Raw genomic sequence first — 72,089 nt, forward strand, 5'->3', positions numbered from 1 at the left:
ACCCAAAATCACAGACTTGATAATAAACAGATCTGTCTCACGCAGAAAAGTCCATCAAAGGATAAATATGTCTCTCACAGATAAACCCTAGGTTTTGTTCCGTCTTAAGATATAAAATCAAGGTGAACAGGAACCAATCGACAATCCGGTCTTATATTACCGAAGAACAACCTAGATTAATCAATCACCTCTCTACAATCCTTCCTGACTAGACAAGCGGATTGTCGAGAAATCACAAACAGTGAGACGAAGATGTTTGTGACTTCTTTATCTTGCATATCGGAGAACTCTCACGATCTCCATCCAATCAATCGATTGTACTCGTACGATAGAAGATGCAAGATCAGATCACACAACTAAGATATAGTAGTATCGGTCTGGCTTCACAATCCCAATGAAGTCTTTAAGTCGTTAAACTAATTTTAGAGAAGAAAATCAAAGGTTAATGGAGATCGACTCTAGAGAGTGCACTAGTAGCACACAGACGTGTGGGTATTAGGTTTGCTCAATGCTAGATGTCTCCTTTATACAACCTTCAAATCAGGGTTTTTCCTTAGTTACAAAGCAATCCATATTCACCATTAGATGAAAACCTGATTTAGATTCAAGCTAATATATTTCTCAACCGTTAGACCGAAAACTTAGCTTGTCACACACACTTGGGTAAATATTTACTGGGTTCATGAAAACCATGCCCAAACGTGTACATTCATGTTGGTTCAACATAGTAACCCAAAAGGCCATCCATATGAGCATTTCATATTAACCTTGTTCTTCTTCACCATAACTAGTTCAATTGACTCAAATGAACTAGTTAAGGAGTTGTTGAATTGCTATGAGATCTTATGTAACTACACAAGACACAACTGAAACAAAGATGATGCGATTCGGTTGAATCGGCTCATGAACATTATAGCCACGGTTTGCATAAATCATTCTTTAGTAATTTAATGTTTCTTGTTCAGAGAACATCTTTAGATCATAACCTCTTAAGTTCACAAACAAGTTCGCGGACTTAAGTTAATCGGTTGAGTTTTCCAAACTCAGCAGAAATTCTCGGCAAGATAACTTCCGCCAGTTCGCGGACTTAGAACACAAACGAGTTTTGGAAATCCCAGCAGAAATTCTCGGTCCAGAACTTCCATCCGTTCGCGGACTGAGTCTGCGGACTGGGTTCGCGGACTTGGCAAGCCAATTCCACAATCCTCCCGATTTCTCTTGATCAACAAAGTTCGAAAACTTCGGTTCAAGGAATACATGGTTATGTAATCTAAACTCTCATTTCAATCATTGAGACATTCTCAGAAGACGCAATGTAGCCGTTATTCACAGACCGATTCACGTCAGACCAATTCTCAAAGTGATTGAAACTTTCATGACTTTCGTCACGAGGTGAAGATAAACTGGATCAAAACGAAACGCTTTACCAACACACGATTTCGAGATAAAAGATAAGCAATGAATGCTCAGCTCGAAATGTCAAGTGTGTATGATCTAGTCTATATAGTATACGCCTTTTATCTCATAAGAAGTAGGAGATAGAATAGATAGACTTTTGAGTGATAGATAAGTTCAACTCTCCACATACCTTTTTGTTGATGAAGTTCCACGGTTCCTTGTATAGATCTTCGTCGTTGTATGATGAATCTCCATGAAGTCCTTGAGATCAACTACACTTTTCCTAACCTAGTCCGAGACTTAGCTATGTAGGCTAGAAATCAAGACTCATAGTTTTGATCACTAACATTGATAAACATGCTTGAGATAGCAACGCATGCGAGGTTGACCGAGCTATGCTCTAACAATTGTGGCTACAACTAAATTCGAATGAAAGAAACCGATGCACCTAACTCTATAGGAAAAATCATCATTGACGACTAAAGATTAGAGTTGTAGTACCCCTACGACAACTCCATTTTATGCATTGTGGAAGGGGGTATTATAGAAAGTCCAAGATTTTCTACAATGTTTGACTAAGTGTTGTAAAGGGTGGTGTGATTCATTATTCGACAATATTTTTCCAAGGTTGTGAATATCTTTCAGAATTACTTTTAAAGCCTAACACGACTCTTATTTATATTGTAGAACTTGGTTTAACAACTTTTAATCTGTGTAGTAAAATTCTATAACACAACACTTGTAAGAGTGGTTGAAAAATCTCGCAAAACTCTTATTTATATTGTTATACTTTATTTCACAACCTTAGAGTGTAGTCATAATCTCTCACACAACATCCTTAAAAGTTGTAATATTTGAAGTAACAACTTATGTTGGCCTGCCACTCACATTGCCGAAAGTAATTCACATTAACCTTCCAGTGTAACACATCTACATTCATTTAAGTTAACCCGCCACTCCAATTGCATTACCTAGCTAACTTCAAATTACCTTGTATGAAAGTTTGTTGAGGAGCAAAAGAAAAAAGCATGATAGATTCTTTTAACAGAACTAAAAATATCATATAAATCATAAAATGCAGTTATTGGCCTCCCCTACAAATCTGGGAGTAGCATACACGTTCCAGTATGGTAGTCTGGATTACATTGTTAAATGGAAGTGATCCGCTTTTGCTGCACACTCTCTTATTGGAAACCCAAACGACGATTATGAGAAACATAGCGGTAGATGATACTGTAGAGGCACCGGCTTAGATGTGAAGTATCATAGTTCTCAATGAACTTCATATCAGTTAGCCTAGCTTTAGCACCTGGAAAACTATGGTACTCTTCAAGTACAGCAGGCAAACACCATTTCTCCATTTTCCTCAAACAGCCAATAACACATCCCGTCCTATATTGTTTTTCATGCAAAGGAAAATTTATTAGAAAATGAATACAGCTTAATCATTGAGAACTGAAAAGAAATTAATTTAATAAATACCTGTGGATGAACTCAAGGAGGTGCAATGGTCTTCAAGTTTACATACTGCAAAAGATCAAGAAGGAAGATCAGGATACATATCAAATTATCAGATAGTTTTCCATATACGTAGCAGGTGTACAAAAGTACGGTAAAGAAGAAAAAACAGATAATAAATCAAGTAATAGATGGAACTAATAAAACAGAAAACACTAAACGGACCTAATTCTCTACTCTTCAATGAGTCTTTTCCCTCGGATTCAGTTTACCCCTACACATCCCACAGTTTTCAACTGCTGAATATTGATGCCAGTTAATAGACAAAAATCATCAAGGAGGACATACCAATACAATTATAATTCTGATCTTTGTAGAACCTAGTCGAACCTCAGCTAGTAACTAATAAATCTAGAATCTGCCATTGGATTAGACTTTAAATCAATGACCCAGACAAAATAAACATAAACATCACTACAAAGAAGAAAAACTAGATATATGAATATAAGGAAAGAACAACAGACCTGAAGAGCGCGACAAACTTATGACAAGCATCTCCAGTCCAACTAGCAGCGTCGGGACCACAGCTAGCTGAAACTAAGTCTTTGAAAAAACGCCACAAACAAACCCATCTTGCCATGATCTGTACAAATAATATTTTCCAATTCCTGCAACCTATACCCATGCCAGAGCACTTAGCTTCTTATTTCAATTCAGAAACAAACCAGTTTCTTGTCCTTTCTCAACTGAGCCTGACCTAGCCTTTTGCATCCTCCACATTCATTTACCTAAGCGTACATTTCAGCTTCAATTTCAGCAGCTTAGGCCATTACATTCAGTGTCACCATTTAGCACTTCCATTTCCAGCTGTATCTCTAGCACCATGTACCATTCCCTGCATCTCAGCACCATTCTTCCATTTTACTGCACCACCACCTCAGACAACATCACTACCATCTGTAGATACCTTGCAACAACAGCAAACATCAGTTTGTAATCACCACAGTTGCCTTGTAATCAACTTTAACAGCTTCATTCTCTAAATCCCTGCATCTTGAACTCAAAATCGAGCAACTTAGCACAAGCCATTTGCGCACCAGCAACATAACCTGAACTACTGCAATGTCATATTATGCAGCTTCAAAACCACCTAGGCCATGGAAACAACTCACAGAGAACCACACAAACTACCTGCAACTTGGATTACATAGCACCTTCAGTTCAGCTGCAGCAACAACCATTTCCCTGCAATGGAATTCTTACAACTCAAACCCTCAATCCATTGCCTGGAGATTCCAATTACATCTTCTCTGCAAAACCATTTACAAACTGCATATTATAGCTCCTAACATTCATCTAATTCCTTCTCAAATTCATCCATACCCGAAATTGATTCATTCCCTTCTCTGCAGCACACACAACATCACCATCAACTAGGGGTGTAAATAATAGCCGAAAATACTCGGCATGCCTGTACTTGCCTGAGCCTTCCTTTACCCGAAGTATCCCAAAGCCTGTTATGGCCCGTCGCCTGACCTGGCCTGCATTAATCTATTGGGCGAGCTCGGGCTTTGCAATTAATTAAGATGCCCTGCCTGATACCTCGCCTGGTGCCTGGCCTGAAAGCCTTTTTTATGCCATCAATCATTTAGTATCCTCTTAAAAAGTCTTAAAAATAACATTTTATAATTGTCAATTATGTATCTAGAAAAATAAAATATATAGTTGTTTTTACTTATAATTAACCTTTTCAAAACATTAATGGAAATATATTTTCTTATTCAGATAGTTTATCGTACTCTAATTAATTATTTACTATAGGCTAAAATAAGAAATTTGTGATTGTAATTTAAATATAAAATAATACTATCACTTATGATATGCAATGTTAGAAATAAATTTAATACTATCCATTTGAAAATGTAAACTTTTTTAACAAAAAAATATATTCAAAATAGTGGCATGTCTGGCCCGATCTGGCATGCCCGTATAAAAAGAGGGATTTTGGAGGACTTTGGGCAGCAAACTATCTACTTTTACCCGGCCTCCCCGGCCTGATATATTTTACGGACTCACAAATATTAAGCCTGGCCTGCCCGGCGTGTCTTAGTTTTTGGGCCGGGCGGCCTGGCCTTCTCGAATTTACACCACTACCATCAACTCAAAACCATTGCAGCCACCACCTAAAACAACAACAACAACAAAAATGCAATTGCAGCTTATTGTATTCTTTCCTGGCTTCTCAAATATCATTCAGTCCATAACTCCCCATTAAACCGATACTGCAACACTGCCTTACATGCAACCTCCACTTTCTATGTAAACGAATCAATAGAAAATTCTCTATTGCTTGTTGATTTTTCTTGCATCCTGCATGAATAAATTCAAATTACGATAAATTAGATTCTCTAATTTAAAATCAACTAAAAAAAGAAGAACTCAAAAGAAAAAAAATATACTAAACATTAATGTATCGATTCATTTTGATCAAAATTAGGGCAAAGTACGAAAGAAAACGAATACATCTCAATGAACGAAAGGGAGTGTGAATTTACCTTGGGTTCGACTGAAAGATGACCGTAAAAATTACTGGTCCGTTTTTGTTTGTAAAATAAAAACCAAGTCGAAACTCGTCATTCACTAATTGATTATTTGTTCATTCCTCTTCTTGCTGCTCCTCGGACTGAAACTCGGCATCACCACTCTCATCTGAAACCCATGATAATCACCATGCCTCTGCTAAGCTCAATTTATTATCGAATTCAATAGAAAAACCTAAATCTGAACCAATTTATTCTCTTCTGTTCATCTCCAACAAATTTTTCAACAGATTCCAAAAATTGAAGCTCTCAACCTGCAAAAACACCTCCTACAGAACCTAAACCTTTAATTCCGATTTGATGTAGCATAACCTTCACCTGATTTGTAAGAGTCGAAGAAATTCTGATTTTTTAAACCCTAATTTTTCATCAATCTACTGAAACCGTTATTTCTTAATCTCCCCGTCTCTCTTTATGAATACTCAATAGAACTCTGCAGATCCATATGGAAGAAGTAAATATCAATAACATGCACTAGATCTGCAGAAGAAAAAAGAAGAGATGGAGAGTTGGAGGCGCAGGATGAGAAAAAATAAGAGAGAGGGAGAGGAAGGAAGAGAAAAAAATAGATAGGAATTAGAGTTCTGAGTGTTGAGGGTTTGGTGATGCAACCAAAAGAATGGATGGACCATGTTTCGTTTGATCCACTCATACGGATTAAGAAAAGATCTTGACGGGTGAGATTGTATTTGGGATGCTCGTACGGATTGAGAAACATATGTGTTCCTCTTTGTGCTAATACGAACTCATGTTTCGGTTTTATCATCAATCTTCGACACGAAAAAAATCCAAAAAAATAATAATAATAAATTTAGGACATTGTTATCGACATTCTGATATAAAAAAAATCCAAAAAATGTATAAGAATGAATAGGGAAATCCAAAGAAAAGGTATCATATCCCTGGTGATTTTCATATTTGCTTTTGCAGCACTTACGTTTTGGATCCTTGTCTTTATAAACTGCAATCTATGAGCATTTCTTACCTTTCAGTACTAGAAGGAAACTAGAAAGCTACTGTCGCGAGATTGATGGTTAGAATTTCTGAGACAGAGAGAGAATTTGATCTCGGAATGACAACATGGCGCACATTCTTGGAAGGGGAAATTGGGAATATGCTCCATTTAGTGCATTAGCTTTACTCCATTTACTCCTATTCACTTGTAATGACAAAAGTATAAGGAACAGCAATTGTTTTAACACAAGTGTCATTCTAACTAAATCCTTTTGCAGTCACTAAGGCGCTTTAATGACGCCCAACCCAGGAGATTACAAAGTTTTCTGGTGATTTAATTTTTACCAGCAGACACCAAAAACTGAAACTGACCTATGCTATACCAATGGTATTGTAACTGAATTATATAACAACATTCTTCACTTCAGTCTCGAAGGAATATGATCATAATTCGACCGACCAGAAATCTTCTTGTTCTTTTGAAAATGATAAAACTAGAAGGTATTTAACATTTTCAATTCATTACAAAAATGGGTGAAATTTTATAAACACGTAATGGCTGACCATGCTCTTGGCTTTTCCTGTAACATTACTAATCTAAGAAGCTAAAGAGCTCTTGGAACAGAATAGCTATTATAGATTTCACATGCAATATGAACGTGCAACTCCGAAAGCCGCTCTTGAAAATTATACTTTGCAGTGTAAAATCTAGTTGGTTTAACAAAACATACACTTTCATGGACTCTTAATCCTAAGTATCACATTAAAAAAGGCAAGTAAGAAGCCCAGCACCTGTTAAAAAAGTTAAGAATTTGAGACAAAAAAATCTTTACCCGAAAATAATTAAAACCCAGCTGATTACATCTAAAGAAAACAATATTCAATCCTAAACACCAATGAACACTGGCAGCTATATTTCTATCCTAAAGTTCAGGCATTGAGAAAGCTTGTGATTGGTTAGCTCTATATCAATCCAATTTTAGCATCATACGATCCAAAAGAAATTGCTGATTTTAGGAGTTGGGATGAAAAGAAATCAAACCTACCTAATTAGTATAAAATAAAAACTAAATTATAAATTAGCATCACAAATTCAGGATGAATAACACAAATCCAAGTTTAAGCCAATCAAACCAAATAAAACAACCCCAAACACTCGTTCTCATGCTTAAGAGAATGGAAATAACAGATTATAAAATAAATAATAACACAGTAGACTTCCTAAATTAAGCATTGACTAAATCCCCTAAACTAATACTACTATCAGTTTTCTAGAGGAGTCCAGCGGACCCTGCAACAACCAAAAGGACAATTGGAACTATAGAATTAGAACAACTAATACTAGTAGCACCACTCGAACCAGGTGTGTTGGCATTCCCTAAAGGAGATGCTTCCTCAACTGCCAAGACTTTGATTATCATCTTCTGTCCTCTTTCACAATGACCAGATACTCCACTGATGAAATAAAAGTAACCAGAGCGGTCGAGTTTGGATATGGTGTTCCCATTTTTATTAGATTAAAATGAATGTACAGAAAAGCTACAAGCTGTAGCAGTGACAGAGAACAAGAATATAATCAATGGAAAATTGTATCCCAATTAAGCACTGTATAAGAGAAATTGGAGTGAATTCTCTTCCCAGCAGCAGCTGCCCAAGAAAGAACTAAGACTTTTGCAATATCGCACAACTCTGTGTCTGTTTTGAATGCATAGTCGTCAACAAAAGTGCGACTATTTCTCTCATTCCAGAGAGTCCAAATGATGGCAGCAGGGATTAGGTTCCAAATATCTTTTCCTGCGTTACTGGAGATGTGATTGGTTGACCAAGAAACCGAAAGCGCATACATAGTTGCAGGAAAGACCCAGGACCAGTCTGTGTTCGGAGTTAGAGAAGTCCATACACAATGTGCGACTTTACAGTGCATAAAGATGTGATCTTGTGTCTCAGTACTATCACCACAAAGAATGCAAGAGTTATACACGTCCATACCTTTACGGTTCAACATATCTAGAGAGTTAAGTCTTCCATGAACTGCGCACCACATGATATGGTGTTGCCATTGTTCGAGAAAAATATGGGCTGAGTAGAGTTGCAAACTTTGTAGTCAGTATCACTAACTACCATTACTGAATCTTTCCCATACTTGAAACCTGATAGAATCAACAACAACAATATAAAAACTTATATCAATTACGAGAGACTTGTTTAAATGTTGTAGTAATATAGTTTGTATATATAGATTACTTACGGATCGAGTCGTCGATTTGGAACCTTTTTTTAGAAGCCCATTCGTTGTAAGTGTTACTAGCATTAGGTTGCGGAACAACCCATCCCTTACTATCACCAACATCATACTCTAAAGAATATACTACCACAGTGAAATATTGAAGAGAATAAAAAATGAAGAGCATACAGAAAAGTAGATTTGTCTTCATGATTGACATAGGAATAAGACTTTCAACTAGAGAGAATTGTATATTAAGAATGGGTTATGCGGAGGAAATTGTGATAAGAGGTATACATAGGTATATTTATAGGAATGGATTTGATGTTGGGGGGAGTGGGTAGTTTACATGAGTTGGTTTGAGAGATGTGGAGGTAGTAACTCTACAAAATTATTGTTATGGGTTTGACATATGACTTGGTTAGGCTTTGAATTTCCAATACACAACTTTTTCTACTCTTAACGGATGGGTAGTTAACAAGTCAAGGAATAGAGTTAGGCGATAAGAATAGGCAACTGCTTTGTTTTCTCTTTATGCAACAAGAAATTTATGGCCACTAACACAATAGATTAATTAGTTCATGTTGTACTGCTCATCTTTGTACCAAAATAAAAATAAAAATGTTGTACTGGTCTTTGCACAATTTGCTGTCCGCACTTCTTTGTATAAGAAATTTACCACTACCACAATAGTTCATGTTGTACTCGTTCTATTTGTTTGATGACTCCCTTTTCTCCCTTCCTTTGCAGACATTCTTCATGCTTTCTCCTACTTACCTAGGGATCTGAATTTCCTAGAGCATACTAGCAATATTGGTTGGAACTTGGAATGAGTAAGTGCATTATTATTCAGAAAAGAAAAAAGAACAATCTGGGCGGAATAGGGATTTCCTTCTTTACTTTCTGTGGCGATTTACATTAGTTCTCGTGTTCTTATATTTGCGTCCAGGTATCAAAGAGCTAGGCATCCAATGACCTGGCTATACCATTCAAAGAAGACTGATTTATTATGAGATTGGTGTCATTTACTTCTTTTAAATTTTTTTGTCCAGATTCCAGGATCGCTACTTACTTTTGCAGTTACAAAATTGCTCTCACATTATCACATATATAAACAAGTTCGAACTTTAGGAAAAGTGATTTTGCTTATGGGTATTGTATAGTCCCTGGGGTTTTCTTAATCTCATTCTTCGGATATGGTGCCAAATTGAACTATGAAAATCACATAAAGCTATGCATCAGGATTTAGCTTTTGGTTCTGGGTAATGAATAATCCCTGTTCAACCAGAAACTTTTGATTTCTGTATTCAACGTAAACCATTATATATTATTCCAATATCAAATACAGTTTCATCAAAACAACAACAATCTTGATTTGGTTGTGTTTCATATTCGAATAAAGATGTACGAAATAAAAAACCTTTTAAAAATTCTAAAAAACCCTAAATTTTAAACCCCCTCTTTCACAAAAAAAAAAAAAAAAAACCCTTCCAATTAGGGTTTTTAAAATGACGGAAGAAACAAGAAAAGAGAAAAGAGCTCGTCACCCATATCATGATATAATCTTGAGAGCAATTCCTTCTTAACTAATCTCCTATTGGCTTTTCATCATTGATTCTTCGGCGCTTAAACTCTGGAAACTTATCTGGACTGGTATCGGGAGATGGTGATGATGATGAAGATGATGCTGATGAATCTTCATCGTTCTCTGTTGGCAAATAAGGAGGAGGGGGAAGATTAGGAGGAAGGGGAAGATTTAGATCAACTACCAATCCAATTCGTCCTAAAGACGTAGGAAGGGGAAGATTTAGATCCACTAACGACGACGCTTTTTCCCTTCTCTCTGGATGCCGCCTCATGGGACCACCCAGTGCTTTCCCACTCGAGAACGTTTTTAATTCACAGAATCGTTCTTCAACATTTACATAAACTCTGGAAGAATTAGATTCACCAGCCAGTGACCTTGTTGGGGAACCTACATCCCCATTCCCTTTAGAAATTGGCAAACCTACTAAATCATCACCATCTGGTCTTGATGAATACGGTTCACCCGGACCGGGTGACCTTCTGGCGGAACCTACAACCCCATTCCCTTGAGAGATTGCGCTTACTTCATTTTGTAAATTTGTAGGTTCAGCAGTATCTTGAGCAGGAGATGATGGAGAAGAAAGAAGAGGATGCCTCTGATTATCATTATTTTCTCTCCCATGCATTTTAATTAAAGGGTGTTGAGAGCGAAAATCTGAATGATAAAATCACCTATTCATACAAACAAACCCAATATCAATGAATGATAAAATCTGATAGACCCTAAAAATAAATTCCTGCTTAACAAAACGAATATTGGTTCAAGAAGATGCATAAAATCAAATCAAGCAGGAATTTAAATGAAAAAATAATAATAAAAATATTGAAATCAAAAGATTTTACCTAATGAATGAGAGAGTAGTGAACGGAACAGTCCTTTAATTCTATGGCTTGGGAAATTCTAGGATGCATATGTGTTTAGAATCATAGATTTATATAAGTTTCTTTTCGTTAGGAAAATTTTTAAAAGCCATTTTTCCCTCCAATTTTCTTTAATAAATTTTGTAATCAAGTGAGATCTTATTATTTAATGCGCTTTAATGTATTCGTATTATTGAGGGTGAGCGATCTATAGGTTTTTGGGGTTTAATGGGTCATTAAATAGTAATTTTTATAATCTCTTATCATACTATTTTCAATAATACCTAATGTAGTCTCAATTTAATTAGTGATGATGATTAAATAAGCAAATTACTTCTAGTAAATAAATAAGACAAATCCAATAGTTAATTTCTTGAGAATCAAAATTTTTTCGTCTTTTCTTTTTATTTAGAAAATGAAAAAGGATGATTCTGATAAACTTTTTTTGAAAATTTAAAAGAAAAACTGATGAAACTAGTGTATAAAACCTTGTAATTAATGAACAATTAGATTTTTTTTTGATTCAGATCCGTTTGCAAGTTGCAACTAAAAAAAATCTGAGTTTCTTTTAATTTTACGGTTGGGACGAAAATCTTGTCCTCCCATCCATAATGAGCAATAACGGCCCAAAAAGATCTTTTCCAAGTCGTTAGAAGGATTTATGGTTGGACATTAACTCCTAGCCGAAATCAAGTCTTAGGGATGGGTGAAGATGGACTCCTAGCGAAATACTTATCTAGAGTAAATTTTTTTAAAAAAATGTTTAAAATATTTGCCGCTCGGTTCTAAGCACGAATGACTTGGTCGTCTTGGCTATAAAAATGACCAGTTCAGACCTATGGTATGAATAACGGAACATGACCAAACCATTATTAGCTTACTGCCCGTACCCTTGTATTTTACGAGCCGTAATAATTCTTCTAGGAACATTTACGATTTGGAAAAAAATAAATTCGGTTGGGATCTTATATGTTACAGATGGGTAGTCCGACCGTATAACGTGATTCGAGGAATTTGGTTTTCCTAGCGGTGTATGTGGTTAGTTTTTTTAATTTATTTCCCGTTATTCAACAAGTTTTTCACTTTTATTTATCAATTGATCAATGTTATGAATACATAATTATATTCAATAGTTAGAGTAATACCCCTAAATAATCGAGCTTGGTTGAAAATCTCAATAAACTCTCTCGTGATCCAATAGCAATTCTCATGCTCAAATTCTTCGCTACGAATAGCTCGGTAATAGGCAAAATCCAAGGCGGCCTAAAAAAACAAATCAAGAATAAGTCAGTATTTTATTCAAATACGTCTTGATCAAAAAACATTTGCACATACTCAATCTATTGAAAAAAGGAAATTTCAAGATTCATTGCCTTCAACCGTGTCATTTACACCCTAAAAAACTTCAATTTATAGATATAACTCCTTAAGTTTCTCCTTTATTTGGTTCGTTAATCTTCCATATTCATTACCATCTATGGCAACAAAGACCATAAATGTACGGTTCCATAGGGAATCATCATTTACGCCCACATCAATGCCTTAATATCCGTCATGCTTTCTCGCCGTGAGCGTTGCTCTTACGATTTCCATATCTTCTTAGGTTGTGTCCGGAGTAACCATGTTTGTTCCTTTTTTTGCAACAATTAGAGGTTGGAAGTTTGTGAGAGAGAGGGAGAGTGTTTATTGCACAAATTCTTGGTTGTAGAATTGTCATTATGATATGCAAATGGATGACCATCTTGAGATAAAACAACCCCAATTCCAATAATGAAAACATCACAATCAATCTCAAAAAATTTGTTAAAATCTGGCATTCTACTACATAATTTTTCTTTCAGAATGTTGAAACTTATTTTTACATCTTAAGTCCAAACAAATATTTTGTTGGAAAATGGGTACAAATAGAGGATGTAATAAACATAAACGAAATTGTTGTACTCCTGACTTTCAAGGCTCGAATAGATTTCTTTTCGACGATTATTTCTACCCTCCTAATATCAATTGGCGATTGCAACAGGTATGTGAAATAATGTCTTCAGGATACAATGAAAGCCCTACAACAAAGAAATTGGATTCAAGGTTTGCACCCCTTGACCCAACCTAGAACACACGAGATATGTTTCTGATGATGCTTTAGAAAGAGAGAAAACAAGTTGAATTGATTATCAAGAATGGGAGAACGTCTTCGCTACTTATAGTAATATTCATGCCTGTTGGTTATGTCGTTTCATCACCAACAGACGCTTCCAAAATCCATTAATGGTGACTTATGGGAAGAGACGAGTTTGTTCAAGTTTGAAAGGAAACTTCAGGTCGATCATCGTAAACTCTGCGTAGCGGCAAACAATATTGAAAATATCTAGCATTCTCCCCTTATTTTCAAAATTAAAAAAACACAAAAAACAAAGTAAAAACTTTTAAATCAGAGTGGCTGTATCACGCAAGTGACTTCCTACGTATCCGAGTGGGATCAAGCCAACGTAGTTCAATCTATACTGAGACTAAGCATCATCGTTGAAATCAACACATAAATGATAGGTATCTTTTGGATTTGAACCTTCACTTAGTGTAAGAAATTCAAAGCCTCATCGAGGTTCTATGGTGAAACTAGTCTTGAACCAAGTACCCCTTGTGATAAAAACAGAATCTCCACACATATTGATTTCATAAAATCATGTGTTATGTAGCTTACCGCGTTAATGGCCATGCGCTTATATTCTGGATTCATGAGTCTTCTTTAGAGAACGGTCTTATTCTCTTAGGAAAAGACCTGATTTCCATACTCATATAGGTAAGTCTCCAAGGTGTTTATGCGATACACCTGTAAGTAATTATAGACTTATTAAGGATTTATATCCATCCTGTTTTCTTGCATAAACCAGCACTAATTAGAAATGGGAAGTTTTATATTAGTGTTCCATAATCTCTATCCATAACTTGTTGGTACCACATTGAACCTTGTTTATCTTTTTCAAAACATAGGTTGGGTTTATGCTATGGGAGATCAACCTTCCTTCACAGATCTTAGTCCCATTTCTTTACATTTTATTGAAACCATTGAATTTGGTAGACTTTTCGTAAATGGGTCTTCCAAGTTTTTCTTTGATTCAATAAAGTTGACCGTAACTACTCCTCTCTTGAGTAGTTGCCTAACCATTTGATGTCTTAGACTTGAATGTCTAGACTTTCCATTATAAGTCTTATTAGAGACATTATAGATTGTAGCTTGATTATCACAATTAATCAAGATTCCTGGAGATGGCTTCTTCCAAAATGGAATATCCATAAGTAGATTTCTAAGCCATTCTTCCTCCTTACATGCATCAATTAAGTCTATCAATTCTGACAACATTGTTGAATCAGAAATACAGGTCTGCTTCTTGGAACTCGAAGACACAACAACACCCCTAATGTAAAAATCCGTCCAGACGTCGACTTGGACTTGGATTCTACATTGTTCCAGTTAGCATCGATGTACCCTTCCAATACAGCGGGATAGCCTTGGTAATGCAAACCAAAATCAATTGTTCCTTTCAAGTAAGCCATAACTCTTGAAACTTCCTTCCAGTGTTCAACTCCTAGATTACTTGAGAAACGACATAACACTCCCACGACTTGGGCTATGTCCGGTATTGTGCAATGCATAGCATACATAAGACTTCTAATAATACTCGAATATTCAAGTTGTGCATGAGTACGACCAGTTTCCTTTATTAACTTGATAGTACGGTCTAAAGGAGTAGGTGCTAGATTGTCATCAAAGTGACCATACTTCTTGAGAAATTTCTCGATATAGTGAAATTGGGTTAAGGCCAACTCATTCCCCTTTTTTAGGATCTTATTTCCCAAGATTACATCAGCCTCTCCTAAATCCTTCATATCAAAGTTATAACTAAGAAACTTCTTTGTTTCTTCCACAAAAGACAAGTCAGATCCAAAGATAAGCATATGATCAACATATAAGCAAATAATTACACATCCAGAACTATCATGCTTACTATAGATACATTTGTCAGCATCATTCACAACAAAACCAAATGACAAAGCTACTTTATCAAACTTCGCATGCCATTGCATGGGAGCCTGCTTCAAGCCATAAAAGATTTAACCAACTTGCAAATTTTCTTTTCTTGGCCTGGCAATATGAAACCTTCAGATTGTTCCGTATATATCTCTTCTTCTAAATCACCATTTAGAAAAGCATTTTTGACATCCATTTGATGAATAATTAACTTGTGAACAAAATCAAGTGATATTAAACAACGAATAAATGAGATGCGAGCAACAGGAGCATATGTATCAAAGTAATAAATTCCATGTTTTTTCTTATAACCCTTAGCAACTAATCTGGCTTTAAACTTATCAATGAAACCATCGACATTCATCTTTCTTTGAATATCCATTTACATCCAATGGGCTTTACGCCTGGAGGTAAATTGCAATATATCCAAGTACCGTTGGTCAACAATGAATTCTTTTCATCATTGATAGACTCTTTCCAGAAGTCAACATATCTGGAACTCATTGCCTCAGCATAAGCTTTAGGGTCATCATCAATATGCATAACATATTTAGTAACACTAACAATTTCATTCTTACTACCTTCTACAAGATATTGTACCCAATCTGGACCAAAGCTTGTCTCTTTTTTTCTCTCTTACTTCTTCTAGGTTCGATATCCTCTACAATTTCAGAAGTATCTTCTATGTTTCGAGTAGGAGAAGAATGTTCATCATTGTTATTAGTCTCTACAGATTCTAGACTAGGTAACAACGGGTTTTCCATGGGTTGTATTTGGAAACTATTCCTATTCAAGTTCTCAAAAAATTCCACATCTAAAGATTCTATAATCTCAATAGTGTCAAGTATTAAAAATCTGTAAGTAATACTGTTAAGTGAATAACCTACAAAAGCACATTTATACGCCCTATTTCCTAACTTGGGCCTTTTAGGATCAGGCTTCCTAACATATGCTAAACAACCCCAAACTTTAAGTCTTCTCAAATTAAGTTTCCTATTAAACCACAATTCATAAGGACAAACATCCTTCTTTTTCAAAGGAACTCTATTCAAAATATAACATGCAGATAACATTGCTTCACCCCACAAAGAATTTGGCAAATTAGAACTAATAAGCATATCATTAACCATCTCAACCAAAGTTCTATTTTTCCTTTCCGCAAGACCATTTTGTTGAGGTGTATAAGGTGCAGTAAATTGATGAATTAAACCATGCTCTTGAAAAGACAATTTAAATTCATTAGGAAAATACTCACCACCACGATCAAAACGTAAAATTTTACTTTTCTATCCTAATTGTCTCTACTTCTGCTTTGTATATTATAAACATATCAAAGACTTCATCCTTAGATTTCATCAAGTAAGTATAAGCATATCTAGTGCAATCATCAATAAAAGTAACATAACATTTGTTTCTATCGCGAGTCATATGATTTTTTAAATCACCAACATCACTATGTACTAATTCAAGCAAAGAAGAATTTCTAACTACAGACTTGAAGGAAATTCTATGTATTTTTGCTTGCTCATAGATTTCACACTTAGAGATATTATCAAAATTGCAATCAGAAATTAATCATAATTTTCTCATGTTTTTAAGGGAACCAGAATTCACATGTCCTAATCTACCATGTCATAAATCAACAGAGTCAACAATATAAGAAGAACCATTATTTATTAATTTAAGCTTAACCATACCATTACAAGCATATCCTTGTCCAACAAAGACACCATTTTTGGAAAATATAAACTTACTAGACTCATAGGTCGTCTTGAATATGGACTTCATAACAAGGTCGCCGGAAACAAGGTTTTTCACAACATCTGGTACATGTAAAACACTAGTAAGAGCAACAGTCTTTCCCGAAGTAAACGAAAGTTCCACGGTGCCCTTTCCGATTACTTTTCTTCGATAGTTGTTTGCAGAAGTAATTTCGTTTCCTTCGCCAGTTACCGGTTCATATGTCTTGTAAAGATGTCTATCTTTACAGATGTGGACAGTTGAACCACTTTCGTACCACCATCCACCCTCATTATTAGAAACGACATTGGCGGCTTGCACTACAATAGCAAGTTTGTCATCGACCATATTTGCTTCCTTTTTCCGTGTCTGTTGTTTCTTCTTGAGAAGACAGTCACGAACAAGATGGTCGGGTTTATCACAGAAGAAGCAAGGCCCCTTCTTCTTACTCTTCTTGTTGGGATGTTGCTTCTTAAACTGAGTATCATTATTAGGTTGCAAAGCATTTGGTGTCTTAGAAAAATATACACTATTAACCTTAGAATGATCCTCAGTTTGCTGACTATCTTTAATTTCTCGTTTACGAGAGTCCTCTTCTACGCTGCAAACCTTCTAAGTCATAGTCAGTCTCAGCATGCTTAAGTTTCTTATTATAACCATTCCAAGAAGGAGGAAGACGAGAAATAATGACTTCGACGATAAAGGCAGAAGTAAGTTTGATTCCAGCATCCTTAAGATGATTAATAATGAGTAAAAGTTCACTGACCTGGGCAATAATTGACTTACTGTCAACCATTTTAAAATCCATGAAGTTGCAAATCAGGAATTTCTTGTTGCTTGCTTCAGAAATCTTATATTTGTTGTCAAGTGTAGTCCATAATTCCTTTGCAGTCAAAATAATTCGATGGGCATTGTAAACACTGGTTCCCAGGGCATTCAAAAAATGACCACGGCACATAAAATCATCTTCCTAACGCTTCTTCCTTCTGGCCTTCAAATCATCAGTGTCTTTGTCTGATGGTGCAGGAATTACATCCAAACCGTCTTCAAGTATGTACCACAACTTGATGGTGATCAGGAAAAACTTCACAGTCTCTTGGCAACGAGTAAAATTATCACCATCAAAACGTTCCAATCGAGTTAGGGTTCGGTTTATCACTTGCAGGGATTGAGCAGTTACATTCGAATTTGAAGATTCACCCTCCATTGTCAGAAAATAATCGTCTAAAACTGTTGGAAAATGGGTTCAAATAGAGGATAAGATAATGGTCTAAAAGAAATCTATTCGAGCCTTGAAAGTCATGAGTACAACAATTTCTTTTGTGTTTATTTCATCCTCTATTTGAACCCATTTCCCAACATATTTTTCAATATTTCTCCCTTTAAAAACAAAAAACTAAGCTTTTTGGGACCACATACCGTAGTGTTAGTGTAAGATGAAAATAGTCGCCAAAAGAAAAATATTACTATACGGTTATAGAAATGTACTAACCAGCCGACCCTAAAAGTTTACAAAATTATATCCTTACCATTTATAATATGAAAACACGAACAATTCAACACAAACAAATCGAAGAGGACGGCACCGGTGATACATAGTTACATCTAAAGAAAACAATATTCAATCCAAAACACTAATGATGGATGCGCAGCTATATCCCTATCCTAGTTGTTCATTCTCATACAATCTAAAAGAACAATCTAAAAGTTCATGCATTCAGAAAGCTTGTGAGTGGTTATCTATTCAATTTTGGCATAATACAATCTCAAAGAAATTCATTTTTTTGGGGATAAACTATGATAAATCCATACTGTGAAGTCTTATTTTTATCTTCATTTTTTACATCTGCTGAAGTCCATTCTAAATGAGTTGAGATGAAAATAAATCAAACTTAATTAGTACAAGTCGAAATTAAATTATAAATCAGCATCACAAATTGAGGATGAAACACAAATCCAAGTTTAAGCCAATCAAACCAATATAATAATACTTAAAAATCATATTGATGTCTTCATCAAATAAAACAACCCCTAACATTCGTTCCCATGCTAAAGAGTACGATAGTTACAAATAATAAATAAAAATAAAAAAATAAAGAAGAACACAGTAGACTTCCTAAATTAAGCATTGACTAAAACCCGTAAACTAATACGAGTACTACTATTAATACTGTCTAGAGGAGTCCAGCGGACCCTGCAACAACCAAAAGGACCATTTGAACTATACAAGAACAACTAATACTGGCAGCACCACTCGAACCAGGTGTGTTTCCATCCCCTGAAGGCGCTTCCTCAATTGCCAAGACTTTGATGATCATCTTCTGTCCTCTTTCACAATGACCAGATACTCCACTGATGAAATAAAAGTAACCTGAGCGGTCGAGTTTGAATATGGTGTTGCCATTGTTGGAGAAAAACATGGGCTGAGTTGAGTTGCAAGCTTTGTAGTCAGTTTCACTCACTACCATTACTGAATCTTTCCCATACTTGAAACCTGATAAAATCAACAACAATAAAGAAAATTTATATCAAAAACATAACATTTTCATAAATGTTGCGCTACTAGTTTGTATATATATATAGATTACTTACGGATCGAGTCTTCGATTTGAAACCTTTTTTTAGAAGCCCATTCGTTGTAAATATTACTAGCATTAGATTGCGGAACAACCCATCCTTTAGTATCACCAACATCATACTCTAAAGAATGTACTACCAAAGTGAAGTACTGATGAAAACAGAAAATGAAGATGATACAGAAAATTAGACTTGTCTTCATGGTATAGGTTGACATAAGAATAAGACTTAATTTGGACTAGAGGAATTGTAAATTAAGAATGGGTTATGCAGAGGGAACTATGATAAGTTACATAAGAATATTTATAGGAATGGTTTTGATGAAGGGGGGAGTGGGTAGTTACATGAGTTGGTTTGAGAGATGTGGAGGTAATGGAGGGAGCTGTAATACTAGAGAGAGGGAAGTGGTGCGCAGGGAAGTAGTAACGGTACAATTATTGTTAATGGGTTTGACATACGACTTGCTCAGGTTAGGGATGGTCATGGGGCGGGTATTGCCAATCCCAGTCACTGCCGCGTTCGTAAAAAAAATACCCATACCTGTCCCGTTAGCTACATGAATTGGGGCGAGGGGGTACGAGGAATACCCGTTTGGGACGGGTTTTACATGAGTTACCCGTAACACGGAGTTAATACATAAATTTATTTATAATCAAAACTTAAATATGGAGCAAACAAAAATAATAACATAAGAATAATGCATTCCAAAATTTTAAATTCAGAAATTCATCTTAAGGTGAAAAAAATAATCTTTAAATGACTTTTTAGTTTTTCCACTTTGTCCTTTCGATACAAGAACGATCAAAGAATGTGTCCGATCACAACAAAGAAACGAAAGTGATGAATATACAAGAACGATCAATAATATAATAAATGTAAGAAAAACTCGACTAAGTGATAGAAGTATAAAATTCGATACAAATTCTCGTATAAAAGTCGAAATCCTTATATTACGGAAGTAATGGGGCGGGGACCTTGAATCTCATCCCCGCCCCATCCCGTAGCTTAGGTTTCAAGTATTACCCATACTCGACCCCATCCTCATTTATACGGGTAAAATCCTATCCAAACGGGACGGGTACCCACGAATATAAGTTTGGGTGGGGCAAATGACCATCCTAGCTCAGGTTTTGAAACTTCCAATACAAGATAAATTTGTTGGGCGATTAAGCAACTTTATGCACTCTTCACGGATGGTTAGTTATCAAGTAAAAGAAGAGAGTTCGGAGACTAGGACACATAAGCATACGCAACTGCTTTGTTTTCTCTTTATGCAACATAAAGTTTATGGCCACTACTACAATAGATTCGTTCATGTTCTACTCGTCTTTGCATAATTTGCTCTCAGTACTTTTTGTATAAGAAATTTACCACTACCACAATAGTTCATGTTTTACTCGTTTTATTTGTTTGATGACTCTCTTTCTCCTTTTCTTTGCAGACATTCTTCATGTTTTCTCATCCTTACCTAGGGATCTGAATTTCCTAGAGCATAGCAGGAATATTGGTTGGAAAGATTCAGTGTAGAAAAGAAAAAAGAACAATCTGTAAGGAATCGGCATAATTATATTGACCAAAGGTAATATGGCGCCAAAAGTAGTTCAAATAAATCGTTATACCAAGTTAACAAAATTAAGAACCATTATATATACTACCGTCCAAACATGAACATGGTTTTGGTTTGTTTGTCTTTAGATGGCACTCGTGGTTCATTAGCCTTTCAAGAGGCAGCTAGCAAGATGAGTTGACCGGACTCACGTACAAGCAAGTTCCCATTCATATGTTGGCTTTCCAACAACGAAACGAGGTCGGTAACAATACAGTAAATTCTCCTAACTTGCTAAGTTGACCGGTACATATTCATCGTGTCTCATTGACACCAACAGTAGTTGGTCATAGGCAACAGGCAGCAAAAACAAAAGTATGTCGGCAACAATGAACACCAACAGGCTGATTTCGCTGAAGCTATCAAGTTTTGCTTAAGCATGGCCACTCCATTCCGACCAGCCACTCCATTTCAACCTATTAACTCCCACTACCATCAAGCGACTGTCCGTACACAGTTCCTAGATATATCTCATCAATTAACTACTTTCAGTAATAGGCGTTGTGATGTGGAAGATCCTGATACTCGTTGGTTGAAGATAACCAGAACTATCATGTCCGCTTTCAAATTTTAGTAATGTGGGACCAACTTTCTATGATATCCAAAAATATGCATGTGTATTTGTCCCACATCGGCCGTTCCATAAACTGTAATAAGGTTTATATATATGCATGGAGCTGCCATCGTTGTACTTCCTCCTAGGGACGTCCGATAATAATTTTTATTAAACTAAATATAATATGATATATGATATAGCATAGTTTTACAGGTTGCCCCGTGACCCAGTTTTTTTTGTTTTAATTTTCTATTCTTTATTTTTTTTGAGAAGAATTTCTTTTTGAAAAAAAAAACATGTCATCCTTTTTGTTTTTTCTTTTTTCACTAAAATATTATTTTAATTTTTTATTTTTTTTTATAATTTTTCATATCATCCTTTTCTATTTCTTTTTTATTTTTTATTTTTTTTTATTTTTTGAAGGAAACAAATTTTTATTATATTAATCCTCATTCAAATAGAGGCGCTGCATAATACAACATGTGGTTCATCATGCATCCACCGTATGTTTACATTATTAGAGATTGCACTTTGAGCTAAATCGTGTGCAATATAATTTAGATCTCTAGGAACTGAAGTAAAATTGATTCCACTAAATTCCTTAATGTCATCACTGATAGGGAGAATTGTTGAACGGATATTTCATGGTATCTCATTAGTACTCCCTGTTACTGTTGAGATTATTAGTCTCACATTGTTTGGGCAATCTAAAATCCTGCGGTTTATAATCCTTAGGGCCTCTTCACTCGTTGCCAATTGGTTTTGAGTTGGATGCCCGTATTCTAACATGGTATCAGAGCAGGATCAGGCTATTTGCGATGAGTCATTGACTGCGCCTTTACTCAACATCACCCGATTTGATTGTCCACGTGTTAGACCCAACGAGGCTACACGTGAGGGGGCGTGTTGAGATTATTAGTCCGACATTGGTTGGGCACTCTAAGATCCCTGCGGTTTATAATTCTTAGGGCCTCTTCACTCATTGCCAATTGATTTTGAGTTGGATGCCCGTATTCTAACAGTCACATCCTAAGAAATGTCTGAAGCATCCCCTTCCACTATAATTCTAGTAAATTGCAGCCTCTTTGCCAATTGAATACCCAATCCATAAGCTTTTTCCCCGCAACAGTAGAAAATATGGTATTAAAACAAATAGAACCGCTTCCAAGATGGTTTCCAAAAGCATCCCTGGCCACAGCTGCTGCTGCATCACCATTGTTACATGCAGCATCTACATTAATTTTGATGACACAGTTCGGAGGAGATTCCCATGAAGCATATCATCCTTTCTTTTTTATAATTATTCTTGTCATCAGTCGGGCACCAACACCTTTCTGTATGACAATCCCTAATCTATGGGAAAAAAATTACATTTTTTTGCACTAACATTAAACCTAGACAAGTGATAGTGTGGCCTCTTCAAAAGATCCACAAAGAACTCGCCAAGTTCCCCAAATGTCCTGAAAGCTCAAGTACCAAAGCCAAAACCTTGAGCCCAACATTTATCAAAGTATTTTTTATGTTTTCACGAAAATACATTCGTAGTATCTTTTATTTTTATTTTTATTCTTTTTTTCGTTTAATTCTTTTTTTACACAACAAGAGTAATTACACGGAAATGGTTGGAAGTCGGGTAACAATTTGTGCCCAACACCTTTTTGGATAGCCGACCCTATCCCGCTGATCCAATCCTTTTCTTTAAAAAAAAATTTATTCTTTTTTGTTTTTTTCAGAGTGCAGGCCTGTTGACCCAATTTTTTTTTTGTAATTTTTGTAATCTTTTTTTTTTTTTATTTTCTATTCTTTTTTGTTTTTTTAAGAGTGCAGGCCTGTTGACCTAATCTTTTTTTTTTAGTTATTTTCTTTTCTTTTTTTTGAAAAAATAAAAAAACATATCATCCTTATTTATTAATTTAAAACATATAATCCTTTTGTTTTAAATAATTTCTATTATTTTTTTAAAGAGTAAGTACCTATCTTTTTCTTTTAGAGTAAGCATTCTTTTAATTTTCTATTCTTTTGAGAGTACCTACTCTTTTAATTTTCTATTCTTTTTTATATATTTTTTGTCACCAGCTCGGCACCAACACCTTTTTGTATGACAATTCCTAATATGTTAAAAAGTAAATTACAATTTTTTGCATTAACATTAAACCTAGACAAGTGATTGTGTATCCTCTTCAAAAGGTCCACAAATACATCGCCAAGTTCCCCAAATGTCGTGAAATCTCAAGTTATATTAAAACTAAAGAAACTAGAGCAACAAGATAATATTTTTCTAGTTCCAAGCTCCCTGCTTTCCATTTCTTCACCATTCGATTCAACCATACTCTGTTTGTAATCAATTTCCTAAGGATATACCTTAAGTTGTAACCACCATTCAAGCTTAGCAAGATTCTTCTGCATTTGGTAAATCTAGATCTAATGAACCTATAGCCGGATATATAGTAGGACAAAGTAAGACTATCCTCCGTCATTAACTATAGATTCTCATTCTGATTCAAAAAAAATAAAATTCTTTGCTATTACAGAAAATTCTTTATAAAAATAAGAAAAGAAAAATAAATGGTCAAATCAGATAACCAAACCCTTAAATTTGAGAGTGTGTTTGTTGGAGGAGAATATTCGCCCAAATAGTAAGAAAACATACGACATTAATCTGGTTTTCAGTTAACGTTTTTAAAGCCAAAATTATTATGATCTTACTAATGTTTTGAGAGGAAATATCATTTAGTTGTGGCAGTAATCTCATCGTGATGAAATCCTAAATAGATGTTTATGAGACAAGCGAAGTCTCTCCATCCTAAATTTGGTGGCTGGTGCAAAGTCACCAAATGGTTTGGAACAACTAAATACTTGCAAATACTTCATAGAACTCCTGATAATACTAGTGGCTTTCTAAAAGTTCATCATCATTTTATAGTGATACTGGCACATAATTATGCAAAACGACTTGAGACAATTATTTAAGGCTTAAACCAATGTTGGATAGGCTGATTAGTCAAAACCAATCTTGTTTCATTTCCAAAACGCAAATTACGTATAACATAATAGTAGCTCATGAGCTTTTACATTCTATGAAAACCAGAAAACTTAAGCATGGTTTTTTTGCCCTTAAAGTAGACTTATCAAAAGCTTTTCATAGGCTAGAGTGAGACTTTTTAGTTTTCATGCTCAAAAGTTTTGATTTTGACAACTCTTTTTGTGATTTTATTTTTGAATATATATCTACGATGCGTTTTCTGTTTTGAACAATGGCTCGCATGGGCCTGTTTTTAATCCAACAAGAGGGATTAGACAAGGGGACCCATTGTCCCCATATTTATTTATGCTCTGTGTGGAGGGTCTTTCTAGACTGCTTGCTAAATTTGAAGCTGATGGTAAGATTGAAGGTCTTAAAGCAGCTCATTCTTCTCCACCAATCACTCATTTGTTGTTCGCAGATGATTGCTTTGTGTTTGGTAAGGCTAGCATCACTCAGGTAAGAAATTTTCTTGAAGTTTTTAATATTTTCTGTTCTTCTAGTGCTCAAGCCATAAACTTTCAAAAGTCTGGTATATATTTTCCTCCCAAATTTCATCATAAATATTGTAAATTAATTGCAAAAATGTGTTGAAAGTAAAAAGAATCTCTAAGGATGATAGGTACGTAGGTACTCTATTGTTTTTCATAGAGCTAGACTATGCTAGACTTAGAGGATGAAAATCAAAGTTTCTATCTCAAGCGGGAAGGACCATTTTAATTAATTCTGTTACTTCTACTTTTCCAACTTTTCAAATGAGTTGCACTGAATTTCCTGAAAAAACTTTAGCTAAAATGGATAGGTTACAAAGAGATTTCTGGTGGAACAAATCTGATAGGAAAAAAAATCGAGTTTACACCAAAAATTGGAAATCTATTTGTACTCCTAAGTCCCAGGGGGGTTTGGGACTTAGAAATATAAAAAAATTCAATGTTTCTATGATTACTAGACTTTCTTGTAGAGTTATTTCTAATCCTAGTGTTCAGTGGGTCAAGGTGTTAAAGTCTAAATATTTTAAAAACACTCGACCTCTTTTAAAATCTAGGAAAACTAACATTTCTTGGATCTGGTCTAGTATTAGAACAAGTACGGAAATTTTATGAGAAAATTGTATTTGGGATTTGTCTTTGCATTCTAACTTAGACCTTTGGTCTTTGCTAGCCGATCTCTATTCATATGCGGATTCACGTGCAAAAGGTTGACTCAATAATCCGCAATTGGCGGCTGCTCATATGCGGATCACGTGCAAAATCTCTGCTAGCTGATCTCTGTTCATTCTGACTTATTCGCCAGGCTTTGGGGAGATGTCGCTGTCCTTCGCGCTACTGCTTCGTGCTCTTCTTGATATACATCGTGCTATGCCCGTCGCATGGTTTTTCTTCGTTCTTAGTTCTCCTTATCTCATAATTACTCTTCTCCTAATTTCTCTCTTCTTCGTGTTGATGTTTGTCTTAGTCAGGACGAGGTCATGTTTTAGCTGTGTGAGATATTCGCCCATACATTTTTCCTCTTCTCGCGTTATTCTTCTGTAAATGGAATAATGCGAGAATCCCTTGGTCAATGCTTCATGTCAGACCCGTCTTTTCATTTTCTCTACTTTTCCCAACATGCTTCCGTGATTTCCGCGTAACTGCCGCACGTGTTAGCGGTTTTTTCTTCTTTAAGCGGCACGTCTTTACTGCTCTCCTTCTTTAAGCGGCACGTTTTTTATTTTTCTTACTCCTCCTTCTCTCTTCCATGTTCATCTACTTCTCTCAAATTCTTTTCTTAAGCTTCTTTATTTCTGACCTCATGGCTAACCAAGGTATACCTGTTGTTGTTGCTCCCTTACTTTTTGGATAAGTTTTCCCTCAGTTAATCGTTTAATCACTGTCTATGGGTATGATCTTTCCTTTTTCCTCTGCTTGTTAATTTAATATCCCCATGCTAATCCCCGTTAATGTAGTGTAACGCAGAACCCTGCTAAGAAGTGGGTTGAAGTTCTGGAGGAATATCGAATTGCCCTCGAGGATAAAGGTTTCAGAATTATTGTTCCTCCTGGTTCGTCGCATGTTGTTTCTTTGAGTGAGAAGGAGATTTTAAAGGGTTCATGGAGTGCGACTCGCATGCCTGTCGCCCTTGGTCAGTTAAAGGATGGTCTTCCGCTTCCTCTTTTTGATTCATGTGTAGATGGACCGAGCCTCTTATCAGCTTAGTGGGGATGGGATTCATATCATCCGTGAATTTTCACTCTGAGCAACTGGTGTCGGGAAGTCTTTTTGCCCCGACGTAGTAGATCATTATGATCCTGCAGATCACATTGTTGAGTCATTCTTTCATCAGTATAATGTGAACTGGTCTAAGAAGGATGGCTCGTGTTGGGGTATTCGTTTGAATAAAACTAAGATGAAGGAAGGTGCGAAAAGGCTTTTGAACATCATGGATCATCATAGCAACACGAATGCCTTTCTTCGGCATTCCTGTGATTCTAGTTGGATGAACTTCTTCTTGATCATTGAGGGTCCTCTTTAATGGGGTCGCAATGCATATGGGACTCCTCGAGATGCCCCGAATGTTTCTCTTGTGGGACCTGATGCTCTCACGTGTTTTCCTTGGAAATTCAACTGGCCTGACCGAGAGGATTGTGTATGGGCACTTCTCTTATTTTTTGTTTGTTTTTCTTTTATGATTCTTATGTATCTCCTTTGGGATTGTAGTTGGCGAGGGAGGCCACTTCGCTTGAGAATAAAGCGAAGGCTGCTGCCGAAAAGAAAAACAAGGGGCTTGCACATGCGAAAGCAGGAAAAAGGTCCTCGCGTTCGAAAAAGGTAATGTAGCTTTCTTATCTTGCAGATGCGTCTTTTCATTCTTTTCTGCTGCTAAGTTGTTTTCCTTATTTTTAGTCCCTTCTTGGGGTCTACCGATGCGTCTTCCTATTAAAACGGTTAAGCTTGTTGAGCTGTCTTGGCTTGAGAAGTTCTCTATCGCGGATTCGGAGAGAGGAATGGGTTCAAGTGGTTTTGTTCATTCTTCCCATGCGGAGTCGTTTGAAAAATCTTCTTCCGATGAGGATAGAATTGATTTTGCTTCCAAGATATCTTCTATTGCCCAATTTTCTATGTCTGATCCCCATCTTGCTCCTGTATACGAATTTGCATTGAACCTTGCTCCTCGCTCATCTTCTAGTTATTCTCCGTTTGGATGGGAATTCCACTCAGAGCTTTCCCTTGACCATCATATCGCATTTGATTATCTGGTAAGTCCCTATCTGGTAATTCTTCTCTTCAGCAGGTTGTGTCATTTTATTGACATCATTCGCGTTGCATTTCAGAATGTGTGTCGCTCGATTTCCCAAGTTGAAGATTATCGCAGGTTTGTAAACGTAGTTCGCGTTCAACCCTCCCAACTGTCTTCTCTTAGTGATGAAGTCGCAAGTCTTCCACGTGAAGTTTCCCTGCTCAAAAAGGATCGCAGCAGGATCACTGAGGAATTAACTTCTCAAGTAAATGTTGCTCGCGTTCGGAATGATCTCTTTGCAGGTGAGCTCTCTCATACTTTCGCCTTTTCTTGTCGTTGATTCCTTAGAGGTGTATTTCTTAGTTGAGGGTCGTGAGGTTCCTTGCAAAGGTCTTCAGTTTGTCCAATATAGTCGTTGCTGCGAACATAGATTGGGATGCCCTTTTGGTGCATTTTGATTCCCTTAACCAAGAATTTCTGCTGGCTGCGTACGAGGAGAACGACATTGAAGATGACTCCGAGGACTATAAGCAAAAGTATGAGAACCTTAAGTTTGAGTTTAGGAAATTATATGCGGTTATAAGTGGACGCCGGTCTCGCGGTCGATATTTTCGAGATATTGCTGAGCAGTTGGAAAATGAGAAAACTGTTTTGACCAACGAGAAGAATGGGATTTTTGAAGATGAGGCGAGGGTTCTTCGAGAGAATCATGAGCTTCGCGTAATTCTTGAGAAAATCCGGAATCGTCTTAGAATTGAAGGCAATAATTATTTTGATAGGGCCGTAGGAGAGATTGAGGAGAATAGGGTTGTTGTTGCTAAACATGTTAGTTGGGTTGTGCAACATCAGAAGACATTTGATTCTGTAATCATGTACAAAGAAGGTGTCCTTGTTGCTTGTCTTTACTTTGCAATTCGTTTTTTTTCCTTTGCGTGTTCTGATTTTGTCTTTGTTCTTCGCAAAAAATGAGAAAAATCTGAAGGCTGAGTTGGGGATTCTATCGAAGAAATTTGAGAAGGCCCAAAGAGAGTTGGAAATGCTTAAGGGTGGTGAGGGCTCGTCTCCCCGAATAGTGGATGACTTATCTGAGAAGCTGACTCTGGCGAACAATGAGGTTGTTCGCATACAAGCAGAAGCTGAGCAGTATCGGGAGAATATGGAAGCTAGGTATGCCTTGTTGAAGCGTCGCAAGAATGCTCAGCTTTCCAATGCTAACCGCCAGGCACAAAGGCTTTGTAATAAGATTACTAGGGATACCGCTGATCGCATTACTACCGAAAACAACCTTCCTACTAGGACGTTTCCTGATATTCCTGTTTCGGATAATGCGTCTGTGGAGCGTAGGTTTAGCGATGACGAAGAGGTTGATGAGGAAGAAGCTGATGAACAATCCAGTGGTGAGGAAGATATTGACGAGGAGGAACCTGTCTCATAGGATGACTTTGCTTAGGGGAGGGATGAAGACGATGTTAATGATGATCAAGGAGAGCATCAACTTCCTTTTGTCATTGAGGATGATCAGGGTCCTACTTCTCCTTCTCAAGGTGGTGTTTCGCAATCTGAGGCCAAGAATTTTTCACAAGTAACTTCTCCTTCCCATGATTAGGCAGCATTCTGACTGTGCTCTTTTTCAAACATTTTATTTGTTAAATAGTTTCTTCGGGGCGCTCCCAAGCTTGGGGGGGCAGGATATGGTTTTTTGTTGATTCACGTTTTTCCCTGTTGTTAGAAATTTTGAACAAAAATAGATGTATATATGAACTAGTTTATCTTCTAAAATATGCCTCATGATATTTAAGGTTTCTGACTGAAAAGGTGGGAAGCATATAAATTTAACATCCGCATACTTGCCTTTGCTTCCCACCTTTAGAGAGAGGAGCCCTAAATATTGTTTTTGGTTTGATAGAGTTACTGCGTAAAGTGGGTGTCTTAAAAAATATAAATTTTGTTTATGTGAGCCTATAATCCTAGCATGGGACTGTTCTCTGTAACCAACACAAGGTGTTAATGATAACCTGGGCATGTTATATTACGCAGTTATATTATAGTGAACCTTAAAGTTCTTTTCGAGCATCATACTTAAGGAAGGTTCGCCTTGGCCTCCTTGGCGTTTTAATGCTTGCCTCAGCGAGGCTATTATCCTGACGGTTCTCCTATCGCCTTGATTTTCTTAGCGCTCCTTTATTTTTGCTTAATTTTATAGGTCTTAACTACCTCCTAGTTAAGGTCTTACTGCCTTCCCCACATAGAACTTTAAAGGACTTATGTTCGCCTTGGGTAGGGTCTTCCAACTATTAGGCGACGAGACCTCAGTTCAATGTGCTCTTGCGAGTCATTTTCCATTGATCTCGCCTTAACTGTGTAAGTATTTTTACCTCCTCAGGCTACCCTGCGACAATGTACTAGGCTTAGGTACTCCCGTGAGTAGAAAGCCTCAGTAAATTTTCGTCTTTGACATAATCAGCTCCTTAATGGAGGGTGTCGTCCATTTATATTCCCATTGAGTCTCCCTTTCAAGGAGGTTACCCCAAACCATTTTAGTTGGGATCCTCCCATCTAGTGATACAACGACCAGCGTTGTCCCAACCTCATGCTATTAGCCTATGTGGCTTATTAGGCACGAGATCACACCCTAGGTGGGGTTTCTTTGTACCGGGTGTATCACAAGTTCCAGGACATCTTCTTTCCCCACTGGCATGCTTTTACACCCCATACCGGAGAACTTATTCGCTAAGTGGTTCGTTCTCAGTGGCCTGCAGTGAATAGGCATTTCGCCCCAATATAAGTAACTTTCCCAGGATCACCAACTATGACGCACGTTAGGGCTTAAGGGTCGCCTCTTACACACTGTGCAGTCCTCCGGTCGCACAGTTTTGTGCGAACTAAGTTGACACGCCACAACTGTTGTCCCAGCCTCCCTAGGTAGAGGTTTTAATAGTATCTTGTTTCCCCCTATTGAGGTTTTACGAGTAATTCTTGTTGCTTCGCTTTGTAGCTTTGATATCGCCTTTGGCTTGCTCGCTTGCTTGTCAAAAGAACTCGTTTTGTATTAAGAGTTTATTTGGATCATACATGGTTTACTTCTTCTGCCTCAGCTTTTCAGGTTCTTTTTCCTTCCTCGAGAGGTCGTCGCAAAATGAGCAGCGTGCGACTGACAATATTTTATTTTCTCTTCATCAGGCTTGTGTTGAGGCCTGGTTCCTAGTAAGATTGTTTTTATTGTCTTCGCGGATTTGTATCTTGGTTTTCTTTCGTGATATTCCACCCTTCCGATTTGTGGGTGTAGCGTGTGATATGTCATAAGTTTCCTGATTTCCTCTTGTAGCGGTTATGTTGTAGTTCTCGCGCTGAGCCATTTTTGTCCATTGTTTATTCTGGTACACCATTCTCCTGCTCATTAGATATCACTTTTGCTTCTGCGGATGCATCTCGCTCCATAGATCTGTGTATGTTTGTCTCATTCTACATGTACCTCTGTTCCTACGGGTCATGTCGTAGTTTTCTCCATATTCTACTTCCCATTCGTATTCCAGTATCCTTCTTCTCGGGTTCTGGTTCTGATTTTCTATCATCAACCATGTATGCTCCTGTGCAAGGTTGATTCGTTCTTCTATCAATATTTTCTCCGTTTCTTTCCATTGAGCGAATCTTGGTTCATTTTCGCACTGGAGTGCAAAAATCTCCTCATGTTGGTTCTGATAATGGAACTGGCTTACTCTTCTTCCACTGCCTCTGCTAATGTCTATCACTGGTCTTTCTGGGTCATACGGCCGAACCCACTCTGTCCAATTTTTTGGAGCTTCCTCTGCAGTAGCTGATTCTTTTTCCTCAGCGTTTTTTAGAGTATTGAGAAGATGTGGCGTTTTTGAAAGAGTTTTCTAAAGAACCGAGTTTCAAAAAAATTATGATCTCAAACAACCATGGGTGTATCTTTATCTATACATCAACAGACGAGGATAAATCCTCCATGTTTCTAGCGCCAAAATGTAGTTGCGGAAAATCCCACAACTACACCCAATGAAATGATAAGAACACAAAGTCTAAGCCATGGAGAAAAACTTAAACATTAATTATACACCTCTTGACACTAGATATGATCTTCACACAAGCTTTTTATTAAGGATATGGTATTCTTACAAATATGATGAAGATTCAAGTTTATAACAATGGAGATGACAAGTAAAAGATTAAACTCTAATGGCTTCTTTTCTCTCTTCTAAAAGTTGTTTTAGCTTTGATACTTCACTGAATTCTCTCCCAACCTCCCCTCTATATTTACTATTTGAATCCTTATATGGGCAAACGCTATGGTAGAAGACAAACGGATTCACGTGCAAAATCTCTGCTAGCTGATCTCTGTTCATTCTGTCTTATTTGCCAGGCTTTGGGGAGATGTCGTTGTCCTTCGCGCTACTTCTTCGTGCTCTTCTTGATATACATCGTGCTATGCCTGTTGCATGGTTGTTCTTCGTGCTTAATTAGTTATCCTTATCGCAAAGTTACTCTTCGCCTGATTTCTCTCTTCTTCGTGTTGATGGTTGTCTTAGTCAGGGCGAGGTCATGTTTTAGCTCTATGCGATATTTCGCCCCTACATATAAGTCTTTTACTTATCAAATGCTTTAAAAAGTATCATCTAAACCATCCATATGTCTAACATTTGGGACTGTTGTTGCTAGACAAAAAATCTTTGCAACTTCCTAGGATTGACCCATAAAAAGAAAAGTGTCATCTCTCCGACTAAGATCACCTTGATATCTCTAAGTTCAAAAATTAGCGAAAATTGTTGCATACCATTAGAGCATATAAAATTTCAAAGGGACTACAAAACTCCTACCGAAACTTCTTGATCCTGAAAACTACAGGTCTAAACGATGCAAATATCCTTGAGAAGTTTTTCGAGAATGCAAATAGTTGTAAGAAGTTCTCCAACAATGCGATCAAATGTTTCTAAATCTTTTAGTTCGAGAGCAACTTTTGCTATAACATTGTTGTTTCTCCATTTTAAGAAAACAACATTAAGGAGATTATAGTTAACGGTATTATGTCTTCAAATTCCAAAGAAATTCTAAAACATAAAAAGATGTACAAAAGGGTATCCCCATTCTATATGTTTTTAAGTAGCGAAAGGGTAACCCCATTCTATTTGGGTACCCTCATCTTTTCAATAAAAACGTAGGGAAATGATCCAATGACAGGGTTAGCTAGTTGATATATCGGCGCCACTTTTTGATGAAACTTAAACAATAATGAATTCGAAGCTAGCTTTCTTATCAAATAAATACATAATCATCATATAAAATTCTTTCAAATACATCTAGTTGAAAAAAACACGGAAGGTAGAGTTAGTTTCATGCATTCCAGGAGGTCCCAGGTTCGAACCCCCAATGGCGTAATATTGCAGAAATTAACATGGAAGGTAGAGTTAGTTTGTCCCCCTTGTGAAACAATCTCAGCGCCAACCCTCCCCCCCCCCCCAAGCAAAATCTTGTTAGGGGTAGCAAGAAATCAAAAATAGTCTTGGAGGATATTTTTGGGTACCCCCCACACCCCACCCCCCCCACACACACACACCCCCCCCCCCCCCCACCCCACCCCACCCCATCCGCTTCGGATCCTTTGGCTAGGTTACCCATGAGACTCGCTGGTAGGCTAGCACAACAACCTGTTCCATTAATGTAGTAGTATGTCTTTTGAGCTTAGCTTTTAGGAGTGGAATATCGCACATATGAATAAGTATACGAAATAAGAATTATTCGATGTACACGAGGACTATCGCACATGGCAAGATTGAAGTGACGTATTGGATGATGTCAGCAAGATCACGAGTAAAGTGTGATGTTCTATGCGAGTGTAGTCTGTGCTAGAATGAGTGATTGTAAATGAGCGAATGTATCGCATAGTGATTCCGAAAATAATGGATCTCTTAGATGTCATCCACTATGAGGAATCACTATATAAAGGAAGTAAGTCATCAAGTTTAGGGGGAAATCCTTTAATGTGTGTTAGACAAGAAACTAGGAGAGAGAAAATTTATTGGAGAGCAAGTAAAGTCATTGTAAGATCATTTTAAATCAATATATACAATTATAATCTTTGAAAGTTAATAATAGATTCATTATGATTACGGGAATTGTGATCTAGATCTAGTGGGGTGTAGTTGTAGGTTTTCCTGCAACTACATTTTTGGCGCCAGAAACAGCTTTGGGTGATAAATCCTGGTAGTAAATTCATAGAATCTTAGAAAAAGTAAGATCTGGAAGTTGAAGATGGCAAGACCTGGATCTATTATCGAACAAGGAACAACGGCTAGAAGGAGTTATAGAATTGCTGAAAGAAGAAGAATTACAAATATTGACCAACAAGAAGACAGAATAGGAGAAAATCAAGGAAACGAAAATCCAATTTAACCTCAGCGTGAACAAGAACGTAACAATGATGTTGATTATGATAGAGTGAATGTTCATACTTCGCAAACAAGTTCAACTGAAGAGGAAACACAGAGAACTGTCGAGACAGGAAGAATTGAGGGGAATGATGAGAATATGACAATGCAAAGCTTAGACAAAGATTAATTGAAGAGCGACAAAGAGAAGGTGAAGAACGTGCGAATCTGTTACGTCAGAATGATGACTTAAGAGAAGAAATGTTAGATTGCAAGAACAGAGATCCAGAAGCGCTACACGATCAACATCGAGATCAAGTAGGAGTTCATCAAGACAAAGTCAGTCTAATCAAGAAGATACTAGGAGAAGACAACTCATGGAATCTATTAAAAAAAACATTCAAGAAGATGATAATTCTCAAGACCAACAAAGGAGAAGGGATACAACTCAAGATTTGGGAACTAATCGATATGACCATCCGCGTGAACTTCTACGTCACACACATAATGATTTTGCAAGAGAATAAGAGGATCGGAGGCAAGCAAAAGTGATATTACATGGAAGAGAAATGTTGAGAGAAGAGAATGAGCGTGAAAGAGAAATTACACGTGCGAGGAATGAAAGAGACAGATAGAGAAGAAGGGAAGACATCGAAGAAAGAGGATTGCAAGAAGCATTACGTCAAAATAATCATGACAATCGAGTAAGGCGGCGCGAACATCATTGCATGAATGATATAGAGCAAGGAAGAGTTGCACCAAAAGAAATAGAAATGTCAAGACATCGACATGATCGCACAGGTGAAGAGGAAAGACATGATAGAACACAGACTGAAACGCACACTGACAGGCGTAGGAGAAGGAGAGAAGAAGCTTAAGAATAGGAGATACAAGAGGCAATACATCGGAATAATCATGAGAACATACTAAGGCAAGCAAGATTAAAAAGAGCCATGCGCGAAGATATAGATCAGAGCTTCAGTGAAGACATTCTAAAAGAAAGGGCGGAATTAAGAGAAATGATGACTGCGAAAAGAAATTGTGGAAGAAGGAAAATAGAGGAAGCAGTGGAGGAAGCTAGGAAAACTCCCTTTACAAAGCAAATTCAAAGGGCAATGATACCATCCAAGTGCAATTTACCAGCATTTACTAACATATTTGATGGAAGCGCATGTGCGATACAACATGTGAAAGCTTACACTCGGTCTTTATTGTAATGGGAACATAATGATGCTGGAATGTGTAAGTATTTTGCTGCGAGTCTGGTAGGGGAATCTCTGAAATGGTTTGAAGGGCTACTGATCGAATTTTGTATAGTGGTAAATAGGTTGTCGTTCACTCGGAATTTGTTGAGATTGATTCTAGGATTAAATATAAAAAATACTAAAAAGAAGAAAATATGTACAAAATATGTAACGGGATGAAGAATTTACTAGGACTCGGGGTTTTACTGTTTTTCATGTTCATGGATTCATAAACTAATCCTAGGCATTTATAGCTCATAACAAAAGAAACAATAACTCTAATCTTTGCCAAAGTAGATTTCATAAAATATTAGTTGTAAGTTGTGACCATGACGCATCAAAAGTAATTAAAACTAAGCATGCGACATCAAACAAAATAACAAATAATTAATAGAAATCATAGAACAATTAAATTCTATGCAAATAGTTACAAAAGAATTATTTTAATTACCACATGAACGAAAAACAGCCTCCTCCGTCTTCCCTGTGACGGGGTTTAGTTCCTCATGTGGTAGACACTCTCAAATGATTTTTATATTGCTCAAAAAGTGTGTACAATGGTTAAAAAGTGGAGAACTAACATAAACCGGGAATTTGCCGGAGGCCGCTACAAAGTCACCGTTACAATTGTTTACAAAGAACAATATCAAGCTCGTGTCGCAGAAGAATTGTCGTTTAAGGATATAAAAGATGACTGTTCATGAACTACAGTTCCTAACAGTTTTATGTGCTTCGTCTGGTTCTTCAGCAGCAGCAGTTGCACTGCAACTCGTGATTTCTGCTCTCTACACCTCTCTGATCTATCCCCTATCGCTCCATCTTCCTATCTTCACTGGTCTCACGACCCTCCACCAATAACAAACCCCGTTGCAGACATAACTCAGGTACTGACCTTGTACGCATCTTTCTCTGACTGCCTACTACCATCTGCAACTAGCTCGACCTTTCTCCATCTCGATTTGGCAGCAGTGCCTCCATCTTGAATAGGAAATGAAATTTCCATTTCTTGTTTTAACACGAACTGAAACACCACAAAATGTTGTGGTTACCAATGTGGACACGTCCCACATTTTCTTTACCTCTAGTGACTCCACGTTCTGCACAAACACAATTATTTGTCTCCCCTGAATATGAAAGTAATATGGCTTGGTGGTGCGACAGCCTAACTAGTAGCCAAACAAATAAGCTCCGTCCCATTTTGGTGGCGTTTGTTACAAATGCCTCTTTAATCTCCAATTTAGCAGTTTTTTCGGTCGGTCGATCGGATTTCTTTATACTTTCTACGAAAGTACTAAAATGAAGTTGTTAGCTAAAATATCGAGTCCTAGATAATATAAACATGGGTACAAAACGTAGAATTTACGTGCTTATCAACACCCCACACTTATACTTTGTTAGTCCTCGAGCAAAACAAGAGAAGACCCGCTACACAGCTGGTCATATCATAAGAGAGAGTTAGACCCGTTACACAGCTGGTCATAAAATGAAAATTTGAAATACCGTACAAAAGACCCGCTACACAGCTGGTCATGACAAATACCATACCGTACAAAAGACCCGCTACACAGCTGGTCATAACCCTAAAAATCATTTTTTTTAAGACTCGCTACACAACTGGTCTTTTTTTTTCTCTCATTTTTTTTAGACCCGCTACACAGCTGGTCATCATTTCATTTTTGTTTTTAATTTTGAAAATACTTAACGAAAGTGCCACTCCCCCACACTTAAACATTACATTGTCCTCGATGTAATTGAGTCATCCAACGTAGAAACTAAGATGTGAGATTCAAGCAAACAAATAAAAGATGGAGGAAAGAAAACAAATCTGATGGGTTGACTCCCATGAAACGAAATAGTATGGGTTGACTCCCATGAATCAAAATCTATGTATCCCTGCTTGCGCACATAAAGAACCTCAAACAAGGTGAGGTTGCACCAAAGTAAGCAGAAAAGCATATATATAAAGTCTGAAAAGTTGGGGATCAATCCAACGAATCGGGTCAACTGCGAATATGAACCTGCAAACACTATAAACCTCCAAAAAGATGTGTAAATCCATTCCCAATAGAAAACAGTCCTTAGATGAGGTCCATGACAAGGTGATATGGAATCGCAAGAGCATATTTTCCTGCACTGTAAAGTTGCGCACATTGTCCGGTCGATGGTGATGCCAACTGACTGCCGGTCTTGGGTGATTCCAAGAAATTTCAATTCCCTGGCACAAGAATGGTACCATGGTCACTTCAGTGCTATAGGAAACTTCATCTGGGAACTGATCCCTGCGGCAGTGGTGCAAACTTTATGGGCTGAGCGCAACAATCGAATTTTTCAGCAGAAACATACGTTTAAAACAGATGATGACTTGGGTTTGGAAGTGCGTTCTATGGTTTTATCTTGGCCAGCAGCAGTAGGCAGACGTGTCCATTTAAACTTTGCGAACACAATCCACAACAATTGGCTTTCCATCTTTGTGTAGTTTTTGTTTAAACTTTTACCCCTAGTGGAATTGTTGTATCTCCTCTTTCTCCTCTTAATAAAATTCCTTTATGTTCAAAAAAAGAGACAAGGTGAGAGGTCCATGAAGAGATGAGGTCCTTGACAAGGTGAGAGGTTCATGACGAGATGAGGTCCTTGACAAAGTGAGAGGTCTATGACAAGATGAATGATGAGGTCCTGGACAAGGTGAGGGATAAGGTCCGTGACATGCGCATTGAATTTGATAAAGGAGAGGCTAAGGGTGAGTGGCAGATGGAAAAAAGAGATGCCTGCACCGAGAAGCTGGTCATGGCGTCAGGTCCTTGACGAGATGGATGAGACGGGTCCATGACATAGAGGTTAGACTTGATACTATGGCCTAATTAAGAAAGATATGGCATAAGGTGCCTGCACCAAAGAGATGGTCAGTGTACCTGCTCGAGAAAGGTTGATCCCAGGTGAGGATGCCCAGAATCTGTTAGGCAGGTGCTAGAAGAAATGTATCGTCAGCAGAGACACGTGTACACAAATCAACGTACAAGAATATTTTAAATATCAACATCGTATACCTGTACGATGACAAGCGACCGAAGGGAATTTTGGGAAGCTATAAATACCCCTCAAGAGAGAGATTTAGATTCATTCATTACTTTTCCATTTTTGTGTAAGATATATTAGTGTACTACTTTCTCGATCAGGATTATTCTCTATCCATTTTTGTATAAGTTAGAGGTTGATCCTCTAGAATTTATACCATATTTACAATATCCTTGGGCTAGCTCATTTGCTAGAAAATAAAAGATTCAAACATTTTTATTCTCCTTTTGAGTTTTGGAGAATTCGATAGGGATCACTCCGCAAATAAGCACCTGTCACGGACTAAACTGCCCCCTAGTGGGCTCTCAGCAGCCCTCCAAGAAAATGAAAATGGCTTCCAACTCTACAGTGAAATAATGCACACTTAATAAACATCATTAGCGGCCCATTAGTATATATTATTCCCTCTGTCCTAAAATTTCTGTCCTCTATTTCTATTTTCGTCTGTCCTAAAATACGGTCCATTTTCTGTTTATAGTCATTTTTTTAATCAAACTCTCAAATATATCCTTAAAACTTTTACAATTATAGTATTATTTTAAATATCACATATCTGAATATTAAATCTATATCTTCCTCAATAGAAAACAAATCTACTAAATCAATCCATAAAGATTTTTATTTTTATCTTCTATTTAAATATTTTTATAAATATTGTAATCATCAATGTATTTTATCTTACATACTCCATATGCTCCTTTTAATTTTAGTAATAATATACTCCCTCTGTTCCGATTTATTTGACGTTGTAGATTTTTTTCACGCAAATTAAGAAACAACAGAGAGAGTCAAATTTTTCCAAATCTACCCATATTAATAGATTCCTAAAATTTTAAAAAACCTAGTTTTTAGTTTCTAAATTTAATGTAAATTATGAATCCCATTATAATTTACTTGGGGTAAACAAAATATTTAATCTAAATCCTTGGAATAATCATTTATCTACTAATTCTAATGAGAATTAATGGTAGGCTCTGATTTTAAAGCAATGGCAAAACAGTGAGAATTTGGGAAATTTTTTTAAAACCTCATCTATTTTGGAACACAAAAAAAATCCTAAAACATCAAGTAAATTGGAACGGAGCGAATTTAGGATGGAGGGAGTATACGAGGTCAACGAAGTTGTTCAGGCACGCCAGATCATCCAGATCGTATCTGAACTCAATTGACTAGACAGATGGAATCAGTTTATTTTGGTACAATAAAATAACGTTTCCGTGGTGCTGAAGATCGATCAAGATCACGATCACGTCTATGCAAGGGATACATAATGGCTTCCACCTTTGCATAGTATACGCAGCAACATGGTCCCCAATGTAACCCGTCATGATAATTCAAGCTAGCCAGCAAAAAATGACTAGCTCGTTGACCCCTTATCAGCATCCAGAAAGTCTATAAATAGGCGGGCAAATGCGAGGCGATTCCATAACCAATTAACTCAACATGGTAAGTTATAAGCTCATCGCGGAATTGGAAGTAGCAGCTTCGGCTGACGACGTATGGGGAGTAATTGGCGCCAAAGATGCTCCTCAATTCTTTATGAATGCACTTCCAGGCATGTTCGAAAAGATAGAGATTCTTGAAGGTGATGGTGGTGTTGGTACCGTTCTTCTTATCGTCTATCCTGAAGGTAATTAAATACCCAAACATTATATATACCCTTTTGGAATTGCTTGTAGAACTATGTATTTATCATTTTTGTACTATGTTTCTTTTCAAATTTCAAGGCTAAGATGTACTTAGTATGTTTATGATGGATATCAGGATCGGTGCCGCTAACAAACGAGGAAAAGTTTGTGACAATGGATGACTGCGAGCGTCTCAAGGAGATACTACAGACCAAAGGAGGATATCTAGACATGGGTGTTACATTTTACATGGAGACTTTCAAAATCCTAGAATGTGGGAATTCATGTATCATACGGTCCATTGTCGAGTATAAAGCCCCTGAAGAAGTTGCCGCTAAAGTTTCCAGTCTCATTAGTGTTGAAGGTCTACTTCTCATGGCCAAAATTGTGGCGAAACATGTTGTTAAGCCTGAAGCTTCTTCTATTGCTGCCTAATATATATAACGTTGGCGGTCTATTGGGGGTGCATGTACGCATTTTGTTTCAAGTATGGTGGAAATATATCCGCATATTATCTACGCATTTTCTTTCAATTACGGTGGAAATATATCCACAAATTTCCCATGTTGGTGTTTAAATTTGGATTTCTGCTTGCATGTATTTTAATAAAAAGAGTGAAATTTCATCAAAATGAAAATCTGGTTGGAATCAGTTGTTATAAGGAGCTTCAGTTTCAATTGCTCGTTTTTCTACGCCTCAGTTTTTGCAAGCAAGATGTTCCAATATTCAGGGACATACATATATAAAAAGGAAAATCACAGCTCCTACATGTTACTCCCTCCTTCCAGGTTATATAGGCGGAGAAATCAAATATTTTAAGGTTAAGAAAACTAAATGGATTCCAAATATCCATTCTTTTTCCTATGAAAACTAGAAGTATTAAATCGACTTTAGGTAATACTACCATAGGCGATTATTTGGAAAAGCCTTCTAGGAACCAGAACTATGTCTATATAGAGGGAAACCAAAAACTAGTTCTCCGCCTAGCTACATAACTTGGATGGAAGGAGTCGTATCCTAGATAGTAGTTGTCTCCTTGTCACAACACTCGAGTCCTTAGTTATATGTGCACAAGTTGGTATTCCATTAGTTGACTGTTGAACGTTCTCAAAAACCAAATAATGGATGTATCATGTATTCCATGATACAAGTTGAAATTTGGAGTTCTTAGAAAATCGTTAAACTCCCGACAATTAGAATCTTGACAGACTTGCAATCGAAGTGAAGCAAACGTGTAATTTTGAATGATTTTCGTATCACCCATACATATGTCTTCTTGTTTCTCAACAATCAGAATCTTCTTCATCTGTCCGTTTAGTGTTTTTTCATCAAGGTGTGCTACCGTACATGTATAAATATATCTGGAACCAGTCCTTATACAATCATTGGTATGCTTTAGGGAAGCTAGAGCGCTCCCTTTGCATGAGAGACCTTACCAAATACTGATGTTATCAGTTCACACTAATTTGAAATTCATGGAACGTATATATACAGAACAACAACGATAAATTTTGGATGTTGATATATCATTCTAGGGATAACCCACCAAATGTTTGCACAAGTATAAGGCAACTCGTGCAAACGTAGGTGGTGCTGGCAAGATACAGTATATCATTCTAGGGACAACCCACCAAATGCAAAAATAGCACTGACCTTAGCCAAAGATTCATAACCTAAAACTTGATATACATCCGTCCGTATACACCACCGCAGTGTGAATCGATCGTGTACTTGGGATGTTGATTTAGTTGCAGTATTCATGGGAGTTAACTATCGTATTTTACCACGAGAAGAGTTTCACAAGATTAAAAGTAATGGCAAATACGACATTGGCGTTATGCCTCTAGAGTTTCTGTTCTTACTACTTCTATGGAGAATACAAGATGGTGCATAAGGTTGTCAAACGAGAAACCCCCAAGAAAAGACATTAATGAAGACGAAAAGGAGGCCTAAATGATTACTTGATCAGGCAAAACCATATAAACATTTTTATTACTATTCTCTTGGCTTTCACACCATGTAAGCTTATCCATATGTGAAAACTACAGCCACACCCATTCTCTCAGCTTCCACCACTGTCAAACCCACGCGTGTAAAAGTTCACGCGCGCACTCAAAATCGGCGTATAAATTCTGCCGAAACCCAAAATTTTCAAAATTCAGTTTTCTTTTTATTTTATTTCCAAGTTTAACCTCACTTTATGTTTTTAGATTTTGTATTGAGATTTTGTTCTGAGAGATTGAGATAGAGCCGGAGCGAGAGCTGAAGTATTGAATTATCGAGAGTTTTAGAAGGAGCTGATTGAGAGATCCAATTTACTCAACAAAGATAATCTGAAATTCAAGCTCAGGTTCGTTCGTTTTATCTTTGATTCTGATCTTGTTTAACTTGGATTCTGATCTTGTTTAATCTTGATTCGATTGTAGGTTTTAGTTTCTTTAAGATTATGATATATTATTCTAAGTTACAGAGTTTAATTTAGGTTTTCGAATCGATTTTTAGATATTTTAAGCTTGTTTTTGAATTTACGATCAATGTAGATCTTTTCGATTCAATCTTTTAGTTTCGATTTCACAGAGTTCCAACTCCATTGCACTGTGCTCATCTCTAAAGTTCTCTTGAAACTGCAACATGATTTAATAACACTCATCAGGGAAGGCATAACTTTATATGCATAACAGGTTATGCAGATACTCTAAACAATGCATAACTTGTCATGCAGTCAAAGTTACGCAGTTATGCATAATTTTTTTTACTGCATAAGCAGTTATGCATAATATGTTATGCAGTTCTGCATAGTTGATTTTACTGCATAACCAGTTATGCATAACAAGCTACGCAGTTATGCATAGTTGATTTTACTGCATAAGCAGTTATGCATGATAAGTTATGCAGTTCAGCATGTTTGCTTTTACTGCATAACCAGTTATGCATGATAAATTGCGGAGTTCAGCATGTTTGCTTTTACTGCATAACAAGTTATGCATGATAAGCTACGCAGTTATGCATAGTTGTTTTTACTGCATAACCAGTTATGCATAATAAGCTACGCAGGTATGCATAGTTGATTTTACTGCATAACAAGTTATGCATGATAAGTTACGCAGTTATGCATAGTTGTTTTTACTGCATAACAAGTTATGCATAAAAAGTTATGCAGTTCTGCATAGTTGATTTTACTGCATAACCAGTTATGCATAGTAAGCTACACAGTTCATCATGTTTGCTTTTATTGCATAACAAGTTATGCATGATAAGTTACGCAGTTATGCATAGTTGTTTATACTGCATAAGCAGTTATGCATAATAAGTTATGCAGTTCTGCATAGTTGATTTTACTGCATAACTAGTTATGCATAATAAGCTATGCAGTTATGCATAGTTTATTTTACTGCATAAGCAGTTATGCACATTATTTTTCCTGCGTAACATATGTTATTTAAAAGTAAAACACATGACCTATTATGCATAACTTGTTATGCATATTTTCTTTGTACTGCATAACTAGTTATGCATTTTTTTTTTACATCCGCAGTGATTTATGATAAGCATAACCTTTGATGCATCTGCATAACTAGTTATATGCACTTTTTTTTGTACTGCATAACTGGTTATGCACATTTTCTTTGTACTGCATAACTAGTTTTTAACTGCATAACATGTTATCAACTAGTTTTTAACTGCATAACAAGTTATGCATCTAAATTTTAACTGCATAACAAGTTAAAATTTAGCTGCATAACTTTTTTTCTGTTTCTTCGACTTGATTTTTTCTTCTTCGTCTTTTAGGTCATCAACATTAAAAACAAAAATTAAAATCGAAAAAAAAATCAAATCTAATGAATGCATGCAACAATACCATCGATTAAACTAGATTTAGTACCTGATTTCTTCTCTTTCGATTTCTGAAGACGTGTTCTTGTTGGTGTTTCATCCATTTTTGTTGAACTGTATTCTAGGGTTTAGTAATGATTTATTTCTTTGAATCATCGATTTTAAATGATTTATTTCTTTAAATTATGGAGAAAAAAATCTTTGCAGGTCCATTATAGAGATTAATGGAGGAATAGGGAAAGAAACTGGCGGAGAAGAAAAAAAATTATGCCCAAAAACGATGAAGGGTAATAGAGTCTTTCAGTACGTTTTAAATATTTTTAAATAATTATGGGTGCGACTGTATCAGAAATTAATTGTGGGCCTGACGGTAAGAAAATAAATTATTTTGGGCCTGCGCCTAAATTCGCTATCCATATATGTTCTGTATTACCGTTGGTGCAGTCCCACCCTTGAAGGCTAAAGCCCATTGGGCATAATATGGCCTTAACTATGATGAAAACAAACCGTCAAAAATGCAACATATGTCGCCACCAACGAGTCAATAGCTACCTACAAAATGCTGTGTTCTCTAAAAATTTCAATAATCCAGAGCATAATAAAAACTAAGTATAAAATATAAAAAATGAAAGCGAGGATGCAAATTTCCGACAAATGAGAGCATATTTAACTAGATGACTGCAAGCAGACTGGACTTTGCAAACCCAAAAAAATCCAGCTAAATTTAGAGAAGACTATCCTTTACAGTACCATTAATGAACAGACTGAAAAAAATGATCTTCTTTTTATTTGCTAATTTTAGTGGCAAGCAGATTAGCAATTGGCGCATTATTAAGCAAGCAGCTTTCACTTGTTTGGGATACTTTCGGTTTCCAGTCGAATTAAATGCTACGTTTCTCTTCAATACTATTTGAGGTTGTGCAGATTCTGGACTTGGACAAGCAACTTCGTCTTTATCAATGCCTGAACTCTTGTCTCAGTTTTCATTACTTTCACTGCCTTCATCAATGGTAGACTCATGAAGTTCAACCTTTGCGTTTACGCTGATATTCATGGGTTGTTCTGCAAATCCGCCAGCTCCGTGTCCACAGATGTTTATAAGGTCTGGGTGCATTTCAATGGATATGTGTCATTTTCTTGTAACCAGTTTCATCATCTACAAAAGGATCAGTAGGGCCACGAGAACCTACTGATTTCTCTAGCAAAAAGATACCACAAAATCGACGATGAACACAAACAAACATATAGCACAACCGTTCCTACACGATAAACAGAAAAGAAATGGTTCCTACACGATAAACAAAAAAGAAATGGTAAAACAAACTCTGCCAGATCAAAAGTTTAAGTTTCTCACCTCCAAGTCCCAGGAATGCTTCTACAGTCTGATATTTTATATTTGATGACTGCAAACCTGTTTCTCGCTTCTTGATCTCAAATTTATTCACTTTCTCAAGCAAAACAAACTTATCTTTATCCCATACACATTCCAGTGTTACAATTTCATCATTCGAGGGATAGTACTCCCTGACGACCTGCACCAATTGAAATAATGTCATAACCTTGACGAAATCCTTAGGGGGAACAGTGGGCAACTTATTATGCTAGAGGATTCACTCAATGGATAAGGTAAAGATACCTCAATTCCTTGTCGATTTAGGTTTACAGAGTGCTCCTTTTGAAAGATAGATGAAATCATATTAAAAGCCGAACAACATCAAGTGGTATCGGCGAACAATGAAGCAGAATGCAAGCATCCAAGCAAACAATAAACATATCTTCCTTCAACTAAAACTGAAAAATCATATCTTCCCTGCAACTAAAACTGCAAAAATAATCATATATCAGGAGATTGGGTATTGTACTTACTTGTTGGACCAGAACCCAAAGGCGTCCAAGAATGGCCAGAATTGTGACGGAGAATCCCATGAAAAAAGATCGAGCAGGTAAAGATGATATCTCACTATAGAATGGTTAAGGAAAACTGATGTAATTGGTTGACTCAATTCCACATCAACACACTGAAAATGCAGCACTTTCTGAATCAAATACAGCTGAAATCCCGTGAGATGAAGAAGTTCTAATTCTAAAAATATAACTTTACTACAAAGTTTGGTTATGTTCTTCTTGAGCTTAATTTATTGTGATACATAGTTTCTTCCCATAAGATGGAAAACCTGACCAAATGTACAGAGTAACCGAAATTTAAACTTTTTATAGATGATAAAATCAACAAAATGTCTCAAAATCAAACAAGACTAAGTTAGCTAAACCTTCTAACAAGTCAGAGGATACATAGCTGCCTTCACCATAGGTTCAACCATCTGCCGTAGTTAACAGACACTATCAGGATACGGTAACTAGATATATGCATATCCATAGGAAAATTTAAAAGCTTCACAAAAGAGTCCCACAAGAAGAGACCCATGAAAATGTAAGGATAAAGGTACCAAAAACAGAAAATCAACAAGAGTCCACCTGCGATAATAAACGTGCAACTCCCAAAAGCCGCTGTTGGTAATTATACTTTTCAGTGTTACATTTTCTCCTCTTTAAACTGAAAGATCACAGCAACAAGTAGGTCAATTATGCAGAGACAACTAGATCAAAACACAGAAACACACACCAAAACAAGGCTGAGATCCGAGAAACTACTTTGTTTTTATAGGTTCGTAGGATTAGAATTTAGAATTGTCAGGATATTTCAGAAAATTGATTCTCACTCAAGTAGTGCCTAACCGCTTAGAAAAACTCACCTTATCCCGTCATGACATCCATGACCACGATTCTAAGAGTTTCAGATTCAGGCCGTGGGTATCAAAATAAAAAAGGCAAGTAAGAACCCCAACACCTGTTAATTTAAAAGCTACAAATTTGATATCAATAATCTTTATCCGAAGTCGATTGAAACTCAGCTGATACACTTTTTCAAGTGGTAGGTTTTGCACCTTTTGAGTCATGAACTATGTGCATTTTAAAGTCGTTCTACTCTCAGATTACATCTAAACAAAACAATCTTCAATCCTAAACAGCGATGAACACTGGCAGCTATATCAGTATCCTAGTTGTTCATTCTCATACACCTGAAGTTCAGTTTTATGCAGGCTTGGATCAGTCTAAATGTTGCACATAAGTTAAATTCCTAATTATGTTGGCATTCACAGAAAAAGGTTTGCAGGCATCATCTCAATTCTGATTGCTCTGGAATCACTTTAACTTGGCGATGGACAATTCAGTCAAATTTTTCAACTTTTACAAGACTTAGCCAGAAGTATTTAGTTTTTATGGAATCAAATAGTTTGTACCAGTGTATTTTCCATAGGAAATTTAGAATTGCTATGTAACAAATGGTGTTGCAAGAATGTGTATATACTATTAAGATTAATACCTAATCACGAAAAACAACTTTACCTTTCAAGAAGATTGACTGCCCTTGATGATTTCATTGATTTGGAACAAGAAATCCCACATCTCCTGTAACCCAGCCGATAACAAAAGTTTCACATCCCTCCTCATCTTCATGATATATTGAAAGTAGAAACATCTTCTATGAATTCAGTCTTTGTTCCAAATCCACATTTTCTGAATCCAACAAGCTGAAGAGACAAACAACAGAACGCCAAATGTTGAAGATACAAAACATCAAAGTTCAAACAAAGATAAAGAAGCACAACTCTCATAATTGAAGATGTAGGTTGGATCACCACCTTCTTTGTCAACTAGATCTAAGTCTAACAGAAAAAGTTGCTCATCTGCAGAGGTGGGAGACTCTCCACAAAGAAATGTAAAATTCACAAAGTCAAACTAAGGAGATTGAACTATCAAAGGTTACTCTGAAAAAAATGATCCCATACCATATATATAGAAAAGTTACAGAGCCAACCTTATTTGTAATGAACAACCGACTTCTTCTCTAACCAGATGACGAAACTGTTTCCCTTTCGATTGAATAATCAAAAGTATTTAAGCAAATAGCAAGGATACAGATTCTTAATCTTTGTCAGTTAGAAAGTTCAACTTAGGAGATAGCTAGAGCATCCCCAACAGCAGGATGTTTCAAGATTGTCAACTTCAAGCAAAAACAGGATCTTCCTTGGAAGAAAAATGCCTACCAAGAATAATAGCATCTTGTTCAATTCATTCCTCATAGTCTAGATTAGCAGTTCTTCAGTTTTTCCTTCAGGAAAGGTTTTTGGTTCAGGACATGGACAAGACCCATCAATAAGTCGCTTAAGATGGTAACTATGAAGAAGAGACCTGAACTGTGTTCTCCAAATATGATAGTCAGAATCAGAGTTCAATCGCTAGCAGCTATATGAACAGATGAGTTTGGCAGTTTTCCACTGGGTGCCTGTTTACTTGCAGGTGAGATTGGCAGTCTTCCACTGGGTGTCAGTTTGCTTCCTTTACCCTTTGTTCTTGACCTTGAAGACCTCATATCTAATTTTACTGAAGCACCAAGTTTCTTCACCACAGGTCTGCACTAGCTTGACCTTCACTGCTCCGTGGCATTCAGAGGATAAAAGGATCTATTGAGACTAAACATGCACATGTGAAATTGAAAAGAAGTGTGGCCCTATTCGTGCTTAAGAACACTAGAGATTCTAGTCTACGGGGGAATGACTGGTTTGGAAACAGGCTCTAATTATCTAATTAACCTGCACTGACTAGAAAATAGTTGAGACTACATATACACCAAAATGAATGGCTAGAGCTCAAAAACACGGAAACCCTAGTCCTATAGGAGAATGAAACTGGTATCTATGTAATTACAAGTAATGGTAAATTGGTAACTGTAACTGCAATAGTAAATGACTCCAAGTAACCTAACGAATTCTTGTTTTGTAGGAAAAAACCCTGGTGATGGCTCCTTCAGTAATGCAATTGAATTGGGGTTTATATGTTACATTTTTTGTTTTTCCCTAAATTCAAAATTCAACTTCGTGTCACCAATTTCAGAAGCAACTAACATAACCTAATAACAGATTTGGTGGATCACAAACTAAAATCACAACCATAGAATACAACCATAGAATCATCAAAGAAGAAGATACGTAAACAAAATTAAACATAGTAATAAGAGATTCAATAGTTTAGAGCCGAAATTTTACCTGATTATGATGGGGATCTGGCCTGAAATTTAAGCCGAGTAGCCGGTCTGTTCCAGAACCTGTTCCGCCGGAGCCTATATTTCTGCTGGATTTCAGATTTTTGGTGGCAATCATTGCCCTTGTAATATTACAAAGTTACAAGGTTTGGAAATGCTGTGCAGTACACAAATTGCCGCATGGCTGTTGATTACATAGACTTAAACTTGGTCCAGATATCATTAGACCATCTGTAAGTTCAAAGAGACGAAAAACTCCTGAAACTTCTAGATACAGAAAATTTCAGGTCTAAACAAAATAGATGTAAGATATTCTCCAACGAAGCAATCAAATGTTTCTCAATCTTTTAGTCATGGTGTAACTTTTGCTATTACAATGTTTCTTCTCCATTTCAACAAAACAAAGTTAAGGAGATTGTGGTTAACAGTACATCTTAAAATTGCAAAGGAACTCTAAAATATAGAAAGATGTATAAAAGGGTAACCCCATTCTATTTGTTTTTAAGCAGCGAAATGGTAACCCCATCCCTATTGTTTTCAAGCAGCAAAATTTTTACCCTGTACTCGAGCTTCAGATTTGAGGCACATACAGTAGCTAGAGCATCACAAACAGCCTTGTAAGTTTCAAAATCGCCAACTTCAATCAAAACAGGATTAGTCATAGAAGAAAAATACCAACCAAGAATAATAGCATCATGTTCAATCCATTCCTCATAGGCTGGACTAGTAGTTTTTACATCAGGAAAGGTTGCTGAAGGACACGGCTGAGACCCATCTATAATTTGCTTGAGACAGTAACCATGAAGAAGAGGATTTAACTGTGTTCACCAAATATGAAAGCTAGAATCAGAGAGCTCAATTGCTAGCAGCTATATGAACAGGTGAGTTTGGCAGTGTTCCATTCGGTGTCTGTACGCTTGCGGATGAGTGTGGCAGTCTACTGTCAGGTGTCTGTTTGATTGCTTTACCCTTTGTTCTTGACCTTGAAGAGCTTAACGAACCTTCAACTTGCCATTCCCAAACAACCTTGGACTCACCCCTCACCAGCTTTGGGTACTGATCCAAACGAGAATCTTCTTGGACCAACTCCTCAACCTTTTTCCATAATTGTGAATCCTTCCTTTCCCTTGGCAACAACAGATGATCTCGTAACAAAGACGCAACAACCCAGGGTTCACCTTCACCAGTAAAAGCATTCTTTGCCATCACCGCTTTCTCTTCAAGAATGTCACAAATCTGCTCGTAAAGCTCTTCACCTCTACTTGACAGATACCGCCTCCGACGAATTTTCCGAAGTAAACAAACAAAACTAGTTATCAATCCTCCAATGAAAGCACAGAGTGGCACTAGATAGAATGCATTCTTGATGACCCAATGACGCACATAGCAAGATAGTGGCTTATAATGTTCCACCAATGTGTCTGGACACTTCATTTCTTTAACCCTACCCTGCAAATTTTTCCTTGTTTCTAACAACCTACCAACCGATTCCATTGCCTTCTGTTTCGTAAGCACATAAGAGTCATCATTCTTCAATCCGAACTTCCTTTTCAACTCTTGTTTATCCTCAATTTCCTTAAAAACTTGCGCCTCCTGAACCCAAACTTCCCCAATCCCATCACACAAAGACCCAACAGCCGATTCACAAACACGAACCTCAATCCATTTAGAAAGCTCCTTAGCTATTTGATTAATCTTCCCATCTTCAACACATAACCTTCCCTGCTTCTTATACCCACTAACACATTCCAAATTACCATCAACACATTCTCCATTCTCCGGACAGGGCTCGCAATAGAAATCATCAGATAATAAAGAATAATCATCTGATACTACTCTATCAATACTATCACAATAGGGTTTAGGTTGGCGATTGAAATTGGTGGCAATGTAATTACAGGTAACAGCTACTGTGATTGCAATAGTAATGACTCCAAGTAAATTTATGATTTCTTGTTTTGTAGGAAAAAACCCTGGTGATGGCTCTTTCAGTAATGGAATCGAAGGAGAATTGGGTTTTGTATGTTTCGATTTTAGGCGTTTCTTTGGAGTTGAATAAGGAGATGACATTGTAAAATCAAAATTTAGGGCAACAGTTGGGGTTTTTCTTCCGTAAAATTGAATTGAAACTTGTAATTACAAAATTTGAATGATTCAAAGGAAAGTCTACATACCCGTGTGTGATTTTTGATCGGAATACACTGATTTGAGGCCGGAAATTCAGTAAATCCCGCGAAGAAGAAACAGTATGAGTAGCTCAGAGAGAAAGAGGCGAGAGGAAAAAGAAGGCTCCAGATTTGTGAAGGCATGACTATTTTGAAGTAATATATTGGGCTGGGCTGTAAATGGAAAGAGGTCGGCGTTTTTTCTACGCTTGACGTGTCGGATTTTAGTAACCGACCATACTAATTTGTATCTCCTGCTTGGGAGACTTTTTTTATTTTCTCTGTTTACGATTTTTGTTAAAGGGAGAGCAAAATAGTATTCGAGGAGAGCAAGAAAAATCGTACTTTACTTGGTAATTAGGATCGATTTAATATAATGGAATTGAAGGAGAATTAGGGTATTTATGTTTCAATTTTAGGGGTTTCTTTGGTGTTGAATAAGAAGAAGATATTGTAAAATCAAAACTTTGGAAAGAATTGGGTTCTTCTTGTTAAGTAAAATTGAGATTAAACTTCTATTTACAAAATCTAAAAGATAAAAAGAATAATCTACTTAGATTTTGAATGATATAGGGAGCCCGACGTTTTTTCTAAGCTTGATAAGTCGGTTTATAATAACGGACAATACTAACTCGTCTGATTTTGTGTGGAAGCGAAAAAATGGAAATAAAATCTAAAACGGGAAAAAGTATTTTTAAAACAATGAGCAGTAGAAGTTACACACCAACAATAAACGCCATGACCAATCAACTAATTATTTGTGGTTTCCAATTAAATTTATATAATCTAACGGAACTCGGGTTGAGATATTTTTTTCCTAGTTTCTCAATAATGGAATCTTCCATAACAATGAACTATAATATTTAATTGGCTTAATTAGGGGTTTGTAACTTGATAGTTTGTGGGTTTTTTTTTAATGATAAAGAGGGATTAATGAAGAAGGAGACAACTAAATATGTTAACGGTTAGTCAAAGTCAATTTGAAATTTTTGGATGATACATAGGAAAAACTAGAATTGACAAATACTTGATTTTAGAAATTGTAAAGAGGATAGGAAGCAGGAAATATGGGGATGAGAAACAGGGAAAACCTACAATAATACCCAGTCCTGCAACTTTTAAGAAATAATCTTTTAATGGATGAAAGACAATCCCATAATTCTTACAAAGTCCGCTAAGAACAAAGCATAAGAAACAAAGAAAACAAAGAAACGACTACTCATCTGCCCATGGAAAAATTATCACCCAAAACATACGCAATTTCATTCTTTATTACTCATAAACTTTTCCTACCCAAAGGTTTGCTAAGATCTTACTTTACATCTCCATATCTAGAGAAGAAACCATGGATAAAAGGGTTTTAATTTATTTTTTTCAAAAAACACTACTCCGTCAGTCATATAGTTTAGATGCCAAAATAGGGATTTCTTTTGTCCTAAATATTTGCTAGAATTCATATTTTTCCACTTTTAATCCTAATCTACCCCTCTATTGGAATCAGGCCCTAAAATAAAAAATTATGTAGTTATATTTTCTTGACATGATCTTAAATACTCTAAATATATATCATATATTCTCTTGACACGATTTTATCTGTTTTGGATTGTTGAAGTAAACAACAAAAAATTAGACATCTAAAAACTAGGAACCTTACTAACACACGGTAATTGTGGTAAAAAGATACTCTCTTTGCATTTCTTAATCTTTGTGCAAAATATTTACATGTCAAAATTAGATTTTGCACAAAGATTAAGAAATGTGAAGAGAGTAATTTCTTTTCCACAATTACCATTGGCTACTATTTAAGGTTTCTAGTTTTTAGGTGTCTAGTTTTTTATTCTTTACTTGAACAATTCAAAACAAATAAAATCGAGTCAAAAGAATAAAAGACAGAGAGTTTTTAAGATTGTGTCAAAAAAATAAAATTACACAATTCTCCATCTTAGGACCTAATTATGTCGGGATAAATTAGGATAATAACATAAAAAAATATGAAATCCAAAAGATAATTTATGACAAAAAAATCTTCTATTTTAGCATGTAAACTAGGACGAAGGGAGTAAAAGATGTAAGCATATCCCATATGGTGTCACCTTCTATTTTGTAGCACTTTCACTCGAGATCTTTGTCTTTATCAACTGTAATCTCAATTTGAACGGCACAAGTATCATTCACAATATACATATCCTTTAGCAGAGTCATAGAGTTCACTAAGATGCATGAAATATTCGCAACTGGTGCTGTTCGACCTTGCGTTCAATTTGGATGTCATTCCTGCAGAATCATGGAATACCATAAGTTAAAAGAATGTGAAAAAAATGCAACAAATGTATATAACAATTGTGATTTTGTGGTAGCACAATTGCGCACAATTACCATCTCTTACTGTGTTATTGGGATCAGTTTGACTTGTAACTGTTAAATTGAAATCCGTATCGACTGATTTTGTCAGATCCAAAGGGTACAGGTGCATAGTTAAATAGTCATGCACTTTGTCCTCTCCATTTAAACAAATGCATGCTTGCCTAATAAGTGAAAAGGTTCGAGGCTTAATCAAAAGCAAAAGAAATTATGATGAAACTAAATTAATAGATTTGTTTAGATGATCCGATAGTCATACCATTTGAAACCACCAACAGAGAAAACATCAGATCCATGTTCTTCATAAGCTTTTAACTTTGAAAAGCGTACAAAATTGAATTTAGAAAATGAAGTAAGCTCTTCCATTTCATTTGCCATTTCTAAAAGTATAATTGTGTTATAGCAAGGGAAGTTCAATACAAGGCTACCTTTATAAGCATAATGGAAGGAAACTAGAGAGACGTCTAGAGATTGATGGTTAGAATTCTAGGCAGAGCTTGGTCATCGATGACAAAACATTTATGAGCACATTCTACAAGACTTCAACACTGAATATAGGATATATGCGATGTAGGGAAACAATGATTTCCTAAATTAGGTCAACTTCCATAAATATGGAATACCTAAATTGACCATAGTTTCCTAGTTGAAGATGGTTTCCTAGACCAAGGGGCTAATACTTGGGAACCAAGTTTCTGACTCCTATATAAGGAGGTTTAGGCTAAGTGTTTTAGTCATGGAATCCTCAATATACTCATAGAGATGTGAGAGATGCATCCCACCTATTGAGGTGATTATGTGAGAGACCTAATGGTGGAAGGAGTACATCATTATGGTGCTTATGGGATACTTATCAATGTTGGAGATATGTCGTTATGGAGTATTTATATGGAGATGTTGGTAAGACATCTTGTTGAGGAGAGATCATCTTGGTGGTGCTGGATTAGATTATTGGTGTTGAGCTAAAGGCGTCCATGGTAATCTATATCAGGGTGTGCCGAGAAGATCATCTTGTTGTGGTAGATAATGTGGTAAACGTTATCTCGTATGGGTGAAGACACTACTTTGGATCTTATAGGGTGCTTGTGAGAGTTCTTGTGTTCGGTCACGTTGTGGTGAGTTGATGGGTTGATACAATCAATTAGTTACGTAATTCTCACTGGTGATTCTATAATGAATAAAGAGGTCGTAGCCGTTTGGTGGATGTAGACAATATTCACCCATCGTGTATATTGTTGAACCACGTTAAATCTGTGAGTATTTTATTTCTTGTTGCTTTGTTTATGGCTTGCATCTATGTGGTTCTCTATCTCTTCTTCTTATCCTAGATCGTAGTAAGGTTCATGGAGCAATCCGAGAGATCAAGTGTTTCTTGTTAGCTAATATATTTCTGCAAGATTAGCACGTAGATGGATCTGAACCCCAACAATTGGTATCAGAGCGACCCAATTGACCCAACAATTGGTATCACATCTTTAGGTTGGATAGAAGATTTGAAGAGAGAAGTTTTGGGTTTTCAGTAGCAGAAAATTTTGAAGACAAAGGATTTGGTTTCATCAAGTATGTGAGGATTTGATGTTACAGCTTCCGAAGATGGAGAGTTTGATGTTATCAAGTATGTGTATGATTTGATTTAATCAGTTTTGGGAACAAAGCAAAGTAAAGCGTACTTCTGAAGGAATGAGATTATATCAGGTAATCTACATTCGGTATGGTCAAGATGTATGTAGTCTTGATGTTTATGGTGCTCTACATTGGAGATTTGGCATTGATTCTTATTGGAGCATAAACCCTATGCATGACTTCAAGCAAGTTTATTTATTCTCTATACTTCGTACTATATTCTTGTGAACTGTTTGAAAGACCTACGTAGATTTGGTTTTCAATTAATCGGTATTTTCTAGGAAAGACACAAGAAGGCAAGAGTATCGTAGTTGAGATACAAATATTGGTTCGTATGTTTGTGGAAGTAAAAATGAAATATAAGCATGTCAAAGTCTCACTATTGGTCCATACCATGGGAAACAATAATTTGGTTATCAATCGTCATCAATTAGATCATGTTGCTGATTTTCATTAAGATGAAGTAGAAGAATACGAAGATGAATTCATACTCGTTCTGCCTTAGTTGTTTGTTACAATAAGGATTTTGGGAAATATCGTAGTAGGTTTCGTTTTGGAAGTATTTTCCGTTGGCCAGGATTTGATACGTTCCATAAGTGAAGAGTTTGATTCTCAATCTTAGTATTTGAAGCATGTGGATACAAATAAGTTGCAGGACATGGACCGTTGGATGCGATGTGATATTGGTTGTGGTGGAGCTATGGTTTCTTATTATTGTATAAGATTCGGTTTATCGACAAAGTTTGTAGGGTTTGTTTGTCTGTGTTGAGTATGGTATTGTCTCGGGTAAAGCAATGTTTTCTGGAGTTTCTCTCGTACTGTTTCCGATATAGAAGCTAGATAGTTTGTGATCTTTTGATTATTGTCGATGACGTTCAGTCGAAGATTTGTGTTTGGTTTACACCATTTGAAGTCGATCGGGGATAGTTGAAGTGAAAGACCGTTGTGAGAAACAGGTTGGTCTATTTGTGTTGCGGATAAATTCCTACTTTGGTGAAGACCCATTGTGAGGAATTAAAAAGGTATCGCTTGGACACTTCAAGAGTTTAAAGAATAAAGATACAGTACTGCAGATATTTTGTGGTGGTGTGGCTATGGAAGTTAGCGCATACTACAAGGAGAGAAAACACGGTGCATGAATTTGAGAGGGCTACAATTTCGGCGTGTTTTTCCGTCAACCTTTATTATCCATTGGCTATTTTATTTTCTGATTATCAGTGTGAGACTTTCTGTTGGAGAGGGATACATTATAGAAATGGTAACATTTGGTGGTTTGCTCGTCTGCTACAGTTATTAAAGTTGATTTCAATAGTGACAGAGACTGTAGAGATGAAGGTAGAAATTTCTATTGAGAAATTCGGTTCAGCAACGATATAGTTTCCGTCAAGTTATTTTCTCTACATTGTTTGAGAAGATAAACACACAACAACGTCTTGAATTGCTTGGAGCTTGAGGAAGTTACCAAAGGTTTCAGATTATGGCTGTGTGTGATTGGGTCTTTGTGTGAAGGACGGATTATCAGATTTCAAACGTTGGTGTATGTTTTGGAGCAAGATTGGTAAAGGGATATGCACAAGGAAGATTGTGTGAATTTATGTATTGCTACAACGGTAACAATGAATTCTTCGACGTTAGTCACAGTGCTATCAAAGTCTTATTATGTTGTGGTTTGACTGTCATGAAGTCGAAACTACATGCTTGCTAAGAAATTGATAATAGACTATCTTGACAATTATGTTAAAGCCCGTAAAAAGGACATTGTTGTCAAAGCCAATTGAGGTTGTTGAAGTGGTGAAGGTGATTGGTGTGTCAGCTATCGAAGAATCTGTGAATCTGAGAACGCTTTTTGTTATGTATACATTAGTTGAAGGTATGATGAGCTTTTTGAATGAGTAAAACTCAATTGGGGAAATATGGTTCTAGAATCATGATCCAATCGGAGATAGGATCGTAAAGAAATATTCATAAGAGATGAACTCGAGATTGGCACGCAGTGGCAATGATCCATCGATTGGTTGTATTTGGTGCGAAGTTAGAGTCATACTCAATATGCTTTGGTACATATAAGATGGTTAGTTTCTTGGGAGGTAACATGAAGGTTGGTCCATGACAAGCTAACGCAGTGTTTCTCGTTAACTCGCTTTGGAGAACATGCTCATGGAAAAGAGAAAGTATGTGATCAGTTGTTTAAATAAGCAATCGACTCGGCTGGAGTTTAGAGACGGAGATGAATATTATGGTTCTGCTAAGGTAATACTTAGGCAGACACATGGAGGCTACTGTGGTAGTTTCATTTGCTTATCAAGTAGTTATGGATGTCAACCCTAACGGATGTGGTGCGTAACTTGGAGTTAGTGGCTTAGAAGAGCGGAACATTGACTCAGGTGGAGCAAGGAAAGCCAAGACGGAGTTGTGTTCGTATTATAGAACAAGTTCAAAGGTGGCGAAGGCTCATGGGCGCATAATGACCGTAACTAAGTTCAATGGAAGCAATGGATAATAATGTTATATGGTCTAATTGAGTTGGCATGAAATACACCTAGAATGATGCCAATCAATGTGGATTTGTGAACATAAAGGAGTAAGGTGTATTTTCTCAAGATGTTGCATAACGGATGATCATATGATGTTGATTTGTAGAGATGGTCAGATTTTTCGCCGTGGTGGAAATTTGTACAATCACCAGTAGGTTGGATTGTTAAGTATAAGTTGGTGATGTTCAAGTTTGGTTTGCTCTCTTCTGGTGGAGGTTCTACGGAACAATTTGGGTGAACTATATTTTCGGTTTGATTCCTATTGAGGATATGTAGGCAACCAGTGATAGTGCAATCGATTTTCAGAAGATGGAGGGATAACAAGTTGATTGTCTCATGCATGAATGCATGATCTGAGGTGGAGAATTGTAGGGAAATAATAGTTTCCTAAATTAGGTTAACTTCCATAAATATGGAATACCTAAATTGACCATGGTTTCCTAGTTGGAGATGGTTTCCTAAACCAAGGGGGCTAATACTTGGGACCAAGTTTGTGACTCCTATATAAGGAGGTCTAGGCTAAGTGTTTTAGTCATGGAATCCTCAATGTAAATCTCGTAGATATGTGAGGGATTCATCCCACCTATTGAGGTGGTTATGTGAGAAACCTAATGGCGGAAGGAGTACACCATTATTGTGCTTATGGGATACTTATCGATGTTGGAAGATATGTCGTTATGGAGTATTCATATGGAGATGTTTGTAAGACATCTTGTTAAGGAGAAGATCATCTTGGTGGTGCTGGATTAGATTATTGGTGTTGAGTTAAAGGTGTCCATCGTAATCTATGTCATGGTGTGCAGAGAAGATCATCTCGTTGTGGTAGATAATGTAGTTAATATTATCTCGCATGGGTGAAGACACTACTTTGGATCTTATAGGGTGCTTGTGAGAATTCTTGTGTTCGGTCACATTGTGGTGAGTCGATGATTGATTTAGTCAATCAGTTGTGTAATTCTCAGTGATGATTCTATAATGAATAAAGAGGTCGTAGCCGTTTGGTGGATGTAGACAAATACACACATTGTATATGTTGTTGAACCACGTTAAATCTATGATTACTTTACTACTTGTTGCTTTGTTTATGGCTTGCATCTATGTGGTTCTCTTTCTCTTCTTCTTATCCTAGATCATAGTAAGGTTCATGGAGAAATCAAAGAGATCAAGTGTTTCTTGTTAGTTAATATGTTTCCGCAAGATTAGCACGTAGATGGCTTTGAACCCCAACAATTGGTATCAGAGCGATCCAATTGTCCCAACAATTGGTATCAGAGATTTAGGTTGGATAGAAGATTTGAAGAGAGAAGTTTTGGGTTTTATGGATTGGAAGAAAATTTTGAAAACGAAGGATATGGTTTCATCAAGTATGTGAGGATTTGATGTTACAACTTCCGAAGATGCAGAGTTTGGTGTTATCAAGTATGTGTAGGATTTTATTTCATCAATTTTGGGAACAGAGCAAAGTAAAGTGTACTTCTGAAGGAATGGGATTATATCAGGTAATCTGCATTCGATGTGGTCAAGATGTATGGTCTTGATGTTTTGGTGATCTAGATTGGAGATTTGATATGGACACTTATTGGAGTGTAAACCCTATGCATGGCTTCAAGTAAGTTTACTTATTCTCTATACTTCGTACCATATTCTTGTGAATAGTTTGAAAGACCCACGTAGATTGTTTTTCAATTAATTGGTGTTTGCTTGGAAAGAAACAAGAAAGCAAGAGTATCGTTGTTGAGAAACAAATATTTGTTTGTATGTTGGTGGAAGTAAAGATGAAATATAAGCATGTCAAAGTCTCATTATTGGTCCATACCAAAGGAAACAATAATTTAGTTATCAATCGTCGTCAATTAGATCATGTTGCTGATTTTCATTAAGATGAAGTTGAAGAATACGAAGATGAATTCATACTCGTTCTGCCTTAGTTGTTTGTTACAATAAGGATTTTGGGAAATATCGTAGTAGGTTTTGTTTTGGAAGTATTGTCTGTTGGCCAGGATTTGATACGTTCCATAAGTGAAGAGTTTGATTCTCAATCTTAGTATTTGAAGCATGTGGATACAAATAAGTTGCAAGACATGGACCGTTGGATGCGATGTGATATTGGTTGTGGTGGAGCTATGGTTTCTTATTATTGTATAAGATTCAGTTTGTCGACAAAGTTTGTAGGGTTTGTTTGTCTGTGTTGAGTATGGCATTGTGTCGGGTAAAGCAATGTTTTCTTGAGTTTCTCTCGTACTGTTTCCGATGTAGAAGCTAGATAGTTTGTGATATTTTGATTCTTGTCGATGATGTTCTATCGAAGAGTTGTTTTGTTATACACCATTTGAAGTCGAACAGGGCTAGTAGAAGTGAGAAACAGGTTGGTCTATTTGTGTTGCGGATACGTTCCTATTTTGGTGAAGACCCGTTGTGAGGAATTAAAAAAGTATCGCTTGGACACTTCAAGAGTTTAAAAATAAAGATACAATACTACAATGTGTATGGTGGTATGGCTACAAGCTAGCGTATATTACTTAGGAGAAAACACAACGCATGAATTTGAGAGGGCTACAATTTCGGCGTGTTTTTCCATCAACCTTTTGTTATCCATTGGCTATTTGGTTTCTTGAAGATCAGTGTGAGACTTTCTGTTGGAGAGAGATATATTATAGCAATTGTAATATTTGGTGGTTTGATCCTCTGCTACAGTTATTAAAATTGACTTCAATAGCCTGTAGAGATAAAGGTAGAAATTTCTATTGAGAAATTTGGTTCAGCAACGATTTAGTTTCCGTCAAGTTATTTTCTCTACATTGTTTGAGAAGATAAACACAACAGCGTCTTGAATTTCTTGGAGCTTGAGGAAGTTACCAAAGGTTTGAGATTATGGTTGTGTGTGATTGGGTCTTTGTCTGTAGGACGGATTATCATATTTCGAACGGTGGTGTATGTTTGGAGCAAGATTGGGAAAAATATATGCACAAGGAAGAATGTGTGACTTTATGTATTGTTACAACGGTTGAATCTTCGACGTTAGTCACAGTGCTGTCCAAGTCTTACTATGTTGTGGTTTGACTGTCGCGAAGTCGAAACTACATGCTTGCTATGAAATTGATAAAAGACTATCTTGACAATTATGTTAAATCCCATAAAAGGGACATTGTTGTCAAAGCCCGTTGAGGTTGCTGAAGTGGTGAAGATGATTGGTGTGTCAGCTGTCGAAGTCTTTGTGAAGCTATACACGTGTTTCGTATGTATGCATTGGTCGAAGATATGATGAGCTTTTTGAAGGAGTAAAACTCAATTGGGGAAATATGGTTGTAGAATCACGAACCAATCGGAGATAGGCTCGTAAAGCAAGATTCATAAGAGATGAACTCGATATTCGTACTTGGTGGCAATGATCCATCGATTGGTTGTATTTGGTGCGAAGTTAGAGTCATGCTCAATATGCTTTGGTACGTACAATATGGTTAGTTTCTTGGAAGATAACATGAAGGTTGGTTTATGATAAACTAACGAAAGGTTTCTCATTAACTCGCTTTGGAGGACATGCTCATGGAAAAGAGCAAGTATGTGATTAGTTGTTTGAAGAAGCAACTAACACGGATGGAGTTTAGAGACGAAGATGAAGACTATGGTTCTGCTAAGGTAATACTTAGGAAGACGCATGGAGGCTACTGTGGTAGTTTCATTTGTTTATCGAGTAGTTATAGATGTCAACCCTAACGGATGTGGTGCGTAACTTGGAGTTAGTGGCTTAGAAGAGAGGAACAATGACTCAGGTGGAGCAAGGAAAGACAACACGGAGCTGTGTTCATAGTATGGAGCAAGTTCGGAGGTGGCGAAGGCTCAAGAGCGCATAATGACTGTAACTAAGTTCGATGGAAGCATATGTATAATAATGGAATATGGTCTGATGGAGTTGGCATGCAATACACCTAGAATGTTTCCAATCAATGTGGAGTTATGGACATAAAGGAGTAAGGTGTTTCTCAAGATGTTGCATAACGGATGATCATATGATGTTGATTTGTTGAGATAGTCAGATTTTTCACCGTGGTGGAGATTTGTTCAATCACCGGTAGGTTGGATTGTTAAGTCTGAGTTGGTGACGTTCAACTTTGGTTTGCTCTCTTCTGGTGGAGGTTCTACGAAACAATTTGGGTGAACTACATTTCGGTTTGATTCCTATTGAAGATATGTAGGAAACCAGTGATGGTGCAATCGATGTTTAGAAGATTGAGGGATAACTAGTTGATCGTCTCATGCATGAATGCATGATCCGAGGTGGAGAATTGTAAGGAAATGTAGGTTTCCTATTTTAGGTCAAAGAAAAGGCTAATTTCTAGAAGGTTCTGGAAAGGCTCCGTTTGGGAAACGTAGCTGGTTTATGAAAACTTCCATATATTAGATGGGTTTCCTAATTGACCATGGTTTCCTTGGGAACCAAGTTTGTGACTCCTATATAAGGAGGTCTATGCTAAGTGTTTTAGTCATGGAATCCTCAGTGTAAATCTCGTAGAGATGTAAGGGATTCATCCCACCTATTGAGGTGGTTATGTGAGAAACCTAATGGTGGAAGGAGTACACCATTATGGTGCTTATGGGATACTTATCGATGTTGGAAGATATGTCGTTATGGAGTATTCATATGGATATGTTGGTAAGACATCTTGTTGAGGATAAGATCATCTTGGTGGTGCTGGATTAGATTATTGGTGTTGAGCTAAAGGTGTCCATCGTAATCTATGTCATGGTGTGCAGAGAAGATCATCTCGTTGTGGTAGATAATGTGGTTAATATTATCTCGCATTGGTGAAGACACTACTTTGGATCTTATAGGGTGCTTGTGAGAATTCTTGTATTCGGTCACATTGTGGTGAGTCGATGATTGATTTATTCAATCAGTCGTGTAATTCTCAGTGGTGATTCTTTAATGAATAAAGAGGTCGTAGCCGTTTGGTGGATGTAGACAAATACACCCATTGTGTATGTTGTTGAACCACGTTAAATCTGTGAGTACTTTACTTCTTGTTGCTTTGTTTATGGCTTGCATCTATGTGGTTCTCTTTCTCTTCTTCTTATCCTAGATCATTGTAAGGTTCATGGAGCAATCTGTTGAGTAATGTAATTGTAGTAATGTATTAGTCAAGTCAACTTTATATTTAGTTGTGTGTGTTGACTAAATATGTGGGTGTAGGACATCCACAACTTGTAAGGTCTATTATAGACCAAGTAGAAGAGGGAGTATTATCTCTTCAAGTTAATGAAATTAGAGAGACTGAGAAGAACAAAAGATGTTCCCACTACTCCATTACTAAAATCATCCATAAACATCTCATTTTATCACCCAAACAAACAACAATTCGTATCTAGAGCTTAAATCTATTAGATTTGATCTTGGTGAGTGAAAAAAATCAATTTCTTTAAATCTATTAGATTTGATCTTGGTGAGTGAAAAAAATCAATTTCTACCCATTAAATCAAAAAATCAGCAACATTTAAAGTTTTCAAAATCTACATCTAGAAAAGACAAAACCCAATTTCTTCAATCAATCTTCAACCAAATCAATGGAAAGTAGTAGTAACTCAAGTCCATACATTCAACAACCTTCAATACCACTTTTTCATGGAGAAAATTATGATTTTTGGGCCATCAAAATGAAGACATTGTTTATGTCTCAAGATGTGTGGGAGATTGTTCAAGATGGGTATGATGAAATTGAAGATACATCAACTCTAGAGAAAGCACAAAAGGATATACTTAAGGATAAGAGGAAGAAGAATGCAAAAGCATCCATGTACATTCAACAAGGAGTTGGAGACACTATCCTACCAAGAGTAGTCCATTTTCCTATTGCTAAGGAAGCTTGGGATATCCTTCAACAAGAGTATGGAGGTAATAAGAAGGTAAGATAATTAAAATTACATTCATATAGAAGAGATTTTGAGAATCTTAGAATGAATGACAATGAATGTTTGAATGAGTTTTCTTCAAGAGTTGTTGAAGTTGTTAATAATATGTTTATGTGTGGTGAGAAGATGGAAGAAAGAAAAATTTGTAGGAAGATATTGATATGCTTGCCGGAAAAATTTGAACCTATTGTGGCGGTTTTAGAAGAGAGTAAAGTTTTCTGTACATTAAAGTCACAAGAATTATGGGCTTTTTTAAAGGTGTATGAACAAAGGGTGTCGAGGCACTCGGAAAAATCAATTGAAAGTTCATTTCAATCAAAATTGAGCTTGAACTCAAAAAATTCAGCAACAAAGAAAAATGAGTACAAGGGTGATACTTCATCAAACTTCAAAGAAGGAAAATGGAATAAAGGAGGAGCTACCTCCAACAACTACACAAAGAATGATTCGTCTCAAGTACCAAGATGCAATTTTTGCAACAAGAATGGTCATTTGGAGAAGAATTGTTGGAACAAAGGAAAACCCCAATGTCATCATTGCAAGAAGTATGGACATTTGGAGAAGGATTGTAGGTACAAAGGTGAAGAACAAGCCGGTGGAGCCGAAGAGAAAGAACAAAAACAAAATTTGTTTTATGCTTGTCAAAGTGCTATGAATACTTCTAAGAGTGAAGTATGGTTTGTTGATAGTGGTTGTACAACTCATATGTCCGGTGTGAATAGATTGTTTGTTGACATGGATACATCCATAAACTCTCTAGTGAAGATAGGAGATGGAAACATGGTCCAAGCTAACGGAAGAGGTACAATTTGCATGTAAACTGTCAATGGAGTAAAATACATTAGAGATGTGTTATATGTTCCGGATTTGGCACAAAATTTGCTTAGTGTTGGACAACTTATGGAGCTTGGGTATACTGTTCATTTTGAAGATGGATATTGCACCATTTATGACAAGAAGCACAACAACAAGAGACAAGTCATGAAGAATATCAAGATGGAGAAAAATATAAGCTTTCCAATTATCTTTGAAAAGGAGAAGAATGTAGCATTGAGGATGAAAACCATTGATGAAACATGGTTATGGCATAAAAGACTTAGGCATTTGAATTTCAATAGTCTCAAGTTACTTTCCAACAAGAACATGGTGCAAAGACTTCTACAACATATCAACCATAAGGATGGAGTATGTGAAGGTTGTGCACTTGGGAAAAATCATCGCCAACCATTCCCAAAAGGTGTAGCATGGAGAGCAAATGAAATTCTTGGTTTGGTACATACCGATGTGTGTGGACCAATGAAGATGCCAACTCATGGAGGTAATAGATACTTTATCTTGTTCATTGATGATTTAAGTCGTATGACTTGGGTGTACTTCATGAGACAAAAATCCGAAGTTTTTAGCATCTTTAAGAAGTTCAAGAGCCTTGTTGAAAAGCAAATTGGTCACTACATCAAAGTTTTGAGAAGTGATAGAGGCAAAGAGTACAACAACAAAGAGTTTGATAAATATTGTGAAGATGAATGCTTGGAGAGGAAACTAACCGTGGGTTATACTCCTCAACAAAATGGTGTTTCTGAGAGAAAGAACCAAACCGTAATGGAGATGGCGAAGTCCATGCTTCATGACAAGGGTATGCCTAAAGTGTTTTGGGCCGAAGCCGTCAACACCGCCGTTTACTTGATGAATAGGTATCCAACAAAAGCCGTATGGGATAAAACTCCTTTTGAAGCATGAAGTGGGAGAAAGCCATCGGTAAGACATCTCAAAGTTTTTGGTAGTGTGTGTTATTCTCAAATTCCAAAGGTGAAGAGAACAAAGCTTGGTAAAGCAAGTGAGAAGTGTATTTTCATTGGCTATAGCCTCCCATCAAAAGGTTATAGGTTGTTTAGCTTGAAGAATAACTCAATGATTACAAGTCGTGATGTCTTGTTTGATGAAGGAACTTCATGGAATTGGGAAGAAGGTAAAATTGAGAAGAGAACCATTATTCTTGATGAAGAGCAACAAAATTCAGCAACAAATGAAGTTGAAGAAGGTGAAGAAAATGAGGAAGAACTACCTCAAACACCTCCAAATACAAGACAAGGAGCATCTCCAAGTATGTCTCCAAGTACTAGTGCATCAACATCACCAACATAGGCACCAAAGAAGATACATAGGTTGAGTGAAGTGTATGAAAGATGCAACTATTGTGTGGTTGAGCCAGAAAATTTTGAAGAAGCATCAAAAGAACCGGTTTGGATAAAAGCTGTGGAAGAAGAAGTTTTTGTCATTGACGAGAACGATACATAGGAGAAGGTAGCAAGGCCAAGTGATAAATAAGTTATTGGTGTGAAGTGGATCTACAAGGTGAAGTACAATGCGGATGGAACGGTCCAAAGATACAAAGCAAGGTTGGTGGCAAAGGGCTACTCACAATAACCCGATATCGACTACAATGAAACGTTTGCACCGGTTGCTCGTCTTGACACCATTAGAGCCGTGATTGCTATGGCGTCTGAAAAAGGTTGATTACTTTATCAACTTGATGTCAAATCGGCATTTTTGAATGAAGAACTCCATGAAGAGATTTATGTAGAACAACCACAAGGTTTTGTGGTGGAAAGAAAAGAAGACAAAGTATACAAGTTGAAGAAAGCTTTGTATGGTCTAAAGCAAGCACCAAGAGCTTGGTATAGTGAGATAGATGGATAGTTCAAGAGGCAAAACTTCAACAAAAGCAAGAGTGAGCCTATACTATATGTGAAGATAAAAGGTACGTCTATTCTCATTGTTGCCTTGTATGTTGATGATCTTATCTTTACGGGTAATGATGCTTATATGATTGAGCAATTCAAGAGAGAAATGATGATGAAATATGAGATGAGTGACATGGGTTTGCTCAAATACTTCCTTGGTATAGAAGTTCATCAAAGTGAAGATGGAGTGTTCATTTCTCAAAGCACGTATGCCGAAAAGGTGTTGAAGAAATTTGGTATGCTTGGTTGTAACCTCACATCTATACCACTTGTAGTGAATGAGAAACTCAAGAAGGATGATGGAGGAAGAAAAGTTGATGAGACTTACTATAGAGGCCTTATTGGAAACTTGTTATATCTTACATATACAAGACCCGACATCATGTTTGCTTCAAGTATGCTTTCTAGGTTCATGAGTTCACCTAGTCATTTACATCTTGGCGCGCAAAGAGGTTGTTAAGGTACATACAAGGAACAATGAATTTTGGAATCGTGTATTCTAGAAATTTGGATGTCAAATTAGTTGGTTATTGTGATAGCGACTTGGGAGGATGTATTGATGACATGAAGAGTACATCGGGGTATGCCTTTTCTCTTGGTTCGGGTATATTTACATGGGCATCAAAGAAGCAAGAAACCGTAGCTCAATCCACGGCGGAAGCGGAGTACATTTCGGCATCAATAGCTACATCTCATGTTGTATGGCTAAGAAGAATCATGGAAGACATTCAAGAGAAGCAAGAAAAAAGCACCGTAATCTTTTGTGACAACAAATCGGCAATTTCTATGTCCAAAAATTCGGTTGAGCATTGTAGAGCAAGGCACATCAAACTCAAGTACCATTTCATTCGAGAAGCGGTTGAAGATGGTGAGATAGAACTCAAGTATTGCAAGACGGAAGACCAATTGACGGACATATTCACCAAGACACTTCCCAAAGGAAAATTTCAACATTTCCGTGAACTATTAGGAGTAGAAAAACATCACACCAAGGAGGAGATTGTTGAGTAATGTAATGTTAGTAATGTATTAGTCAAGTCAACTTTATATTTAGTTGTGTGTGTTGGCTAAATATGTGGGTGTAGGACATCCACAACTTGTAAGGTCTATTATAGACCAAGTAGAAGAGAGAGTATTATCTCTTCAAGTTAATGAAATTAGAGAGAGTGAGAAGAATAAAAGATGTTCCCACTATTCCATTACTAAAATCATCCATAAACATCTCATTTTATCACCCAAACAAACAACACAATCAGAGAGATCAAGTGTTTCTTATTAGCTAATATGTTTCCGCAAAATTAGCACGTAGATAGCTCTGAACCCCAACAATTAGTATCAGAGCGATATAATTGTCCCAACAATTGATATCAGAGCGATCCAATTGTCCCAACAAGAGCCACCTCTGGTTTCAAGCTTCGTGAGACTTCATGCGCAAAAGCTTCCTTAAGTATGGTTTCATCTGTTCAGAGATAAACATAATTCTTCGGTATTTTATTAACAGAAAGACCGGAAAGTGTACCATCAAAAGCATCCCCCATGGCACTTCCTACTTTTACACGCAGTAAAACCGACAGCCACCATCACATATCTAACTTGAAGAATGGCTACCACCTGTACTAAAAGATGCATGCACTCCGCACGAATAGATGTAAACCCGTTAGCCATCGAGTAACAGCAAATAATTTCAATCCTAAGGAACAAAAGCAAGAGTAAAATGAATATGAGGAGAGCAGTAGGAATGATTACAAAAAGAATATCCAAATTGCTGGTATTTATATAGAGACCCAGCAACTCTAAGTAACCCCTTATCAAAACTGTAATTACAAAAAGAATATCCAAATTAAAATAGGAGATTAATTATTTTAGGTCTCACTCTGAAGCACAAGGCATTTATCTTGTCCTATTACGGAAAACTAGGGCATTGTTCTAAAATCAAACAAATAGGTAATTGAAAAGTTGGGAGCAAAAGTGAAACTGAACAAGTTTCAATGGAGAAATAAGTGATCATCCTAGAGGTCCTCAAGGGTTTTCTTGTGTCAAGGTAATGGCAACTCTAACTGCAATAGTAATGGCTCCAAGTGAACCTACGATTTCTTGTTTTGTAGGAACCCTGGTATCAGATGGCTCTTTCAGTAATGGAATTGAAGGAGAGTTGGGTTCTGTATGTTTTGATTTAAAGCGTTTCATTTCAAAATTCAGGGCAAAATCAATTCTTCTTCTACTTATTGTGCAAAATTGAAACTTCTAATTACAAAATCTGAAATATTAAAGGAAACTTTGCATACCTGTTTGTTTTGAATTCCAAAACGGAATACTCTAAATTCACTCCGGAGATCCAGTAATCGGTACGAGTAGAAGACTGCTAGTGCTAGAACAACTCCGGGAGAGCGAGAGAGGACATACTTAAATTAGGGCAAGGGCGGAGGACAGTTTCAAGAAGGCAACAACTTAGGAATACCCAAACGAAATTAGGGAAAGTATAAGTACTAATATTTTGGGCTGGGCAGGAATTATAGAGGCCAGCGTTTTATACACGATTTTTATGTCGGTTCCTAGTAACCAACATTACTAACTCGTTTGCATTTCATGGTTTGGAGACATGTTCTACCTATCCATCCTTGGTATTGTTTTATTTATTTTGGTCGGTAAATAAATAACATTACAAAAGCTTAACAAACAACCAGATAAGATGTATAAACTAAAACAAAGGAGAATCCAAAATTAACATTGGTATTTGTTAAAGTCTGTGGGCATCCAACTCAAAACAAATTGGCAATGAATGGAGCGGTCCTTCCATATTATATTTTAAGTTAATTAAGAGGATTATAGCGATGTGGGACTGTTGTCCTTTCACATTACTCAAAATGAAAAAATGTATCTTGACATTACAAACATGCATGATTTGTGTATTAATACAGTCCGAGGGCTGAAACACAGACATGTGTAATAGGAGAAACTAATATATCCGGATTGTACGAGAAACATTTAAAGATTATATTATTACAATTACCCCCTCAAATTGTACTGGTTTGGAAAGCTTAGAAGAACTGAAAACCTGCAGCTTGTGCTTTAACTTAGAGAATCTAGACCCCGTAGTAAAAATATATGTCAATTGATCTATAGTTGAGATGCAAGAAACCTGCAAAATCTTTTCCTAAACCAGTTCCTTGACAAAGTGAAAATTCAGTGTCATACGCTTCATTTTGTTGTGAAAAACAGGATTGAATGCACGAGATAAAGCACTGACACTATCACACTTCAAATGTGGTGGAGCCGAGAGAAAAATTAACAAATCTTTGAGTAACTGACACAACCAAACAGTCTCAGCAGCAGATTTGTCTAATGCCCTGTATTCAGCTTCAGTAGTGGACCGTGCAACAATCGTTTGCTTCTTTACAATCCATGAAACAGAATTATAAGAAAATGCAGAAACCATAAGTAGACCATCTATCATCAGGACTACCAGCCTAATCAGCATTACTAAATCCTTATAAAGTCAGCAACCCCTTGGAGAAAATCCACAACGACCCAAAGTATCTTTTATGTACTAAACAACATTATTTTCAGCAGCTAAGTGAGCAATATTTGGTTTATACATGAATTGACAGACTTGATTAACAACAAAATAATCCCAGGTCTTATCAAGTAAGATATTGGAGGGTACCAACTAGAGACATGTACTCTATGGGATTAGAAAGAAGTTCACCATCAATAGAAGAAACTTTAGTGGGTTTGAGTTTTGTCTCAGAGGTCCAAACCATTATTAGTCTGACAAACAAACAAACCAGAGGCATTCTTTTTGATTTACAACCCTAATAAATAATTGTAGCCCACCGAGATTCTTAACTGGAAATTGAGTCCCTAAAGAGTCAATACCAGACTGGATGACAGTTGAAGAAGACCCAAGGATGAAAATATCATCAACATACACAAGGAGAATAGTGAGAATGAAACCAAACTTATGCACAAACAATGAGCGTCAGCTAATGAAGGTTTGAATCCCAAAACAAGAAAAGAGGCATGTAATTTGTCATACATGTCCCTCGGAGCTTGCTTAAGTCCATATAATGACTTGTGCAGTTTGCAGACATAGTCATGATGATTCTTATCCATAAAACCTAGTGGTTGAACCATAAAAACCTCTTCTTGAATATCACCATATAAAAATGCATTACTGACATTCAATTGAGTCAGTTGCCAATTAAAATGACCATCCAATGAAAAAATCAGTTTAATAGTTTTGGGTTTAGCAACAATACTGAATATCAATCCTTCCTGTTGATGTAATCCCTTAGCAACTAATCTGGCTTTGTATTTGTCCAAAATACCGTCTACATTTTGCTTCATCCAATAAACCCACTCGCAACCAACAATTCTGGTCAGGACAAGGAGGTACTTGGTCCAAGTTTTAGTAGACTGTAGAGCATTATGCTACTGGTACATAGCAGTGACCCACTTGGGGTTCTTGATGGCTTGAGAGAAGCTGGTATGAGTGACGGGAATGGAAGAAGTGAGATAAGCAGCTGGAAGTTGATGTTTAGTGGCAAAGTACATTTTTGGTATCAAAATTCTAGCTTTTCCCCTGGTGGTCATTGTATGCTCATTTTGAGGGATATAAACTACAGTATCTGGAGAGGAAGGAACTAATGAAGGTGATAGAGAAGATGAACTATTCACAACTGAAGGTAATGAAAAAGAGACGGAAACAGATATGGTATCAGGTAAATAATGATCATAGTCAAAAGATGTTGTAATGAGTGAAGTTGGTGATGATGAGGAAAAATTTAGCAATTTGGAGTAAGTAAAGCATTCCTCACTGAACACAACATATCTAGGGCATAGACTTTGCCAGAAATAAATCCAAACACCTATAGCCTTTGTGTCTAGCACCATAACTCTGGCCATCAGATTGCTCCCCAACTGAGGATCGTGGCCATTCACTAAATGATCTTGACCATCCATCTGTCACCGGTAAAATACAGATAGATCATACCTTTTCCCGACAAACCTAACCTATTTTCTCAAGGTAATCTGAGTTATTTCCTACAAAAAAACGGAATTCCTTTCTGGACATCAGATAATCTGAGCCGACCTAGTAAGAGCCTGCATGCAACTACGGTTTCAAGTTTCATATATGTTGATATAGATATAATCCTAGGATATTATTAGGAGAAAGATAGGCATAAAATTGCCCTTCCAACTTAGCCACCATGAGATATTATACTAATATAGAACGACAGCCAATTTTCCTAAAACATTCATGTACCTCAAACTCATAGATTTATATCCACGAGCCATCCGAGTAACAACAAAAAGAAAGCTCTTAGAATTTCTATCCTGTGGAACAAAAGCTGGAGTAAAAACGATGTGAGCAGCTAGGAATAGTAATTAAGCTGAGGCAACAAAACAAAACTGCTGGTATTTATAGACGCAGCAAGATTAAGCAGACAAAGAGAACTTAAGAATTTTTATCGACAAACTAGACCAAAGTCAACTTCTCCTCTCTATTATATGTATACTAGGTATCACCCCGGCCTATGGCCGGGACTCAACCTTTTTTCAATTTTTGTTGGTTGTTTGGTAGGCCAGTCATAAAATTTAATGAGTCTTCAATAGTTGGGGCCGTATTTAGTTGGTCGTGTCCCAGAATATTGTGTAAGTTAGTCGGATCAC

The 72,089-nt window shown here is 36.7% G+C and overlaps 4 protein-coding genes across 4 annotated transcripts; 1 reads left to right on the forward strand and 3 right to left on the reverse strand.

Annotated features, from left to right (window-relative positions):
* Positions 1-18,881: 18,881 nt before the first annotated feature.
* Positions 18,882-19,677, reverse strand: LOC113308563 (stellacyanin-like). Its single transcript, XM_026557026.1, has 2 exons — positions 19,439-19,677; positions 18,882-19,340 (listed from the first exon to the last, which is right to left on the reverse strand). The coding sequence occupies exons 1-2, from the start codon at positions 19,638-19,640 to the stop codon at positions 19,021-19,023; spliced, it is 522 nt and encodes a 173-aa protein (XP_026412811.1). The 5' UTR covers positions 19,641-19,677; the 3' UTR covers positions 18,882-19,020.
* A 20,288-nt stretch (positions 19,678-39,965) lies between these two features.
* LOC113311313 (S-norcoclaurine synthase 2-like) lies at positions 39,966-40,665 on the forward strand. The gene is made up of 2 exons (XM_026560153.1): positions 39,966-40,152; positions 40,287-40,665. The coding sequence occupies exons 1-2, from the start codon at positions 39,966-39,968 to the stop codon at positions 40,583-40,585; spliced, it is 486 nt and encodes a 161-aa protein (XP_026415938.1). The 3' UTR covers positions 40,586-40,665.
* A 3,985-nt stretch (positions 40,666-44,650) lies between these two features.
* On the reverse strand, positions 44,651-49,326 carry LOC113313872. Its single transcript, XM_026562653.1, has 8 exons — positions 49,093-49,326; positions 47,393-47,577; positions 46,460-46,538; positions 46,277-46,305; positions 45,851-45,944; positions 45,621-45,656; positions 45,339-45,516; positions 44,651-45,088 (listed from the first exon to the last, which is right to left on the reverse strand). Exons 2-8 carry the CDS (start codon positions 47,425-47,427, stop codon positions 44,961-44,963), a joined length of 579 nt encoding a protein of 192 aa, XP_026418438.1. The 5' UTR covers positions 47,428-47,577; positions 49,093-49,326; the 3' UTR covers positions 44,651-44,960.
* Positions 49,327-49,457: 131 nt separating this feature from the next.
* Positions 49,458-51,398, reverse strand: LOC113313871. Its single transcript, XM_026562652.1, has one exon. It carries the CDS (start codon positions 51,156-51,158, stop codon positions 49,944-49,946), a length of 1,215 nt encoding a protein of 404 aa, XP_026418437.1. The 5' UTR covers positions 51,159-51,398; the 3' UTR covers positions 49,458-49,943.
* Between the last annotated feature and the right edge of the window lie 20,691 nt (positions 51,399-72,089).

The sequence above is a fragment of the Papaver somniferum genome, chromosome 9, assembly GCF_003573695.1.
Source record: "Papaver somniferum cultivar HN1 chromosome 9, ASM357369v1, whole genome shotgun sequence".
In the NCBI taxonomy this organism is placed as follows: domain Eukaryota; kingdom Viridiplantae; phylum Streptophyta; class Magnoliopsida; order Ranunculales; family Papaveraceae; genus Papaver; species Papaver somniferum.

What these genes read in the sequence shown, in the direction of transcription:
- LOC113313871 (XM_026562652.1), bottom strand. Translation starts at nt 51,158, where the DNA reads ATGTCATCTCCTTATTCAACTCCAAAGAAACGCCTAAAATCGAAACAT.
- LOC113311313 (XM_026560153.1), top strand. Translation starts at nt 39,966, where the DNA reads ATGGTAAGTTATAAGCTCATCGCGGAATTGGAAGTAGCAGCTTCGGCT. An exon ending in TCTTATCGTCTATCCTGAAG is followed by an intron (nt 40,153 to 40,286) that starts GTAATTAAATAC and finishes GATGGATATCAG; the next exon opens with GATCGGTGCCGCTAACAAAC.
- LOC113313872 (XM_026562653.1), bottom strand. Translation starts at nt 47,427, where the DNA reads ATGAAATCATCAAGGGCAGTCAATCTTCTTGAAAG. An exon ending in GCAGTCAATCTTCTTGAAAG is followed by an intron (nt 46,539 to 47,392) that starts GTAAAGTTGTTT and finishes GTGATCTTTCAG; the next exon opens with TTTAAAGAGGAGAAAATGTA. An exon ending in TTTGGGTTCTGGTCCAACAA is followed by an intron (nt 45,657 to 45,850) that starts GTAAGTACAATA and finishes ATCTTTCAAAAG; the next exon opens with GAGCACTCTGTAAACCTAAA.
- LOC113308563 (XM_026557026.1), bottom strand. Translation starts at nt 19,640, where the DNA reads ATGTCAACCTATACCATGAAGACAAGTCTAATTTTCTGTATCATCTTC. An exon ending in TCAAATCGAAGACTCGATCC is followed by an intron (nt 19,341 to 19,438) that starts GTAAGTAATCTA and finishes TGATTTTATCAG; the next exon opens with GTTTCAAGTATGGGAAAGAT.